Below are 60948 nucleotides of genomic sequence, written 5' to 3'. Positions count from 1 at the left end.
TTTACACCTTTGAAAATGATGTTGACGGTTCTAGGAAATCCATTGACATCATTTTCTATTTTTGTAGTATTATTTCCATCCCATATATACTAACTCATTACTCATCAACTACTTTGTGAAATAATTAAATACCCTTTATTTGGTTGCTGAGAAAAAAAAAACATGCAAAGCCAACTTAGAAGTTGAATTTGGTGATGTTGAATAGAAGTCTTGGTTTTTAGTGGTCTCAACTATGGGAAATTTAGGCCCCGTTTGATAGAGTTGTTAAACAACTCATTTTCAGTTTTTAAACAACATTACACACATTTTCACACACTTTTTCACCCATACATATTTCAAAAAACTACAAACAACATTACTCAATCTCCTCTACCAAACGACCCTTATCATTCAAGTTTGGTTTCTTATTTTTTCCATCCTTTTCTTAGCGACCAAATGGAGTGTCAATATAATCCCCTAATGGATATAATACGCACTAGATTCTTCTTGGCAGATTTTTGATGGACATAATGGTATATCAACTGCTATCTTTGCAAAGGAGAACTTATTGGATAATGTTTTGAGTGTGATCCCTCAAGAAAGCAATAGGGAAGAGTGGCTTCAAGCCCTTCCTCAGGCACTAGTTACAGGCTTTGTGAAAATTGGCATAGAATTTCAGCAGAAAGGTAAGCACCAGGGAGTTTGTTGTTATGTTTATAGTCTAATTTCAAAAAAAAAAAAAAAAATCCTTTCAGCCACACTTTCAGACATTCACAAAAATCCTAGACAACTACATCAAAATTGCACACTTTTAGACACACACCATATCAACAACACACACAAAGAGAAGGAGATCCAAGATTGCGTGATGGTGGTGGTGTGACGCGGCGAGCAACAGCTCAAGTAGATGGCTGATCCACCACCGATCTTAGTTTAAAGCCATCTTCATTTTGCACCAAACCACCTCCAACTCAACAATTTCTCTCTTAAACCCTCTTTGTTTTCTTTGATCTACACCAAACCCATGACCTCAAGCTTTTCCTTTCTCTCTCTCTCTCTCTCTCCGATCTAAACCAAACTCATACCCATGGTGGAACTTTTGTTTTGTGTTTATTGTGATTTGTGGGCTCTCTCTCCGATCTGTGTTGTGTTGTGTTTGTTGTGATATGTGGGCATTTGATTTGTACTAGTTTTAATTTCAAAATTTTGATTTGTAATTGTTTGGAATTTCAATTGTAATGTTCATCACTTTTTGTAAAAAATTCAAACCCTAACTCTTTGATTCATTTAAAATTTGTTTTAGTCTTAAAAAAAGTGTTTTTAACATAGATGGGTAACGGGAGACTAACGAAGATAATCTTAGGTGGGCAAAGTGTTAAGTTTTGAACCATAGTTAGGCAAAGTGCAAACAAGCCAAACCATAAATGGGTGTACTATAATCTACCCTAAGTAATAACTCTATTTTATTGTTTTAGATGGAAACACAATGATAGTGGCCAATGGGTGACCAATTGGTTTGAGTTTTGGACTTGAACTCTCTAAAGCATTTGGGTCTAACCACTGACTTATCAAAACACAACGGGCATATGTGGATTGAAATCGCATCTATCATAAACTTGGCTCGCATCTAACCACTGACTTATCAAAAATACAATGGGCGTATGTGGATTGAAACCATATCCATCCTAAACTTGGCTGGTTGCAATTCATTTTGCAATCTTTTATGTACTTCTACCTTAGGGAATGTAAATCTCTCCCTTCCTCCCTCCGAAGCATTTATTTGTATGGTACTAAATTTAATCTCTGTGAATATAATCTATGTCAAGAAAGGAGCATATTTCGATAATGGGCATCACATGTCTTGCGTATAATGTTGGTGGCCTCCTTGATCTTAAATTTCAATAATTTGAATTTCCCACTTTAATTTCAAAACCTTATTATATGGTAATAAGTTACCAGCTGCATGTAGTGTTGCTCAAATGGTATTACATAAATTATGAATCAACAATGATCGTCACAACACACTACATACTATACACGTGACATTATGTTTGTATCATCACTTGAGATAGTTGTGCCACCTATTAACCATATGCCTTCTCATATCCTATTACCTTGATCATTGCTTTGCGATTCTTCTGAATTAATTTAACACTGTCACTTCACCAATATTGCACAATCAATTTGATGACATTGATACATAACTCCTACAATAAAATGCTTCATGTGAGAAATAAGAATACCCACAGTTGACATAAGTGAGAGCTAGAGCGATAGATGTCAAAAGTAATACCAATCCAATCAATGCCCCAACCCCTATTCAATTCCAATATTCATTTGGGATGAAGCCTCAGGATTTCAGTACTTCAACTCCCAGAGATTTGGCTGAGTTAAGGAGAACCTCATTATGCTTCAAGAAATTACTTGGCTACAACTTTGCCTAAGTATTTCCTTAGCTTTTGTGCATACATCGTAGATGAAATCTAGTAATCCCTTATCCACCAATTTTTAATCCTCTTTAAAAGCCAGTGAAGAGAAAAAAGAAGCATTATTGATGCATAGTGTAATAAAATGAAAAGATTTAAGGCGAAAATACACTTTTAGTCCCTACATTTTGGGCCTAATCTCATTTTGGTTTCTAAATTAATTTTGCACCTACCTCAATCCTTGAAAATAGAAAATCATTTCCATTTTAGTCTCTACCATCAACCCACTCACTAAAAAGTCCTACGTGGCAAACGGAGTGCACTGTTGGCACATTAAATACTGACATGACTAATAAAATAATAATAAGAAATTTTATTTGTCATTTAAAAATGCCACATCAACATTTTATTTAACAAAAAAAAAAAAAACCATGTCAGAAAAACAATAAAACAAAATTACAAACTTATTATTTAAAAAAAAAATGAAATAAAATAGTTAATTTAATTTCTTTTTCTTTTCATTATTTGTTTTTGGGAAGAACACGTTCTTCATGTTCTTCCCAGAACATGATTATTCATGTTCTTGAAACCCAGCAAACTGATAAAAAAAGAAGATCAAAATAGTGAAACCGAAACCAAAACCAAAACAGTAGGCTGTAGACATTGTATTTTGTACACCTTCTAAAACCCAAGGTTGGTTTAGGGTCCGATTAGATGAAAATTGACTTAAGGAAAGTATTTGTGGAAAATATAACTTATTTTTAGACCAAATAAACTATTTTTGGAAAATAAAGCCCATGGAAACCCTAGGGCATGCGTACGCATACACGCATGCTCAAGCTCTGCGTGCGCATGCTTCATTCATGTGTACGCATACATGTTCATGCGTGTGCATGCTTGAGTTCTAGAAACTATGAAAGAAAAGGTTTTCTGCATTTAAACTAGGTTTAGAACGAATCCCACATCGTCTAGGAGCCGCCTTAAACCCCTATTTTTTGACTATATAAAACCATAAATAGTAATTTTTCAATGACGAATTCTAGTGTTAAAACACATAAGATTCACTAGAAAATAGTGAATCAAAAAGGGAGTTTTTCATAAACATCCTCAAGTCAAATTTTACTTGATTGAGACCTTTTCTAGCCTTGATTTTTGAGTTCTAAGTTTACTAACTCGTTTGTGAATTGGTTGCTAGATTGATTGAGGGGAACAATCAAAATCAAGCTCTAGGGAGTTTTTGTGTTGAGGTAAAGGTTCTATCTTTGGCTCTTCACCTTTTCTTGGTTTTTCTAAAATTCTTTGGCTTGTTTACATGTTTTGATGTTCTAAAATGTTTAGGTTTTCTTTGTGTTTTCATTCTCAGCATGTTAGGTTGTTAGTCTCTTTATTTTTGTGTTTCTTTTATGTAGTTTCTGGGTTAAGGTTCTTAAGGCGTGTATGTGTGTGCATGCTACTTGCATGCATATTCATACTCTAGTATGCATTTGCATACAGATGGGCTGTGTACACATGCCCTATGTATGCGCACACATACTCTTGCCCAAAAATCCTAATTCACATTCTATTCGTTTTTCCTTTGTTTTATCTACATGTTTAGCCCCTATTTAACCTAGTTTTCACATCTGTATACATCTGTTTACCTTGTTTTGTTTTGCTTTGCTTTGTTTCATGCCTTTTATGTTTATTAGGGTTTTGATTTGCTTGGGTACCATAAATATGCATTGATGCATAAGTGCTATGATACAGTGAGGTAAGTGTGGTAAGTTATGCACTCACATGAACATGCATTGGTTGAAATATGAGCTTGATATGTCTAAATAACATGAACATGTTTGGTTGAATGCCATGTCTATGATGCTTAGATGCTTTAATATGTTTTGTTTGATTCTGCCATGTGATGTTTCTGCCCTTGGAGATGTGTGTTTAAATGCCACGATAGATGAATGATTAGATCTGGAATGATTGATGCCATGTTGTTTGCCTTAGATGCATGCTAGAGTGTGTATGAGTTAGAATAACATATTGAATCTGCATTTAATGTGAATGCTCAATTAGTGTAAAACACTATAACTTGTTTAGACCCCCAATTTTAAATTACAGCTTAATTGCTTTTACTCTAACTTATCTAAGAGCGGAACAAGAGTAAAATAAGCGCAATAAATGAAACTACTCTCTGAGCCATAACCACAAGCAAGTAACAATAAATATAAAGCTTAAAAAGTAAGGGAAGAGAGATGTAAGTATAAGATAACACCGAAACGTGTTATCGAAGAAGAAACCAAAGAACTCAGCAAAAAACCTCTCCACGACCCTCTAAGTCGAAATTGATTCACTAGTGAATAAGTTGGAGTACATGAATATCAAAAAGACCCTCTAAGCCTAATCTACCCAATGTACTTGAGCCCTCCAAGCTCTAGATACCAACAAAATTTTCAGAGTCTTGTCTTCATTAGTTATTCAGATCCCCGCAATACCACCCGATTGCATCTGCCAAGTCTCAACGGTTCTTTTGGCAAATCCCAAATTCTTCCTAAGCTCTAAAACACTCTCTACACTCTGAATAGATGTGAGTTGTGTTTGGGTATAAATCTCCTCTCAATGTATAACAATGGGAGAACGGAAGGAGAAGAGACTACTAAGGAATTCTCACTCAAGGATAAGTAGCTCTCTCTAAGATGGTGGGTGTGTTGTAGAAATCTCTCTAGGATTTTCTTCTGAATAGCCTCCTTTTTATTTTGTGGGTAATAAGGGTATATATAGTATAAGTGAAGGGTATAAGAGTCACACTGAGAATTTTGCGGGTACCTCACGAGATGGCCTTTCTCATGAAGTACTCACGAAATGACAGGTTAGCATGACTCTTCAGCTCCTAATCATGTGCTTCACGCATGACATTTTAGCAGGTACCTTTACTCGAAAGCTTCTCTCGAACTAGTCACGAAATTGCACTGATCTTCATTGCAAGCTTGATTCTTCACCCACTTAATACTAAACCCAAAAAAATAAAATCCCACAAAATACAAGGAAATAATTTATTGCAATTACAACACTTTTTGTCATGGAATAAAGCCAACATAAAACATAGTTGTAAATAAAAACTTTACATAATGAGATTAGGACTTGGAATACAATGAGTGGAAGCTGACCCACAGGTCGGGTGGGGTTAGGTGCCTAACACCTTCCCATCCCCATACCTAAACTTCAGACACGTGCTCTGGTAAAAGATCAGTCATTCTACGAAAGGTGCTATATTTATGGTTCCTAGAGCTAATCTGGGTGGCAACTCCATTTCTCCTCCATGGTCCACCCTAGGCCTAGGTGTACTCCCCCAAACCATAAGGATGACACCACACACCACGGGTGCTTGTGCCCACAAATTCACCAATTTGAGATTAAACTAATAAAACCCATTTGAAAAAAAAAAATTTCAAAACCCATAAAACCTATATGAAACCAAAACCAAATAAAACCCATCAAACTGATCAACCCATCTATCACCAAGGATCTCTGCTTCCATTTCACAACCACCAACGACCACCGATCTCAACCTCACCTCGCAAATCACCTATCTCAGCCCTCTCTCTCTCTTTAATCAAAGTTTCTCAATTTCACATCCACCTCCACGCCCACCACCAATCTCCACCTCCACTACTGGCCACCCACCCCATGGAAACCTAGAAAAAGAGCAAAAGAAAGAAGAGAAAGGGGTTGAAAGCTTGAACAAAGTCAAAGAAAGGGATCTAAAAAGATAGAAGGATAAAAAAGTTAGACTGAGAGAGAGAGAGAGAGGGTCAAAGAGAGAGGGATTGAGAGCTTGAACAAAGAAAGAAGATAAAGAAAGATACAAACACACACACCAAAAGAAAGAGAGTAAGTCATGGATTTGGAAAGAGTGAAGAAAAAGAAAGATACAAACAAAACACATAAACCAAGGGAGAGAGAGAAGAGAGAATCAAGGATCTAAAAAGAAAGAAGAAAAAGAAAAATACCAAACACAAGAACCATGAGAGAGGGATAAGATTTATTTATTAATTTATTTTTGTTTTAATTTTTCTTTTTTGGTTTATCTTAAAAGAAAGAAGAAAATGAAATAGATACAAACACAAACACAGACATGCCAACATAAGTGAGAAGAAGTGTTAATTTAGTGTTTGTTTCTTAAGAAAGTTCAAGAAAAATTGGAATAGTTGCTATAAATTTTTTTCTCATTCTTTAATTTTGAAAAAGTTTTTTTATTATGTTTTTGTTTTTCAATTTTTTAGTTTAAATTTTAAATTTTTTTTATTTTTTTATTAATTTATATATGCTGACATGGTATTTTTTTTAAATGCCAAACAAATTTTTTTTTTTTATTATTAGCTATTTTAGTATTTTGGTATTTTAGTTTTTTTTTTTTTTTTTTTTTTTTTTAGTGGGTTGACTATAACGACCTCACCCCACCTGTGTAGAAATTGTCCGCTTTAGGGCCTCACAATCTCCCCCACTTAAATCTCTAACGTCCTCGTTAGGACTCAATTTGTGAGGTAATGTCTTTAAACCCACACGGGTTTACCGGGCCGGCTCTAATACCATAAGTAACGACCCAAGGAAAAGTGCTAGTCACATCTGCGCTATACCTCAAAAGTATTGATTACAATTGAGGCTCCTTGTAGTTGTTAATAAAGTCTAGTTCAACCCAGTAAATACCCGATGTGGAACTCATCACACATCTACACACATCACATAATCAATTAAATTGGAGCATCACAATCTCCCCCACTTAAATCTCTAACGTCCTCATTAAGGCCCACTTTGTGGGGTAGTGTCTCTGAACCCACATGGGATTACCAGGCCGGCTCTGATACCATATGTAATGACACAAGGAAAAGCGCTAACTACATCTGCGCTATTCCTCAAAAGAACTAGTCACAATTGAGGCTCCTTGCAGTTATTAATAAAGTTCAGATCTACTCAGTAAATACCTTATGTGGGACTCATCACACACACACACACACATCACACAATCAATCAAATTGTGGTATCACAATCTCCCCCATTTAAATTCCTAACGTCCTCGTTAGGGCCCACTTTGTGGAGTAGTGTCTCCGAGCCCACACCGGGTTACCGGACCAGCTCTGATACCATCTATAACGACCCCACCCCACCTGTGTAAAAATTATCCACTTTGGGGCCTTATATCCCTCACAGCTTTATTCTCGCGCAAAGCACACAGCAGTGGGGGAAAAGGCCTCTACACATTGAAGGGTCTTGCATTCCATGGAATCCCACATCGCCTAGGGAAGCACATAGGAACGTGTTTATAAGGAATAACCTCTCTTCAATGTGTAGAAACCTTTTCCCCCACTGCTGTGTGCTTTGGGGGAGAACAAAACCGTGAGGGGTATGAGGCCCCAAAGCGGACAATTTCTACACAAGTGGGGTGGGGTCGTTACATTGACAGCAGGGACCAAATGAAAATAATTTTTTGTTTTCAGGGACTGAGATAGGCACAAAATCAATTTAAGAACCAAAATGAGATTAGGCCTAAAATGTAGAAGCCAAAAGAATATTTTCGCCAAGATTTAAGTAAAATTATCAATACAGTATGGTACTAATGTACTATACCATTTGATAGGCTGAAGCCACCCTATGCGAAAGCAAAAGATTTGTCAATGATCCGAACCTATTAGCAACAAGTCAACAACCATGTTCCTACTTGTTGCTGCAATAATGTGGAAAAATGTAGAAGCCACTTAGCTTTCAAGTATTAAAAAAGGTACTTCCTAAACAACATGTAGGGGTGTACATTTGTGTATATTTATGGAAAAGAAAAACAAATACTAAACAAATCTCCAAAGCAAGACAAATTCAGCACAATTTACTTTTTAACTTCTAAGATTGGATCGAATCCATTAACATCATAGGAAGATCATATACCCAGAAAGAAGAGGTCTCTTTGCTTGTAGAAAACAGGAAGTTTTGTCATCATCATGGACATCTTAGACAATCCATTATTAACATAATTACCACAACAACAGTGACGAACAAGGCACCCGTCTAAACTTTTCCATTGGTGATTGAATCACAATGCATCTTGGTCCATACGATAAAATGTTGTTGTTATCAGTGCTACTATTGAAATCTAAAGGCAAAGACAAAGTATTAATAAATATCAAGTTCAAGCGCACTCTCACGGTATATAAATATAGAAAAACGAGTTCCTTCTTGCTAATGCCATACTTTTTCTAGTTGTCAAAGCAGATGGGTGGCTTTTGCTCCTCATATGGAGCTACAAAATCCTGAATTGTGACACAATTGTAAGGGTTGTCCTTATATGTGTCCAATACTGCAACTCATCTTCCCTTAAATGTCATCTCTTACAAATCAGTTGCATACAAATAATAGACATGGAGCACATGTAAATCCTATATTTTAGATGGTTTTAGCATATATGAGACTAGCAATTCACACTTGCCTCTCCCACAAAGATATATTGGCAGTTTTCATTCTCAAAATTGTAATAAATAAAGGCATCAATTCTGCTCTAGTTTCCAACTGCCACCAATTTTTTAAGTCACCTGCATATTTTACAAGGAAAATTTCTGAATTACTTCCTATACTTGACATTGTCTAAGTACCTAAGGCCTATAAACGCATGAAGCAATCTTTTAAAAGGAATAACTTCACAGTTTCTTGCATACAAAAATCGATCAAACACAATGGCCCCTTCAGTTCACCATCCTTGTTTTGCTATGTTTAATATAGAAAGCCAGCATTTTGATCAGGGTGATCTGAGCGAACTCGATGGGCAGCCTTATGAGCCCAACCTTGAAATAAAATAATATTTTCTTTATTACTTATCAAAAAATATATTTGTCCAAACTCCAAGCCCTGACCGTTCTTTCATAGGTATCTCTAAAAATCAACCGAACCCATCCCTTAGATAGTAAGTTAGATTAGATTGAATTGGGAAGTCTAATTGAGGTCATTTTCGCAAGCCACATTAAAAAATAGGTTTTCATTCAACTAGTATGTGCCTGTTTGTTTTAACGTTTTCAACCCAAAAAGCCCGTTTTGAAGAAAGCAAAGTGAAAAAGCCCATTTGGTAAACTTGAAAAACGTGCAAAGTGAAAAAGGAGCTTTGCCCAGCATTTTGGAAAAAGCCCGTGCGCGTTGTCATATATCCATTGGAGGATCTTAAGCAATTACCAAATTACCTTTTATTAAATAACAAATCTAAAATCAAAACAACAACAGCAGCAAATCAAGAACAGGAAAAAAAATTAGAACAACAATAAAAGATCAAGAAAAAAAAAGAAAAGTGGATCTGACAAATCTAAAATCAGAAACAACAACTAATCAAGAACAAGGAAAAAAAATAGAAGCTGATATGACCCCTAGTTGCATGCACTCCGCAATGAGAAGGAGGAGCAGCGATGGCAGTGTGGTGGAGCAAAGGCGATTTCTCCTTTCTCTCCATGCGTGTCTGTGTGTGTTTGAAGATAATGACACCAAAAGGCAAGCAAGATTATGTGAGACGTATCACAGAGAGAGCTAGAGAATTTATGGAATCAAGGAGAAAAAGAAAAAAAAAAGTAGAAAATGAGAGAGCTGGAGAAAGAAAGAGAGAGGGAGGTTCTGGAATCAAGTGGAAAGTAAAGAAAAAAAAAATGAGAGGATGGAATCCTATGGGAATACGTGTGTGGTGGGCAAAATGCAAGAGAAAAAAGAAAAAAGAAAAAAAAAAGAGAGGAAATGTATGAATGAAAAAAAGGAAAAGAATAAGAAATCACAATTTAAAAATACTACCACAATATTTTTACAATATTTTCATAATAAATTTTAAGTAATTAGCCAATGTTAGTGAGTAAAAATATAATTTCAGTGGAGGGTTCAAATTAGAACTAGTAACAACTTTCCATATAAGATTTTGTTATGATTCTTGTGAAAGTATTGCAAAAAAATTGTTGATGTAACACTTTTTGTTAAAAAATATAATTGTTGAGAATGAATAGAGAAAGAAAAAATAAATATTAAAAAAGAATAAAGAATGAATGAAGAAATAATATTTAAATGAGATGGAGAAAAGATAGAGAGTCCGTTGGAAGACGTATTTGTAAAAATTGGTAGGCAAAAGGTAAATGTCATTGTTGATTGTCCAAACAGTACAAAAATTTGCCTAGCCTATTGGAGATGCTCTGAAGTAGTTGATTTTTTTTTTTTTTTTTGAGTATGAAATAAACTCTCTTATATATACATTGTCATTTTTGGTAATTTATCCATCAAACTGCTACTTTTATAAGTACTAGCCAAACACTCAGCTTTTTCAACAGCATTTTTTAACAGTTTTTACCTAACACTCAGTTTTTTGAAAAAACACTTTTTCATTATGCACTTATTGAAAACTCCACTTTTTTAAAAAAGCCAACTTTCAAAAAGCTGAACCAAACTCACCCTAAGTCCATTATCCAATAAATTACTAAATCTCAATATACCAAAATAAATGGAACTAACAAATTTAATATATATATATATATATATATATATATATATATATATTACCAAGAGCCTTATAACTCAATTAACATTTCTTAATATTTCCAACGGAAACGTCTAACCCTACCCCTAACTACTGAACTATAAAATAAATAAATAAAACATATATTTTTTTAATTGTGGGTTAAGTCGAATTACTCAGGTTGATGATGTGCTGAAATTGCCAGTGAGTTGTAGGCCCCAAATCATGCCAATGGATACCTGTGGAGTAAGAACAAAATGACCAAATAGAAGGTACTGGTGTGGTATTGGCCAAAAACCCTATGAATGTCAAGTCAATAAATGAGAAATTTCTAAGAACTCTATAGTGAGAGAGCTAGAGATTTTCTGTGTACCTGAGAAAAGAGAAGGTTTGGTGCTTATATAATGGTGAGTAGTGAATCGAAATCCCTTAAGAGCAGGGATTTTTCCTTGTTGAGAGAGTCTGGTATTTAGGGTTTCCAAGATTTCAGGGTGTCTTTCCATATGTGGGAGATATGAGTGAGTAATAGGGTTTTTGTGCGTGTTACACAAGATGTTTCCATGTATAGGTATTCGTGAGGACCAAGCTAGGCCACACTAGACCCGTCGGCCTTTTCACCCTATCGTCCTTTTCATCCCGTCGGCCCATAGCCTTCCTTTGCTTGAGGATCTCCCGTCAGCTTAGAAAGGCGCCCATCAGGTTTTATTGTGGCATCGTTGCTTTCACTGTCGTCTTTTTGGGTCCTCCGTCCATTTTTGTGGAGCTGACGGACCCGTAGGCGCCGTCAGCTTTCTTGCTTGGTGCGTCTAGGAGCATTAATTCTTTGTCAAAAATACCCCTATCAATTGGCCCCTACTCCATGGTTCTGTCGGCTTCAACTGACGGGTTGTGGAGTAATATGAGTATTAATGATCATTAATTGGATGTTCTTATTGAAGGAAGTGTCATTAAATGGCGTAGGCAACCCTAGGTTTAAATGCTATGTGACACGTGGCACTTGTTGGTTGGCTTCGTTTCTAATCAGAAGCATTGTTTCGTATACCGTGCCTATTCACTTTATAAATAGTTCCTCCTCCTCTAGTTATTCTCTTTACTTTATTTGTCATCCCTCAAGAGCTTTAAGGCCAAAGTGACTATGTTGCGCCGTTGTTCATAAGCAACTGTCACCGTACCACCCCGTCGTCTTTGAGGAATCCGTCACTTCCAACCATCATCCACTCTTGGTAAGTTTCCTTGCCTTATCCTTTGTTATTTTTCATTTATTTTTCTAGTTGGTCGTTACTTGCTTAAAAACCCGTCAAATAGACTCTTAGAATACCTTCGTCACTTGTACGTGAATAGATGTTAGGTGATAGAGAAGCGATGAGTGAACAGTCGCCGTCAGTCCATGAGGGTGCGGGCTATGACGAGGTCTATCCGTTAGGGTGCGAGCCCGAGCAGGATGTAACTTGGTCCCTAGAAAGGGAACCATCTACTCACTCCTCAATCGAGGAGGAAGAGGAGAAGTGTGAAGAGGATGAGGAAGGCGAGGAAGAGGGTGACGAGGAGGAGGAAGGAGAGGAAAAGGGAGAAGGGAAGGAAGATGAGAAGGAGGATGACGACGAAGGGGGTGACAAGGAAATGGTAGGCCAAGTGGACGGCGATGGCCTTAGGCCCTTCATCCTCTTCAACAATGTCCCCAAACATCTTCAACAAACTCCGTGATCGTTTCCGAATTCTAGAGAACATTCTCATCCATCTGCTAGAGAAGTTTGAGAAGTGTTACTTGCGAAAAACAGTGGAGCTACACTGTTAGTTGGCCAACTACCTATGTCTATCCGTCAGCCAAATAGCTTTTAATGTGTGAAGGATATTCCTTGGAGCTGAAGTGATATGGGGTCAGCTAAGTGGTGGCAACCGAAATCTTACCCTTGACGAGTTCTTCTACAGCTATGAGCCTCAATAGATCTCCACATCGAAGGGCATTTACCACTTCTTAGCAAGAAAGACATCACTTAGGCTGGTGTCAGATATGCCTGATTCAAATAGGAATTGGAAGAACACATTTTTTTTTGTTCAAGGGATGAATTGGGTGTGTAGATCCAAGGAGTGGGATAGTATGCCTGACGAGGTTGATAATACCTAGGGCATTGTGAGGGAGTTAGGTGTGTCATTTGTTTTTATTTTTTTACTACCTCGTCTGCTTTTGTTATGTATCTAACACCTTTTTTGTTTTCAGCCCAAGCCTGTCCACAGATCAGTGACGAACAAGAGAGTTTCATCAGACGTGTTTTGGAGATTCCTTTTAAACAAAGGAAGTGGAAAGATTTAGTCACCCTAGACACTCTCCACGCGTTCTATGGTGGTCCAGAACTGACACCTATAGCCCGTTGGTTGCACGCCTTTTCTCGTCATCGTGAGTATTCGTGTCCGTTCATTCTTTAGTCTATTTGTTATTTTCTAACTTTCTTTGTTAACTTTTTTTAGAGATGGACGCTGGTAGGCAGAGGACATTGGTGAGGAAGTCTATTGCCGCACACAAGCACTAGAGGGAGGCATCGGCGTCGGCCTCCAAGGTGGGCCCTAGAGTTGCTCAAAAGAGGAAAAGCAACAGCAAGGACGGTTCTCATTAGAACACAGTTGGTATGTTACAAAGTAATAATTTTTTATTTAGGTGTTATCATTTTATATTTGATAATTATTATATCAATACAATTTATTCATTTTGTTATTATAATAATTATTTATTTCGTTATTGTTTATCAGATAAAATATATTTATACTATATATAAGAGAATTTCTCTCTTTCAATTGGACTTTTATGTTGTTCAAAAATACCCTAATTAATGAATTAATAAAGGGTAACTTCATTTAAAAATAGAGTCATAAATGTCAAATAATAAATTTCATTTTGAATTCAAAAAGAGAATTCATAAAATTTAGAACTTTTTTCCCTTCACGTTAAAAAAAGAAATTACAATTACTGCTTATCTCTAAAGTTTATTCTTTTTATTTGTTTGAAGAATTTAAAAAAAAATTAAATTATTAATAGATGAAAATTATTAACATTTACTAAAAAAAAAAAAAAGAACCTTTGAGCATGCGTGAGCGCGTAATCAGAGGTTAGTATTATATAAGTTTATGGTAAATCTGTGCAACACACGAGTCTTAAACTAGTATATATAAAAGCAAACTCTAACTTCTCAAATCTCAAGTAAATGCCAAAAACTAGAGATTAAAACTAATGAGAACCAAAGTGTAGGTTCTAGACTTCTATTAAACCTAAGGGAAATTTGTCATTTTCTATAATAATAATAATAATAATAATCAAAATAATCAAAATTTGCCTTTATGAATCCTAAATTCTTCACACAGAGAAAAAAAGTATTACGTATGATAATTGGATTAATGGCACAACTTTTTTTTTAATGCCAATGGTCCCAAAAGATTAAATTGGACACGATACAAATTTAAGAGCATTCACATTAGCTCGTGCAAAAATTACTATTTATTTTAGTATAAGAATCAACTTTTTTTATTTTACATACTCACTTTTCAAAACACTACACATCAGATTATCTATTTTACACTACATTTTATTAAAATATCAATTTTTCTTGATTTTTTAAATTATTTCTTTTTCTTCACATACAATAACTATCATCCACTCTTTTCATTTATTCTTGAGATACATAAAGAAAAAATAAATAACTAAATACAAAATAAATAGTATTTACACAATTACCATTGCAAATTTATAAGTTTACCCCATTATATAAAACTGATGTGGGTCATTTTTAAGCAAAACTAGTTGTGTAAATTCTACACATTTTTCTATTATACATGGACTGTTGTGAATACTCCAAATATCATGACAACTTATTGATCATCCAAAAACTTAACTTTAAACTACAAGAAAATAATTATTTAATAATCATTTAATTATAATTCTATCATTCTTCGAACAATAACTGGGATTCAAATTCAAGAGAGTCTAGTAATGCATCTTATCCTCAAAGATCTGGCAATAGCATAAATTAACCATCAAGTATAGTTGTTTCGGGAAAAGAAGCAGCATGGCATGGCACCTATACTTGCTAAAATTAAGGACTCAGGAGACTAAAAGATGGCAGACCTAAATTTCTTAGCTCAAATAGGTCAGTCATTCGTATATTACTTGACTGTTTAGTTGAAATGCCGCTGCCAAGACTTTAGTAGTCATTACCAAGAAAGTTAGTTTATATTCTCATATCCGATTCACAAAAAAAAAAAAAACATTCTCATATCCTTTAGGTACTAGGCTCTCTAGCTCATAACAAGCCACCAAAAATATGACAAAAACAAATTGTTTATCACCAGCCTAAGATATTCTCATATCATTTTGGAACCATATTTTTTTGGTAGAATGATGATTTTTTTATTTTTTATTTTTTTTAATATCATCAGCCTAAGACACTATTTAGTTTTTTTGTTTAGGCAAAATTCGAATTCCAAATATTTTATTCAATAATAAATTTTTTTTATAAGTTTAGCTAACGGGCATTCATGTTTTAGACCACGTTGATTCAACTATTCCAAATGTTTTTAATACATTTTGTACTTTAATTTATCGACTTAATTACAGTAGTACACGTGAAGTACGTCATGCGCCATTGGCCTCAGTAGCCTATTGGCACCCAGGTACCTTTGTGTCCTGATGCTCGGGGGTTCTAGCCCCCGCAAAATCACCTAGCAAAAAAAAAAAAAAAGTACGTCATGCCTTTAAAATCATTATATTCTCCTTGGGTGAAACTGAAATCAATGGACTCAAACAATTAAGGTTGTGTTTGAGATTTCAGAAAAAGTTAGTTTATTTTACTTTTAAACTTATTTTTGCTCCTAAAACGAATTTCATTGCACTGTTAAGTGGATCTCATTGCTCCAAAAGTTAGCTTTTAGTTTTTTTCTTTTTTTTTTCTACATACTTTCAACAAAAAATTTTCAGTTTCAGCAAAATAAATGATTTTCAAAACTTATAGTTCTTTTTTTTTTGGGATAATTGTATAACATAAAGTCAAGTACATATGTATACCCCATAAATTTGTATTTTAAAATGTGTTAACAAGTAGAACCGTCAAGAATTTTGCAGTTCAACTAATTACTCCTACTCTCCTGGTATTTCCAACTAAAATCCCTACTCCCCAACTATATATTGAATTTAAAAAATAAAAAAGTAGTTTCAACAAATCATGAGAACTTATAGAAAAAAAAATTCAGGATAATGATTGAATTGGAAACTTTAGGGTTATTTTGTATTTAGTATAAATGTATATGATACAGAAAAAACTATCTTTCAACTTAAAATATTTGTAGTTAGATGCACAACTAAATTTAGCCTCCAGCCACATCCCCATCAACCAAAAGAAAAAACTCCTTAACCAAATGACCCACCTTGATAGTTGATACATGTCATGCCCACAAATAGACAGCCCAGAGAAACTCATGCTACCCTCCTTCCATAACAATCTAAACCCATTTTTTCCTTATATAAGCAACTTAACCTTAAATTCTTTCTTCTTAATATCTTCCAAAACCCACTTCTCTTTTAGTAATTTTTTTGTTCCTTGTCTCAACTCTGAAGAATTCAAGAAAAGAGTGTTATTGTGTAGATAAACTAGCCAGACAAAAAAACACAATGGCGGGACAATCAAGAAAATGGCTGATACTCGTGGCAACAACATGGATACAAGCATTTACAGGGACAAACTTCGACTTCTCATCTTACTCCTCTGATCTCAAAACAGTGCTTGAGATAACTCAGGTTCAGCTAAACTACTTGTCTGTTGCTTCTGATATGGGAAAGGCATTTGGGTGGTGTTCTGGTGTATCTCTTAAGTATTTACCATTGTGGGTTGTCATGTTCATGGCTGCAATTATGGGACTCTTTGGTTATGGCCTCCAATGGCTTGTCATTCAGAGAATCATCACTTTGCCTTATTTCCTGGTAATTATTACTACTTCTTTCTTTAATTCTCTCCTTTTATATATTTATTGATTGTGTCAAGGGAAAATGCAAGAACTTAGGAAAGAAACTAATTGCCAAGATGTTTGTTTTTATTACTTTTAATTTGTTAAATTATTATCTCTTTTTTGATTCATTATTCATAACTGGGTTTTGAACATTCTATGCTTTCTTGTTAGTTTTCGTTGAGTTTCATTTTTTTGGGAAAAGTCAAAAGTGGGCCTCTATCTCATCAAAGAAGAGGGAAAAAGGTGTCTGATTCTAATTAGGAAAAGTGTCTGATTGTACTCGATTTCAGTTTCCTAATTATCTGGGAATTCATTGATATGCTCATTTATAAGTGAACCTCTAGGCTCCACATAAGAACAACCATAGCCGCACACACTTGAAGATGGACAGTCTATTCCTAATTTAATTCTGATTGAAATTTAGCTACGCAAAAGAGTTGGTTGTTTATTTTCTTTGGGTTCGGAAAAAAGGGTCAGCTGGTTGATGCCTTAATGGTTAAGACTTCAGTGAAAACAAACAAACGTCTCCATCAATTTTTAGTGGTAGTTAATGTGAGAAACATTTTCAATCTAATTCAATTTTTAGGCCGCTAATGACGTTATCTTTTAGTTGGTCCACCCTCCAAGAGTGACTAGTGTTTTTTTTTTTTTTCTTTTTTCTTTTTTGAAAGCAACAATGACTAGTTGGGAAACCCATTTTTCCAAATTGTTGGAGTTGCTTTGGCTTACTAGATTTAATATAAAATATTTTTTTAGAATTTATTAAGGTGGTAATTTGTCATTTATTTTTGTATGGATGGACAATTAATTTTACTTTATTATCTATTATTAATAACTTGTCATCTCGATTCTTAAAAATATATATAACTCTATAGTTACAAAAAAATATTATAAAAAAGATTGTGGCTATAAATAAAACATAATTTTAACGTATCATTCCAGTGTTGCAATGAGGTAGAGGCTACTAAAGGCTTTACTTGAACCGGTTGGTAACATTCTTCACTAATGGTATGTTGCTTGCTGTTTGAACTTTTATTATGAAACAATTAAGAGCTTAGAGAAATATAGACTGATTGGGAAAGCCTTATCCAAACTTGCCCTTTAGTTTCATTTACAAGTAAGTGAAAAACTAAGCCACACATAATCAAGGCAGGGTTGCAGTTGGAGGGTCCTTTTTTCTGGGGGGAAAAAAAAGAGGCATAATGGTTGGGTACCTTGTTATTTATATTTTTTGTAATTTTTTAGTTTCATTTTAAATTTATCATACAGTATTTTCTTTTCCTAAAGACAAGAGAAATAGAGGAGACCCAAAGGCCCAAAACCACCACAAATATATCCTATTCAATTATTTACATATGTTCCCAAACATGATCTTTTTATTTTTTGCTTTTAAATCCTGCATAAACCATGAGCATTTACAGACATAAATAAAACATAGATATTTTCTTTCTTTCTTTTTTTGAGAAATAATTACAATATGTTGCTAATCCCGCAGTTTGAACCCTTTCTCCCCAAACCCCCAAGCACTTTGTGCATGAGGAGGTGCCAATTCAAGTACATAGATATCAATCTACTAAATCAGACCATATAATTTTTTTATATCACTTAGTGGGAGAAACATTGAAGTACATAGTTAATTTGATTCAATGGTAAGTTTTGGCTGATCTTGTCACATGATAATAATCTATAGGATAAACTCTTTATTTTTTTTTTTTTTGAAATAGGATAAAGTTTGTCTTTAATGTGCTTCTTGGGTCTTGAAATTTGTGTACTTAATAATAAGTGTAATATGTTTATAACCCTAATCTACAACTACAAAGGTTAAGCCCTTTTTGTAGTTGTATTTTGGTTAAATAATGTATTATAAATCCGGTTTAAAACACTAATATTACTATTTTTGTGTATGTTTTAATAAATATTATTGTTTACTAATAATAATAATAATAATAATAAGTGTGATAGTGTACAGTGAGATCCATTTTGTTGAGTTTAGTGAACTAGAATGAATGGTAGGTTCTTCTCAAATAAATAAATGAGAATGAATGGTAGGTAGCTCCCCCAACAACCTTGCTCTGACTATACGTTGTAACTTTTATCAGAACTAATTAATTTAGATTGTTGTTGCATTTGAGATTTTAATAAAAAGTTATTTATTCTAAGTAGCTATACCTCCTCATCTAATTTTCTTTCTTTGAGTAACAGCATATAGTTTACTTATGATTCTTTCCTTCAGTCTAAGACTCTAAGTTTGTGACATATATAATATATTACTAGTAAAATAAACAAATATTAGACTTTTTCTTAAGATTTCTTCTGTCAGCATTTGACAACTGATTTTTCACATTTGAAACTTTACTTTCCAAAAGTTTTGTTAAATTGCAGTAGTTGAGATTAATTAGAGTTTCAATTAAATTAGGTTTAATGTGCTTTAAATGAATTTTGATAAAATTATGTTTAATCTTCTCTAAACAATATTCATCAATAAATTTCAATTTAGTGTGCGTTTGCGTAGCGGCAGGCATGCACGTTTTGCGTTTTTTTTCCTAGTCCCGCGTACTATTCATGGACCAACAAGTATGGAAAAACGCAACAATAACTTTAAAACTAGGTCCTACTGGCACTATTCATAGTTTAAAAATTATTTTGTTACAGTGTTTTCAGCACTATACAGATAACTTATTATTATTACAATTTTGGGTTATTGTGCATGTATTGCTTCAATTATATTCGTTATTTCCGAATAATCAAGAGCTAATATATTGCAACTAATCGTAACAATGTTAAATCTTGGCAGGTATTTCTTCTATCCTTGATGGCTGGGTGTGGCATTTGTTGGTTCAACACTGTTTGCTACGTATTGTGCATACGAAATTTCCCAGTCAACAGGTCACTAGCACTGTCCCTCACCATCAGTTTCAATGGTGTAACTGCAGCCATATACACCCTCATTGCCAATGCAATAAACCCCAATGATGACACCATTTACCTCTTCCTAAATGCACTAGTTCCTCTCTTCACATCAGGCATAGCACTCGTCCCTATCCTTTGCCAACCCCCTCTCCAATCACTCACCACCGAAGCCATTCGCTGTGACTCCTTCATTTTCCTTTGCCTCAACATTCTAGCAGTCATCACTGGCCTATATCTCCTCCTACTCAATTCTTTATCTTCTAATGTATCAATGGCTCGCATTCTTCTCGGAGGGGCTCTTGGTCTTCTAGTCCTTCCCTTGTGTTTGCCTGGAATTGTGTATGCACGTGAGTGGGCATGTCGGAACATCTACCCTACGTTTTGTTTTGATAACTCAAGCTTCAATTTGATTGACCCTGATGATCTTGAGCTTCATATAGAACTCATTGGAAGTGAGAGCAATGGCACGAATGGCAATTCTTATACTGCAATAGACAAATGTGGGTGTTTTGGGAAGGTGATGGAGAAAGATAGGTTAATTGTGCTTGGAGAAGAGCACCCGGCTAGGTTGTTGGTGCAGCGGTGGGATTTCTGGCTATATTATCTCGCATATTTCTGTGGAGGAACATTAGGGCTGGTCTATAGCAACAACCTAGGGCAGATTTCCCAATCACTTGGATACAGTTCAATGACTAGTTCTCTTGTCACCCTCTACTCCACAAGTTCCTTCTTTGGCCGTTTGCTCTCAGCTGCCCCAGATTTCCTTCGCAAGTATGTACTTACCTTAATAATCTTATTCCTTTAGTGTTTACTATCTTTAGAGTTCACAAGCAAGGGCAAAGAACCATATAGGTGCAAGAAAAGGTTAACATGCACTGATGTTGACATAAAGGTTACTGTTTGGACCAAATAGCTCTGATTTTGACATAAACCTCAGCTAGTTATTTGTAGTGATTATAAGGTCCAGAAATGCCCAAAAAAGGAACCATATGCTTAGGATCTAAGCTTATTCTTAATTAAATGAAGCAAACTGACCTCAAAATTTTTTACAAATGCAGCAAGATGTATTTTGCAAGGACTGGGTGGCTTGCAGTGGCATTAGTGCCAACACCAATTGCCTTCTTTTTGCTGGCTTCATCAGGCAGTGAGGCAGTATTGCGTGCAGGCACAGGCTTGATAGGGCTGAGCTCTGGGTTTGTGTTTTCAGCAGCTGTGTCAATCACATCAGAGCTATTTGGTCCAAACAGTGCCGGCGTCAACCACAACATCCTTATCACCAACATACCCATAGGCTCACTCCTCTATGGCCTTCTTGCAGCCCTGGTTTATGATTCCAATGCAGGGGGCTCAGCCCTGTCAAGATTCTTGGGTGAAACAATGGTATGCATGGGTAGGAAATGCTACTTGCAAACATTTATATTGTGGGGTTGCATTTCCTTGTTTGGTGTAGTTTCAAGTTTCTTGCTTTTTCTGAGGACCAAGCTCGCTTACAAACACTTTGAAAGGAACAGGACTAGAACATAACTCTGCTCTTAGCACTGAAGTTCCTTTTTTGAGTGCTAAGTTTTGAGATGAATATAGAGTTTAAAGTGATACAAATAGTGATAGAATCAGATAGAAATTATAACTAGAAACCTATTTAGCGTGCTATAAAGGAACAGGGTATAAATTAAAGAAGCCCAAAAAAGAAAAACTCAGATATTGCTACAGATATCTGGATTCTACAGATGATCACTCCTTAATCATGTTTCATATTTTATCTCTTGTTTGGTTGACAGTGGAATCGTGGATGTTAGCAATGTAAGCCAAGCCAACTAGTAAACTCGCACATGCCTACTTGTAGGGCTGATTTGTACATGCATTCAATAAAAACAGTTCTGATGGCATTGTGTTGGTAACAGTCTTTGTTTAAGAGTTAGTCTATTAGAAGTAACCGGTGCTTCCAACCGATTACCAAGTGCTTGGATTAAGGAAGCATTCTCAATTCCACCTGGTTACTTTTATATGGATTTGAAGGGTCAACTGCTTAATTTGTAGACTAGACAAGACAGAAGACTCATGTCAGGTTGAGCTGCACACAAGTTCAAAATAAAATGATGACACTTCAATAGCTTGATGCCTTCGACCCACTGGTTGAAACCATAAACGAGAAAATGATGCACAATATGACAAACATAAACTAAAGGACAACTTGAGCACAATATAATGAAAACTGCATGTGGAGATTTCTTCATTTAAGTGACAGTAGATTCAAGTGAGGAAATAGTTGAAGTGAGGACAAATACAAGTACATACTTTTTTTGTAAGTAATAAAAATTTTATTGCAATATAAAAAATAAAAAAAAGACCCAGGTACACAGGAAATGTATTGTGGGTGCAATACAATTACGATCCCAAAAAAAATTGGTCAAACAAAATAGGAAGAGAAGAAAAAGAAAAAGATTGTTGTAAAGCTAAGCTCCACTTGAGCAAAGAATGGAAGAAGAAAGATTTAATTTTGAGAATAGAACATTCACATCCCTCAAAACAGAGCATCCATTCTTGCCAAATACACCACATTATGCAATGGGGCACAAATCTCCACAAAGCTATAATGCGATGCAGACTAAAATTGCCCTATAAAGAAGCAAACAACTCAATGACCCTTTGTGGCATAACCCAATGAATACCAAACAAGCTAAACACCATTGTCCACAATTCATATGCTATAGGATAGTGAAGAAGAAGGTGATCCACCGATTCCCCACACTGTTTCATATACAGCACTAGTCTATAACAATAATTCTCAGCTTTCAAATATTATCTATTGTTAAAATCTTACCAAAGGCAGCAAACTATGAAAAGAACGCCACCCTTGGAGGCACCTTCACTTACCGCAGCACTTTCCAAGGGATGGCATGACATTAGAAGGAGATGGTGAATGATAATATCCACAAATCTCAAACTCTCTACTCTTAACTGGCTTCCAGCAACTTTTGTCTAAACCATTGCCCCGCACAGATGTTGAATAAATCATGTCCATAAACAAGGCCAAAGATTCTAATTCCCAATCTTGCACTAGACGAAAAACTTGGACATCCCAGTGAAGTCTACCATCAAAGAAACTGATAACATCAGGTATAGCAGACTCTTTATGCCAACTAATGCTGTAAAGTTTTGGAAAATCCTCCTTGAGGGTAAAATCCCCACACCATTCATCTTGCCAGAACTTCACTCTAGTACCATCTCTCACATCAAACCGAATAAATTTGGCAAAAGTCAACCAACCTCTCCTATTGGATTTTCAAAGAGTAACACCATAAGGACCTGATACATCTTTAGTGCACCAGCTGCCCCACCCCCCCACCCCAAAAAAAAAAAAAAAAAAACACTCCCATATTTTGCCTCAGTAACCCTCCTCCAAAGAGCGTCTCTCTTAGACCCATATCTCCACAACCATTTGCCAAGCAAGGATTAATTAAATCTTCTCACACCAAAAACCTAACCCCCACTTTGCATTGGTTCAAAATCTGGCAATTTGATAAGGAGTTCAACCATGCCAAGCTTGTCCTGTTTGAGCCTAAGGTCTAGGCCCGTGGCGCCATCAAATTAGAACAAGTTTAAGAGCCAAGCCTCGGAATCCCTAGTGGAGCTCAAATGTCCTTGTTTAAGCTCACTCATACAACCGTTGGCTTTACTCGGTCTGCGTAGTTGAATGAGAGAATCTAGAATTCTTTCAAGCTAAGGCTCCAATTGAGCATAACATCAGCAATTGCACTAGACCTTGGTCTACAATTACTATATCCTAGTGCCTTTATATACACTACGTCTAAACTAGCATGGTTGCAAGCTTCAAGGAGTCTTGATTCAATTGTAAACCCATACTAAAAAGACTACGCTTCCCAAATGTGAGTAGCAACATATTGAACGTAATAGTAGGTTACTATCCCGAAAGCCTTAAAGATGTGGTTCATGCACCATTAAACAGAATAATCAGGTTGCAATTTGCCATCTAGTTCAACGGCTTTCAACTTGTTTGTAAAATCAAACCAACCAAACTTAAGCTTAACGTTCAAGCTATCAGATAAAAAGCCAAGCTTGAAGAACAACAAATTCAACCCAATTAGGCTGTAAGCAAATGAATACCATACAATAAACTACCAATTGTCCCAAAGACTTAAACTGTTAAAAAACAGTAAATTTAATGACTTAACATTTATTCTAACACTCTCCTCCCATGTGGGCCCAAAATCTCCCTTAAAAACTAATATGTGGGATTTTAACTTTTTTAAATAGGAGGTAGAATTGAGACAAATTTTGAACTCATGACTATCTACTCTAATACCAATTGTCAACAATTTAAGTTATTAGGAAATGGGGAAGTTAATCACTTAACCATTATAACAACACTATGCATATCCCAGTAAAGAAGATCATAAGAAGTAACATTGACAAATGATCTAACACTGGTGAGTTTCTTACTGTCTATCTATGATAACATTATATCATCAACATCAGAAAACTTACTAACATAAATGTACTACTTTAAGGCAATTAAACTCTATCTACTCAAATGGGGGTTTGCTAGAGTATTTTCAAGTCCAATTCTTGCAACTGTACAATTGTTAGACTAGCCACGGACAAAAAGCATTCTTGTGGCTGAAGGAAATTCCCAACTCCATAGAAAAGGAGATGAATAATTAATGTTGTAAATTCAGAAAAAGGATACCCATAAGTTAAATGCTGTTAAATACGTCCACAATTTGATGGATGCCGTATAAGGTTTTATGAGAACCTTTTATTGTAACTAATAACAGTAAGGATATTCTGCATTCATATTACAATTAATTAGTAACACAGTCGCATAATCTGAAAGACTAAAAGATATTTCACTAAAGAAAGAAATATTTTTTCCAAAAACAATCCCAGTAAGCATACAGCAGATGCCCCAAAACGAAAACTTCATGTAACATTAACAACTAGTAACATTAAAATCTAAATACACCAGTTAATAGATTCTAGTGGAGCTCTGGACACAAGTGATTTCCTAGCAAGTAATGTTGTTCAGGAGATTAACAAAACACAGGAAAAGGCATTAATGAGAGATACTATTCAATAACAATAGGAGTGTTTGAACTCTCCCCCTCAGAACTGACCTTGCCTAGAAATTCAGGTGGGATGTCACCTCTAAGAATTTGAACTCTGAAAACAAGTTTTTTACTGGAGCGCTCTATGAGCTCAAAAACACATGCATCTCCAGCCTTGAGATTGTTGTCATTTATGAATGCTCTCCATCCAGAATCAAACTTTTTATGAGTACGTTGTGTGCCATTACATGACATCTCCCAGTTCTTGCCACAGTAAGTCAGAACTGTGGGGACCACAAGAGAAGGAATTATTGAATGCAATTTTGCCGGAACCCCCTGTAAATCAACATAAAAATTATTCAAACAAATTAGACAAAACTTAATTTCAGGCAAGGTAGTCAAAGGCAAAAGGTGACCTTAAGGTGCCAAGGCCTTGTATTGCCCATGGCATGAAGTGACAAAAAGGCACTAGCTTGAGTGAAGCAACGAGCCATCTACTAAGTATATTTATCATACATAGAGAAAATAAATCAAATGTACCAAGTGTATTAAAATATTATAAGAAAGTGTTTTATGTGTTGCATGAGAAATTAGGTCTATCAAATGATTTCAAAATAGAAATAGAATTAACATAGTTTAGGCTCTATTAGTTATTCCAACAATAGGTTTTACAACAAGCTTCTACCATTAATTAATTAATATAACAATAATTCTCACAACAAACTTTTGTAAATTAATTTATATAACAATAGGTTTCATAACATGCTTTTAAAATTAATAATCTAATGATAGGTTTTACAACAACCTTCTATTAAAAATTAATAATAAAAAAATGAAGGGGGCCAAGGCTCTCACCTTAGTGCCTAAATTGTGATAGGGCCAAAACAAAAGAGGTTAAATACTAAATTGTAATTTAACATAAATGCTAATTTAAATTAGTCTGAGACATCCAAAACTTCAACATTCCACTTATCGATCTCACCTGATCTTATGGAGGGTGGGGAGTTAACAAGAAGTTAGGGAACATAAGGGTAGGTTAGGAACCGAATCAAGATTCTAGTAATATTAAAATGAAAGTGGAAGATAGTCCACCTGTTCATTTCCATTCTATTTTTATTTTCAGTTTGAAGATCCAAATAAATGAAAATAGGATTGCAGATAATCAAAGGGAATACTTACCATTTGATACAAGGGTTTGACATGTGATTTTGCAAGAACGATATCAAAATATGGCTTCCCTGAAAGTGGCCAATGTTGATTCTCTTGCAAATTGGTCTCCATAGGAACTTGTCCAGTTTGTGCCTGTGGGTACTCCATTTGACCTTTACTACTTCAATACCTGGATTACCTGCCAAAGAGTGCACTGAATAGTTATATTAATTTATTTATTTATTTATTTTTTTTAAGTGTCAATTATACTATGGTACCATACAAAGCATAAAATAAAAATAAAAATAAATTTTTTTAAAAAAAAACTAGAGATTCTAAATCCCATGACAAAAAATAATTCCACATCCAACAGCAGCCATGAGAAATCAAATTGTAGACTGTATGTAATTTCAAACAGTGTAAAATAACATATTCAGGGTGCGAGCAACATGAAGAATATTGTAAAATATGGCCATATATCTAGCCTTGCACATTGTAGAATATACTGCAAAATTAAACAAAAATAAGATAAACTCTAGTTGATGATATATAGGATATGAAGAGCATTGGTGCAGAATGGAAATGTGCAGACAAAATGGGTGGAAATACAAGGAAAGACATAACAAAATGTGCATTAACAAGGAAAATGGTGATTTAGTGCATACAAATGAATGTGCTCGCTACGCTCTACAATTTGAAATAGTTGGTCATGTATAACAACCAATGACTGCTCCAATGGAAGTGGCACTTTGAACTAGTTAGTTACAATATCAAACAATGTTTTTATAGTTATCATTGGAGATTAGTATCATGTTCTTAAGCAATTCTATTACTTAAACACAACATCCAATGGAATACATATATTAGTTTTAACCCATCTTTCAAAATGGAATCAACACAATTTTATGTGCATAAAATTCAATCATAATATAGTCTGAAAAAAGGAATCTGAAGAGAACATAAATTAATTTTCTTGTTAAAAATGTGTAAGTATATCACTGATGAGAATCCAGATAAGCATTCTTTTTTTTTCTTTTTTTTTGATAGGTAAGAAATATATATTCAAAAAACTGCTAGATGTGAAAAAACACCAGCAAGAAAAATATATTATTGGTGAATTAACCAAAATGGTGCTGTGTAGGCTACATTTGAACCAAGAAATTTCCTTTCTTTCCTTCATCTGAACCAAGCAAATAAAAATAGTGTAGGATTTAGGAAGAAGGATGAAAAATGAAGGCAACGTGATTGATTTTTACACTACAGTTAGTCTTTATTTCCATATTTCCGATTTCCACTTCCTTTTAGCCAGGTAAACAGAGTATTGAAAAAGAAAGAGCTGAAAAGGAATACTCTCAAGTAAGATACCAAAAACATAGTTCGTTCAACAATATTAAGAACACACCCAATTTCACCTCACATTTCACAACATGCTGAAGTAGTCAAGTGGTGGCCCCATATAAAAAACAACAATACTACAACATACCCAATTTCACAACATGCAAATGTGGTCAAAAACTATGAGCGGCCAACCAAAATCTAAAAGTGGTGAGTCCATGTAAACAGGACTGGACAAATAGTGTCCGTACATCCTGCAAAATTGACCACATTAGTATATTGTGAAATTGGGTGTCCCTACAATTATGAGAAACACTAAGAGCACAACAAAAATCTCATAACGTTTTCACAACACCCTTGTTTTGAGTTGTGGTGAGTCCTAGAATAATTTTTTTTTACAACTTAGCCTATTGTGAAAGTTTGTTGGGTCCGTAGAAGAACTCTAGAAACTATTGTGTAAAATACAGTGAACAGGAAGTGTCCACCACTCACGGTAGATGTGTCCCCTAGAATTATAAGAACACAAAATCAAATCTCACGACATTTTTCACAACACCCTTGTTGTGAACATAGAAGAACTCTAGAATTATTGGAGTAAAAAATAGTGGGCAGAAAGTGTCCACTCACAATCTAAATAACTTGCATGGATCATAATCTTATTTGTTACCCAATTACACAAACACTAATAGGACAACAATGGGGATCAAATAAGAGGTGTTTACACAGAGTAACGAAGCGAAATGGAGAGAGATTTACAGAGATTATTACTACATTGGGCAAAAACAAAAAAACAGATAATGATCTTTACCGATGATTTCGGAATGTAAAGGAGATGAAGAGACCTGAGATGAGGAGTTCTGGACGTTTGCCCCCACAAGTACGACAGGAATCGGAAGATACAACAAGAAATAGAATCCTAGTAGAATACAATCTCTACGTGCTGTGTTGTGTTGTGTTGTTGTGTTGGGCCTATATGAACTACTGGGGTGGTGGTTGTTGAGAGTTGAGAGTTGAGAGTTGAGAGTGAGAGAGAAAAAGCAAAAGCAAAAGAATCTCAACTGAAAAGTGAAGCCACGATGTCAATGTATGTATGGATTGGTGGCGGGGCTTCAAAAGTTACAATATTGCTTATTAGACCCCCCCCCTCCCTTTTTTCTTTAGTTTTATTACCAGTTTTAGTCCTCAATTTTGGCTCATATTTCAAAACGCTTCCCACCCTTTCAAAACGATCCTTATCCCGTTATTTTTTTTTTTTTTTTTGTGTCAAAATATCTAGTTTTTTTTTTTTTTAAACACATTTTTTTTAAAAATAAAATAAAAATAGATGCCAAATAACTTAAAAAATAGTATATCAATTTAAATCATATCATATTATATACTATATATAATATATAAAAATTGGATTTAGAAGCCGTGATTGCACCAAGTGGTTTCACTAAATTACAAAAAATTTTATAGATTTTTAAAATATATATATATATATATATATTTTTTTGTTCTTCTCTTTTTCTCCTACAATTTATAAGTTGATAAAAATTTTAATTTGAAATCACTTCTTTGGATAAAGGGTCCGTTTGGATTGAGCTTATTTTTGCTGAAACTGAAAACACTGTAGCAAAATAATTTTTAAATGTGTAAATAGTATCGTGGGACCCATTTTTAATGAAAAAATTACTGAAAAGTGGAATTTGTAGGTCCGTGAACAGTGCACGAATGCACTGTTCACAGTTGACTTGGTCAAATAGTGCGGCTGGGAAAAAAAAAAAAAAAAACAGAAAACACAGCCCAGGATTCAGCGGAAAACGTTGAATCCAAATGGGCACAAAGTTTAATAGACACAAAAACTTAATAATTTAATATCAACTTAACTTCTTCTCATCCATTAAAAAAATATATATATTCTTCTTTTTTCCCCCAATTTTTGGTTTCTACGGTTTGTCAATTTGTTCTTCTTTTTTTTTTAAAAAAAAATTAAAATTATTCTTCTTCTTTTTTCTCCATTTTTTGAATTCTACTGTTTGTCAATGTGTTGTTGTTGTTCTTCTTCTTTTTTTTTTCTTTTTTCTTTTTAATATTTAGATAAACACAATTAAGAAAGAAAAAAAAAATTAAATAATTGATACAACTTAATTACCTATAATACATATTCTAAAGTTACATTATCTCTTTCTTCTAATCAAATATCATCTTCTTAATGGGATTTTATATAATAGAGTTTAACTGGAACTCTACTTTTCTTACAAGTACATGTAAATATAGCACTATTTAAAGTAGACCAATTATTGGATTTTGATATCATGATATGTAAATAAATTCCATTGCTACAAGGAAATGTAGTCTTTTTTATTTATTTGGAGAGGGAAATGTAGTCATTTAGATCTAGCTTATAAATTAAATTGCAAGAAAGAAGTATTAGTTTCAGACTGTCATTCTATATACACGGCATGTTGTAGTACACCCCTCTCTTCAATTTTTTTTTCCCTTATTTATAAGGTAAATTTCTATCTTCCTCAATCTAAAAGCTACGATAATTTTTTATTATAATTTAACAGAATGAAGTTTATGTGAAAGTCTAGGCTGTGCAAAACTCACAAATTTGAATTGTGGGTTTTTTTTTTTTTTTTTTTGATTCCTAAGGCATTGAATCCATTAATTATTGATGTGCTCGAATATGGTTCTTAGGATTTTCTTAACTTTTGCTACTGTACATATTTGATGGTTTCTTTTTGCAAGGCTTCTAAGATTTAGATTTTTAACTTCACACCTCCACAAATTAGACTAACATTAAACTTTATGTTCATGTCAACTTCATTTATGTGGAGTGGATATATATATATATATATATATATATATATGTGGAGTGGATATATATATATATATATATATATCAAATAATCCATAGTACCATGTGGTTATTTTTTTTTTCCCCTCTATTCATCTCTTCTTCTACTATGTCTTTGTTTACTCTAATTTATTCATCTCTATTCTTAACAACTATCTTCTTTTTATTTTTTATTCATTGCGTTTCTATTTTTTTTATTGACTTAGTTCAATTATTGCTTAAATTCTATGATTTTTTAAAGTAGTTTCAAATGCAATTCATCTTAATTATTGATATAGTTTGTTAATTTGGTGTTCTTAATTTATTGTGATGATGCACAAAAAATCAGTAGGCTAAATGCTTCGGGCTTAAATGGGCTTGTAGTTGCTTGGAAGGCCTGAAAAGAAAGAAACACAAGATCAAAGGTGACCGGGGTGAACCGGCCAAGAACCCTCCGATGCTTAAGTTAGTTTTTTTCTCTAGAACTGAAGAATTCCAACTTTAGGAGTGGTGAAAACTTACTTTCATTTTATATGGCTGAGTCCTTTTATAGTGAGTTTTGGAGCGGTTACTTGTTTAGTAACTTCCTCAACGTGGACGGAAGTTAGAAGGTTTAGACTTAACTTTCACAAATGCTATCAGAAGTTAAGAACTTAGTGGGAAGTTGGAGCGATAAATAAGGATTTTGCTCATACTTCAAAATAGTAGAACGTGGTCCAAATCGTAAGCTTTTAGATAGAGGTTTCCTCTGAGAATTTCTAAGAGTTGGGAGGTTGTCCAGGTGTTTCTATGCTGGACGACCTTCTTGTATTGGGACAACCTTTCTGGACTTGGACAATACTATGGACGAACTGGAGATAGTCCAATTTTTGGTTCACCATCAGATTGTACAAATTATTTCCAAACTAATGGCAATATCAAAATGGCTAGATGCGGGTAATTCATATGTAAACTTTTACATTTACATTGCAATACAATATTTCTTTTCTCTTTATGTACCTTTATTTCTCTATTTTTGAAATTATTTTAAGTGTGGTACCCTAGAACGTCTAGATACTTCTTCTTTCTTTTTTTGTAATTTATGGAATATTTAGTTCGGTCATATATACATGAAATTTTATCACCGATTCTATTTAGGATGGAACTCATCTACAATATGAAATTAGGAGATTTATGTGAGAAGAGCTATCTTTTTTATTTTATTTTATTGTGTTTCTATTTTTCTATTAATGTAGTTCAATTATTACTTAAATCCTATGACTTTTTTTTATTAAAAAAGTCTAGATAATGCAATTCATCTTTTTCAAATTAGTGATATTATTTTTTGATTTGGTGTTCTTAAATGACTATGCTAATTATTTCCTCACTTATGGCAACATTAAAATGGCTATGAGTGGTAATTTATAGGTAAAATTTTACATTTACATTGCAGTTTAGATACTTTATTTTTGTAATTTATGGAATTTTTTTTTTTTTTGTAACTTATGGAATTTTTGGTTTGGTTATATATGCAAGAAATTTATATATGATTAGTACTACTACTCTACGTGTTAGCAAGTATAATGGAAATATTTTTAAGTGCCATATATATATATATATATATTACAATTTTACTACTAAGAGCTTCTAGAAATTTAAAACTTGCCATAATTTTTAAAATTTACTATTTAATTTGTTATCAAATTAAATTATATTATAAAGAATATAATTTTCAATTAACATATAATTTTTTTATTAAGCCGTGCATCGCACGGGCATACTATTAGTTATTATTATTTTCCAAGTAAATCTTCTATTAATTAATGTCCTTTTATTAAGTATAATTTTTAATTTTTTTTTGGTTTTCTATTTATGGGTGTCCAAGCTTGTTTGGTAAAAAGGATTAAATTTTTTTTTTTTTTTGAAAACCAAAAAAATGATGGTCCCACATCTTTTTTTATAGGGTGATCTAACACTTGAATCTATTATTTGAATGATGGTTTTTAAATATAGTTTTCAAAAAAAAAAAAAAAAAGTTATGTCTACAACACTTTCACGACAAATCCTAGATGGTAGGTTCTTAGTAGTTATTATAGGTGGGAAAAGAAGTAATATAAGTAGTGGATTCAAATTAAAACCAATAACAACTAATCACCTATGATTTTTTGTGAAAATATTGTGGATGTACCATTTCTCTTTCAAAAATTTATTTTTTATTTTCACAGTTCAAAAAAAAATGAAAACAGTTGAGAAGATATTTTCTCCATACAGAAAGTGTTTTTAATGACATAATTGTAAATAAATTTAAAACAATGGAACTCACACATTTGCCCCAACTCTTTTATCTCTTGAATTTAGGAATTTATGATTCTAAAAAAAATACCTTTTTTCGGTTTAAAAAAAAAAAATTAAGAATTTATCTTTATCACCAAAAATTCCCACACTTAAATTTTGAAGCTTATCATTATAAAAAATAAAATAAAATAAAATATATGAACTCTTTTTTATTTCTTTTTTTTAACCATGCTTTAGTTTTGATTCTTTTGGATCTTATCATTATCCAATTTTTTTTTTTAAATGTAATCTACATGTTACTTTTACTTTTTTTTTTTTTTTTTTTTTTTTTTTATATCAAAAGTAGAAAATGGCCTCTATGGTGCCCAAACTTGGGAATGACACTTTCTGGGATAAAGGATTTGGGCTCTCAATTTATTTGTTCGTGGGTTTTCTCGCACTCCTACTAGTTGTTGCCTTAAACGTTGCCTTGACAGCCTAATCCCCTTTATCTTTGTGGTTCTCAGCCCAATTCTCACATACCCTATGATTTTTCTTCTCTTTTTCTCTCAACTTACCCTCTTCCTTCTTCCTTGTCTCTCTTCTCCCCCTCTTTTCTTTCGAACCCCCTACTATCTGTCCTCACTTCTCTTATAGTCTCTCCTTAGTGGGGGTTCAAATTATTACTTTTTCATCAGTTCCCATGCAATCCCACTTCCGCCTAGAATCCCAAGGAAAAATCATTCATTTTGAGGATTCTCTTGAAACTTTTTCCAGACATCAAATAGCGTTCAGCAAGGAACTCCCCAAAGGCACTAACAGTACTCGGGGACCAACCTGAATTTAACCATTTCCTCATCAGTCTCCCACGGGCTTGTTAGTCGATATTGGGCCTAGCCTGGCCTAAACACGATGAGATTCCCCAAATGACAATCTTTAGATCCTTAAATACTTGTTGTTGGGCTGGGCCTATCCCTACAGTGTTGGGCCACCTTCGGTTTCCTGGGGCAGCCTTTGCTACTTGGACCGGCCTTGGGCCTTAGTTAAATGGATCGTTCCCAATCATCCTGGCCCAAGCCCCCACAGCCTCCCAAACATCATTTTTTTTTTCAGCATTTTGAAAGTTGTTTTAAAAATGAGAGTAAAAAAAGTATAATGTAAAAATTATTATCTGAAAACTACTTTCACATTCAATCTTTCAAAAACTATTTTCACATTGTTTTCAAAATAAAAACAAAATTCCTTCCACCAAGAGAAAAATGCTTAGAACCTATTTGATAGGAGGATTTTTGTTTTTGTTTTCAAAACAATATGAAACATTTTTCAAAAAATTGAAATTAAAGCTAGTTTTCAAATAATAGTTTTTATATTATACGTGTTTGGCTCCCACATTTAAGAATAATTTTCAAAGTACTGAAAACAAATTTGAGAGACCATTTCTATTTTTGAGATCTTTTTTATAAAAAAAAAAATTACAAAAAGTAATGTGTAGTGTGGGGCCCAATAATTTAAGGGTCAAGCCCAGTTGCTCCTGGAAGATCCGAAGGCCCAATCCGAGGAGAGCTATGGCCCAAGCTCTACAATACAGAGCCCAAAACAGTTTTTGGGAGGCAGCCGAGGACAGTTTAGTCCTCGGCAGATCCAGAATCCCATCGGAATACAGGGGCAAAACTGGTATAGGGACGAATTTGTAAGGAGATCCAAAATATCTTGGTGAAGTTATCCTTACTACCCTTCCAGATAAGACCCAGCGCCTGACGGAGCCGTACCCTGCAGCTTTATCAAACCATCCCCAACAATTCCGGGATTGGACTGATGGGACAAATGTCAGTTTTTGTAAAGATTGACCCTACACGTGGACGAAGGACAACGAATGCAAGCTAGTATAAAATAAGAAAGTAAGTAAATCTGAGGAGGAGCCCATCCCACCTCAAAAAGAGAGAGACTACATGGGGGAGAAACTCTCAACGACTCCGGACTTCACTGAAGAAAGTCCGTCGTTGGGTAACCGGGATAAAGCCTCAATGGTCCTCGGATCAACTTCGAGGAGACCCATGCCATAGGGCGCGACACTTTAGGGCTTAAATGTTAAAGCCCAACTCCTTTTTTTTACATGAATTCCTCTAAAGCCATGACCGGGCATCGCCCCTTGACCAGCGGCTAGTTTTTCAAGTCCACTCTCTACAAATCATATTGTGAGGGACCTTTATTGTGTGAGCCCAAAAATGTTAGTGGGCCGCAAAGGAATCGTGTCCTTACAATTGGCGTCGTCTGTGGGAAAGCTTGCGCGCTGGCGCAGGTGGCGGTGGAATCAACTCACGCGCCAAGCAGAAATTTCTGGGATCTCCTCCGTCTCCGGCGACATATAGTTGTTGCTCCGACGTAAGCTTCTGCTAGGGGCTACGCCTCGCAGTGCTAAGGGCGCGGGCTTCTCTAGGGGCTTCCAGCCTCAGGCCAACTTTCCCCGCCCTGGTGTAGGGGCTCGTGGTCGAAAAATAAAACAAGTACATATCAAAAGATCATAAGTTTTGGACAGAATCAAGGCCTTGCATGGTCCTCGGACTCAAGCCTATGGGGAAACCAAGTACAAAAAAAGATCATAAGTTTTGGACAGAACCAAAGCCTTGCATGATCCTCGGACTCAAGCCTATGGGGAAACCAAGTACATAAAAAGATCATAAGTTTTGGACAGAACCAAGACCTTGCATGGTCCTCGGACTCAAGCCTTAGGTCCCAAATTATGTTAGACCGCCCCTAAGTACTATCACATGGCTGAATTTTGCCTAAGTTTATTTATTTATTTTGAGAAAGAATTGCAATCCAAATTCCAAATGCACTATTCATATTGGCATATACCTTATGTATTTGGAAATTGTTGAAAATATTTTTTGTTCATTACTTTTTGTCTCAACTTTTTCTTGCCAATAAATTTTTATTTTTTTTAAAAAAAAAACTATTTTTTTCTAACATGTTTAACATACCGTGTCATGCTTACTTCTTTTGGCAATATAAAATTAACTCCATTGACGGTGTGAAAACTCCTGGTTGCTATTTTAGCCACCAAAACCCAAAAAGAGTGCTCCATCCGGGGATGGGAATCCAAAATTGTTAAGCATCCGTGAACAGTCAAGTTTCATATTTACAACTAACTGTTCATCAATGATCAGACTAGTGACCCAATGACTAGACGGGGAAGAGTCACGTAAAGGTAAAACATTTTACAATATTTTACAAAGGATTTTATGAGCAACATAAAATATTTTCAGATTTGACCAAATTTTACAATGAAACTGACATGATAAAAAGTTGAAAACATTTTACAATGAAACAAACTGAGTGAAACACAGATAGAAAAGAGACTTTTGAAATGTAATTATATGCTACAATCAATTGATGCAATACCCTCCTACAAATAGTTAAAAGTTATGCCACGGTATCCAAACGAAACTATTGTGGGAGAAATAGGTATGCTCACTCAGTATTGGAAATACAAGGAATCAAATTTGCAATGGGAAACCAATAAGATAAAATACTAAACAACATAAAAGTAAAACTACAAGAAAAAATAATTAGATCTTCCAATCCTAAGAATACCAACGGTCTCAGAAAGTAAAAAACAACGTGACATAGAGCATAAGAAAATTTTTTCTCACCAGGATGTCAAATTAAACCTGAAACAGATGAATAAGGCCTTGAGCTGAAAGGAGAAGCAATAATTCGACTTTAAGGTACTAAAATTTCATATAGATTCCTATTATGATTTGATTTACAAAAAAATTGCAGCCAAATCTCTCACTCTAACTACCAAGTGTCAATTGAGTTCTCAAATCATGATTAACTAGCCATTAAGAAACAAGAAGGCCTCTCTTACAATCGGGTCCATTAAAGAATGAGGCACATCTCTCACTCTATTTTTCAATTCTCTCCTGTCAATGATCATTGGCAACTTAGCAATTCTAAGATCAACTCAAGTAACATATCCATAATGATAGAAACATAGACAGGAAGTATGGAAGAGAAACTAGAGACATTATTAAAATTTCATAGTTCTTGGAAACTTGGACAACAGAAACTAGAAGAGTAGCTCAAATGTTGTCAAGACAAAAAAGAATCAGAAACTTTGAGCAGACCATCTGAATTCCTTTTAATCCTTCTTTTCACTCCCCTTTTTCTTTGAAGCTGATGCCTGAGAATATAAAAACGTCCCGAAAATCGCAATGGCGGATCCAAGTGCATTAAGAGGTCTAACCGGATTCCTAAACACCAAAATAGTAGATATAATCACCACCACCCTCTTCATTGTATTTCCAACAGAGAATGTCAAAGGGCTAATCTCATCGAGTGCTTGGTAAGACGATTGGTTATAGAGATGGTAAAACACCCCAGATAGCAACATCCAAATATACAATGTGGATGGTTTGCCTACAGCTTGAATAGCTTTGTGATACCCTTGAATCCATTGAGACCCTTCAACAAAGATTGCCACAGGAAATAGATACAGCAATGAAATAATACTTATCCAACCATACAAATTCAACCCATTAACCTCCTTGAAACTTTGCAAACTGCGTTTTGAGTAAATGTTCCTCAATACAAAGCCAACATTGCTAATCAATGCACCCCCCAAGCCTTGGAAATTGAAAGACACTTCAGTAACAGCAGCTAATGAGCAACCAAGGACAATAGGAAGAATTGAGAGCCAGACCTGTAAAGGGTATGTATCCCCAAGGAAGGAAGAGAACACAACAGAGAAGACTGGCTCCGAGGATTTGATGACATGAGTGAAAGAAACAGCAACCTTTGAGAATGAAACACAGGCTGAGATATGGCCTATGGTGTGGAACAATGCAGGTCCAAGTAATGCAATGATGAATGGCTTTGAAATCTTTGGGCAAGGTTGGAGCTTTAAAGACCAGAGAATGAACATCCAAATAGACCCAACAAAGAGCTGAAAAGAAGCAAGGAGCCATGGGAATGGGAAGATATTTAGTACTTTTTTGTTGTATATGTTGAAGACAATGTTCTGGAAGTACCAAAAACCAAACACAATTGCAAGCTGGAGGGTATTGGACTTGGACTTGGACTTGGTGTTGGGTTCTGGAACAGAACTTTCAGCTTCAGGATTGGCTTCTGGATCTGTTGCTGCTCTGGGGATATGGGATATGGGTTTTGGTGAGAACCCAGGTGGGAACGCATAAACTGTGCTCAAATGGCTGAACTTGGAGCTTGAATCATGGACCTGAGAGGTGTGAGTTGAAGAAAGGCCAAGTGGGTAGCCATGGAATTTGGAAAAGGTGGAGACTTTGGTGGGAAGAGCAGATAGGTGGTGTAGAGCTCTGTTGTTGAGAAGTGAAGAAGCATTTATGGGGTATTGATAGTTGGATTTGGAGAAAGTGGCAGTGGAGGTGGAGGATGGGTTATTAATGAGATTCGAAGTAACCATTTTTTGTAGCTTTGGTTGAGAGAGAGAAAGAGAGAGACAGAGATTCTGCAAGTAAAAGCAAGAATCTGAAGATTGAGGACGAAATTTTTCAGTGGTTAAGGACGCTTTAGAATTTCAGTTAAGGTATCGTTTGGATATTGCTCCGGATATTTTTTTTCCCCCACTTTTTGTTTTGAAGTGCCGTTTTCAAATAGACTCGTTCGTGTGTGGTACCAGCAAGGAAAAAATTATTTGGGTGAATTCCGGCAGCTAATGGCAATTAACTCTAAGATTTTTTAAAAAGAAAATACTGACGGCTGTCTTTTAAATAATGGTTAACAATTTATAAGTTTTTATAGAAAAAGAAAAAAGAATAATCTAGAGATATAAACTATTTTACAAAAAATTTTATAAATTGCTGATGTGGTGAATAATTATTGATAAATAAAAAAAGATATTAATAGTGGGGTTAAATGAAAACTAATAAAAAGTTTGCTATATCAATATTTTGTAAAAATGTTGTAAAATAATTTGTGGACGTAGCATTACTCAAGAAAAAAAAATTAATGTTTTGACACATTTTTTTCGTTTCCCTTAAAAGTGGTGTTAAAAACTTTCCTAAAATGGATTGTTAACTATTACCTTAAAGGCACTTGTTAGCATGATCTTTTATAAAATTGACTAATTTGGTCTATAAAGTCAACTTAATCCCTAAAATAGTTGAGAAAAATTACTAATTGACCTAACCGTTTTTAGGTCTAAGTTAGCTTTAAAGACCAAATTTGTAAGTTTTGAAAAAAAAATTGAACTTAGTTGTCATTAGCTCAATTCTCATAATATGTGAATGGAGTTTACCCAAACTATTTTTTAATTGCATTATTGTTAAAATATTGTAGTTATAAAAATGGTACACTTTCTTCCAAAGTAGCAAATATTAGGTTGTGTTTGGTTCATGTAAAATATTTTCTAGAAATACTATTTTCGGGAAAGGAAAATATTTTCAAATGTTTGGTTGCATTCCAAAAAATGTTTTGAAAAATATTTTCTAGTGTTTGGTTGTTTTGCTGAAAATGCTCTAGAAAACCCATTTTTGTCATGTTTCTCACATTTTCTTAAGATCCAAACAAATATTATTACATAGAATCAAAATATATAAACAACACAAGAAACAAAAATCAAAACAAAAACATCAGTTATTCACAAACTCAATGAGAGGGGGAAGAAAGAGCGAGAGATTGAGGGAAAGAGAGAATCGGAGTGGATGGAGGCGGCGGCGGCCAGATCGAGTGGGTTTGGGGGTGGAGTGGAGTGGGCTGGTGGTCGGTGGCGGCCAGTGCGTTGGAGAGCCTGGTGGAGCACGGCTTGCGGTCGGTTGTCAAGATCGGAGCTCGTCGATGCATGGCTAGCGATCGGAGAGGTGGATTGGTGATAAGGGAGGGGTGGGCTGAGATCTGGGTGGATCGGTGTTTGTGGGTCTTGGGTGTTTGGCCGGCGCGTGATCTGGGCAGTGGGCTGGCGTGATTGGAGCTTGGTTGGGCTGGCCGAAGCTTGGCTGAGGTGAGGCGTGATCTGGGTTTTGTGGGTGTGCTCGTGCTCGAGCTCTCTCTCTCTCTGTTTGAGCATCTGTGCGTCTGTGAGTCCTTTCTTTCTTTGCGCATCTCCGGAAATGGTTTGAAGTGAAAATAACGACAGAAAATCTTTTCCGCCCCATTTCTCTTGTTTTACGGTCAACACTAAAAAAATTTTCAGTTTGACCCAATTTTCAGTAACAACCAAACACCCACTTTTACAAAAAAAAGCATTTCTGGAAGTGGTTTGAAGCCAAAACAAACGCACCCTTAATCACATTTTTTCTTACGATGTATATTTTATAAAAGTTAACCTCCCTCTTCTTTTAAGACATGCCAAAAGTCCAATGTTTTAAACAAATAAAGTATCCTAAAAAAAACAAATAAGTAAGCAAATATGTATATCTATATAAAACAAAAAATCTATATAAAATAAATAGAAGTACTCTTTCTCTCTCTTCGGCTCCCCCCCCCCCCCACCTCCCCTCTCTCTCCAAATTTTTTTTTTGGCAATTTGTTTTGCCAAACTATTCTCTTTGAAACTTATATCAAAAATATAATCTTGTTTGAACTCAACTTAGGGAGAGTTGAGTTTTAAGTGAAACTTAACTCTCTCTCTTTTTTATTTATTATATATATATATATATATATATATACAAAATAGAATTTCTACTCTAACCTAATCTAAGTGTATATGTGTTTGAAACTCCCTCTTAGAGACTTAAACCTCGGCCCTTGCCCCCACACTCCACACTCCACACCCCACAAGCACTTGTACTTGTGGAGTAACCACCACACTAAGGGTGCGCGATGGTAGGTGAAACTTAACTCTTAAAGGTTGACTTCCATGTTGCATTTATTGATGTGGCCTTTTAAAAATTTGATCCACTTGAATAGTTGAATTCTGCTCTACTTAAAATTTACTTGAACCTTGTCGAGTTTCGCTTAAATTTTATGCATACACTAATTTAGAGCCATAATGGATGTGCCTTAGGAAAATTTTAAAATGATCATCACAAGTCCAAAGTATAGGAGGACAATTAGAAGCAATAATATTGAAGATTTGTTGCTCAATAAAATGCACAATTTTACCATAAAGAGATCAAGTAAAAGGCAAGTTGTATGTCTGATGCTTAATAGATTGTCCATAAAATACAATTAGTAAAAGAAAGTTAAAACAAAAACAAAAACAAAAAAAAAAAAAAAAAAAAAAAAAAAAAAAAAAAAAACAAATGAAACGTTATATCAATAGACATGAGGGTTAGATATGGAGGAGAGAGAAAATGTGGGTTAAATTGCCTTTGAAGAAATTTGAGAGGAAGGGAGTTAGTCAACTGGAGTTCACAAAATAAGATAAAGAAGAGAACTTAAACACACACACACAAATTTGAGGTTGGTGGAGGCGGGAGAGAGAAATCTGATACCATATTAAATTACCTATTATCCCAAAAACTTAAGTTTTTAGGTAATGGTAAATTTAATTATTTAACCATAATTCTAATAAAATATTATTATATTGTATCTTTCCTTTAGAAAAATAATAATTAGTCTCATTATACCATTGGACACTCGTTATTTTGTTTTCCTCTCATAGCTAGACGCTTTTAATTTTGATGAGAGAATTAAAGTTCACTTATTTCTCAGGTTTTTCTTTTTAGATTTTGGTCATGAGTTCTCTTATAAACTAAAGAGAAGCATTGGTAGTCATCGGTAACTGTCAAACCCCAAACCCAAAAGGATCCAAAGTGTGAGAGAAGAACCATTAAGAGCGAGAACGTAAGGAGTTTTTTTTTTTCCTCAACACGTGATAAGAATAAATAACCATACTAAAATCTTCATATTACAAGTCAGAACTCTACAACACATTTACAAACAATACAAATTACAAATAATGTCTCCAAATATACACGAAATTCCAAAATTCCAAATGGATCAACATCAAATCACAATCCTTCCTAAGATAAGCAACCTCAACAATAGAATCTATTCCTACCATGCCCAAGGCTAACAAACCTCAAAAACCCAACCTCCGATAGAATTAGCTATGGCCTCAATAAATTCAGAAAGTTGAGTCACCAACTAATCATAGCATAAATCTCTCAATTAGCATAATGCTCCAATCACCACCAATAAAACAAGCTCCATGCCCAAGGTATAGCAAATTTATTTGAAAAACTGTTGGAGAGTGGGATGAGCTAAACCCCAGTAAGTAGCATAATTAATAGGGATGGGGGAAATGCGAGTCTCATGATAATGGGCATATTACAAAACATGTTATACTTTGGGAATTTCAATGAAAATCCAGCAAATCTATTTCCATTGGTAAAATGACAAGAATGATTAAAAATGTGCAACATAAAGCTTTCTTAAAATATTTCAACATGAAACTACATACTATACATTGTGAGCAATAACAACAATGTTCCAAACTAGAAAATCAAACCCAGGGCCACGTGATAACGCTGTCACAAAAATGGAACTCATCTGCCGTCACAAAGACGGAACTCATCGCCGACACACAGCCGAAATTAATCTGCCGTCACAAAGACAGAACTCAACGCCGTCACAAAGACGGAACTAATACGCCATCACAAAGACGGGTGCTAAGATACCAATGTCACACAGACTATAGTATCTAGTTAGGTAATCACCGGGTAATCACACGTCATGGCACAAAGATAAAACATCAAAAGCTCATAGATTACATGAATTCAAAACACAGTTCATTTCCAAGTAGTTTCACAAAACCTTTTAATATCCAAAGATATTCATAAGCTTCTCAAAGCCTTCAAACTCATTTCTTGTCAAAAGATTTTGTATCAACTCTCCCAATTATCAAAGCATCTTTAAATTTTGCGAATAATGCAATAAATCCATTCTCAAGAATTTAATCAAAGATGCTTTTCTTTCCCATGCCAAATATTCATGCATTTCCCCATATGCAATATTAAACATGATGCACTTTTCATAAATAGTCATATACATTAAGGTTATAACACAATAGGTTTGCCTGGGCCCTGTGTGTACACTCCACTTTCATTTGAATCCATTACTTTTCTGGCCTTCATGTCGTTGCTATTGCCACCGTGTTTGTTTGATTCTGCTATTTGTTCTGGTAGGTGTTTAACTCTTGCGGCGTGAAAGACATATGGGCCTTTGGGTTCATGTTTTTCGCCTTCCATCTCTTCTTTGGACTAGGTATTGCTTGGGTGAAGGCCCTTTCTTTCCTACCTAGCCCACTTCTTTCCTATGTCCGTGGGACTTTTGGCTAGGGTTTTTGCCATGCCACTGCATTGTTCCTGCTATATCATTACCTTTCTTTTATTTTCTTATTACCTGTGGGCTTTCAGGCTGATGCTCCTGCCAGTCTACTTTCCACATTTTTACCTCTTTTGGGTTTTATTAGCCAACATTCTTGTTGTGCTTGCTTACTTTCCACATCATTATCTCTTTTGGGCTTTATTGGCCAACACTCCTACTGTGCTAGCCCATTTCCCATATCCTTACCTCTTTTTGAGCTTTATTGGCCAACATTCCTACTGTGCCAACCCACTTCATTCCTTGGGCTTCCTCGGTCCATTTGTTTTTTCTTTACATTTTTTACTCTCATGGGTTTTTGCTAAATCCTTTGAACTTCCTCGACCCAATTACCACATCTTTACCTTTTATTACTTTTTGGGCTTATTGGCTTTTAAGCCAACCTAATGAGTTTACTAATTCATTGGACTTCCTTGGCCCATTTACCTCATCTTTACCTCTTATTATTCTTGTGGGCCTACTTACCATTATTCTTGCCATTCCAACTTGCTGGGTTTGCTTTACTATTTTTTCTTCCCATTTTCTTCATATTGTTGGGCTTCTTCTTGCTCTTGGGCCTTTTGTCAAAAGTGGGAATCAACATAAGGTAAAAAGTATTATTTACTTAAAATGAATATAATCTCACTAAAAATAAAAACACAACTAGTAGTGCAAGATTACAACACCTAAGAACTAATAGGGGAAACCTAATCTTCTTCATTTTGCATTTCATGATTAAAATTTATTTGTTTTGTTTTGTTTTTTGTTTAATCTAATAGGATACATAATTACATATTATTAGGTCATTTAAATTTTGGCTAAATTGCAAATTATACCCTTAAAATTTGGGAGTGCTAAGGATTTTGTACCATGAAGTTTCAAAATTTGGATTTTACCCTCTAAAGATATATTCTGTTTGAATTAGCAGCCTCTCCATTTATATTTTCCGTTAAGAGCCATATAAGTTTTGCATGCATGTTTAATTCAATCAAAAAAATGATGTCGCATCATTTTTGTTTCAAAATATAAATTTAGGGAGTGAAATACAAATTCTGAAATTTCAGGATATAAAATCAAAACACCTCCAAACATTAAGGAAGTAATTTACAATTTACACTTAAAATTTTAAATGATGTGATAGTTGACCATTTATTTTCTGCATGGGGACTATTTTTTAATGGGGAGAAAAAGCAGATTTGGGGACTATTTTTAAATTTGGAAAAAAGCACTTGCTTCCCATTTATCTATTGGGTCATTTTTCACCTTTTTTCCCCCCTTAATTATTGGGTCATCTATAATTTCTCCCTAAGAGCATTAGCATCTGGGGATGCAAAAAAATGTCTATTTTGCATGCTCAAAACTTATTTTATCTATTTTACTATCCCATTTTACAACACATCCAATATCACAGTTTCTAGTTTTATATTCAACTCATTAAAATAATATAAACTATACCAAAAAATAATATAAAAAAAGTAGTTTCTCTCTCTTCTCTTCTATCTTTTATACTTCTCTATCTTTTTTTCTCTCTTTCCTTGTTAAAATAATAATTTTTTGTACATCCTTGTGAATAAATAGAAACCCACTCTGGATGTGGGTGGATTTTTGTTTGTTGGTGGCTAAAATAACAACCGAAAGTGGAAGGGAGAGGAAACTTAAATGCCAGTCTTCTAGCTACTAGGGAGAGGAAACGGGAAAGAGTAATTTTATTATTATTATTTTTTCAATAAAATTACTAAACTACTTTTAAATTCTTTCATTAAAATTACTTAAAAAAAAAAAAAAGTTAATTGGGGCGTTTAAAGGTTTGCCAATGAAAACAAGAAATGAGTTGATTTTTAATTGAGCAAGACTTATGTACAGTACTTATGTGCAATTCTTTAGGTTTATTTTTTAAGATTTTGTCATATAAAATTTTTAGGCAAAAAACCCATTTTAGTCCCTATATTTTCACGCGATTCCCACTTTGGTCCTTAACTTTTTTTCTACCAATTTTAGTCCTTATCCTGAAAAACGCGTCTCATTTTAGTCCCTGATGTTGCATTAGAGACGGAAATTGCACAGCTGATAAACGGAAAAAATTAAAAATATTAAAATAATACCCACTGTATCCACGTGGCTTTCCACGTCAGCCTTTAAATTATAAAAAATTAATTTATTAATTTTAAATAAATAAAAAAAAAACAGAAAAAAAAAAAACCAAACCCAGCAAGAATAACAAATTTAAAACCCAACAAGAACAAGATCAACAAAACACAAACCTAGCAAACTTAAAACCCAAAAAATTAAATTCAAACCAATATTTCAATCCCCCACACCACAAAACACTCCAGAATCCACCATACCCACGGCTACATCACACCCACACTGACATCGGAAGATCGGAAGCGTGTTCGTTTACCCGTCGTTCCAATTCAAGGGCTTCCAATCGATTTTGAGCCGGAAGATCGAAATATCGCCACACCAGTTCTTGGTCTACCTCGACACCGGTATAAGGGCTGTGGGTTTTCTTAATTCGTTATCACGCACAGCTCCGGCGAACTCTGTGGCGATGAGCTCCGGTGTGTGATGTGGTGGAGGTTTGGGCAAGCAAATATGGAAGAGGGAGGGCTGTGGCGGTGAGCTTTTGTCTCACTTCTTGGCGAAAATGGGTAATTACCCATAAAACCCCAACTATTTAGTTAGTAGGGTCAGTTTGGAAACATTTTCGCAAACTAGCAACTCGAGCCTCAGAGGCTCGATTTTGGGCCCCTAAATCGAGCCTCTGAGGCTCGGTTTATGTGGTTTGACATGGCCTTGACGTGGCAGGAGTGTACGTGGAACTCGAGTTTTTAAGTCTCGAGTTCCACGTAGGCGCGACCTAAACTCGAGTCTTTGAAACTCGGTTTACGTAAAAAGGTAAACCGAGTCTCAAAGACTCGAGTTTTAACCAAAAAGATACGCGTGTTGAACTCGAGTCTTTGAGACTCGGTTTACCTTTTGAAACCGAGTCTTAGAGACTCGAGTTTCAAACCATTATTTCCCCTCCTGTCTAGTCTTATCAAGTGTCTTTGCTGTCCTCTGTGCTAGAATACGTGCTCTGTGCTCTAGTCTATTAGCTGAATACGTGCTCTGTGCTATTATTAAAGCTTGTGTTGAATGACATGTTTTGTCTGTTGCTTGTGCTAGTCTATTAGTCTATTTTGGTGCTTTTGCTAGTCAACAGTCTTTGTTGCTTCCTCCAGCAGGTAAGATGAGTACGTTGCTGAAGGACATGTGAATATAATTTGTCTGTTTTGAGACACATTCAAAAAATATGTTAAACTAGCACAAGCACCAAAAACTTCTCTCAGTATGTTGAACCTAAAAAAACTCTCACACTACTCTCAGATGCAGAGAATATTTTGACTAAACACAACTCTCTCACATGAAGAACAACTTGCCTCAACAACTCTCACCTTCAGCAACTTCAATCACAGAACCTCTCTTAAGAACTCTCACAGAGACTCAAACTCTCATACATATTTAGCAGCAAAACATTGCTCCTCTCACTCTCAATCTCAGCAGTACATTTGCACATCATTATGTCAAGTAAGGGTCTCCTCACTCTCTAATTAGTTGTTTAGTGTATATAGCTGCTTTAAAAAGTGTTGCTTGCATTGTTTTAGTGTATATGCCATTTCCTAATAAAATATTTGTTTGTATTAGGCAAATATATTTGTTTCCTGATAAGATATTTGTTTGTATTAAAATATGTATATTTGTTTCCTTATAAAAAATACGTATATATATTTATATTTATATTTATACAACTATATAATTAAATATTTATATAAATATATTTATATTTAGCCTATTTATACAACTATATAATTAAATATTTATATAAATATAATTATATTTTTATATTTATACAACTATATATATAAATACTTATATAAATATATTTATATAAATATATAAATATTTAATTATATAGTTGTATAAATAGGCTAAATATAAATATATTTATATAAATATTTAATTATATAGTTGTATAAATTGGCTAAATATATAAATATATTTATATTTATATATTAAATTAGATGATATGTCTAATTTGATTGATCATGATTATATTCACATTAGTGTTTTTTTTTTTTCTTTTTTTGTCTGATGAACCCTGCTCTATGTTATTTCATCAATAGTAGTGTAATAGGGTATGGCATTAATTTAAAATGACTTGAATGATGATGTTACATAATTGCACTCATTCATTTGCACATCCTCATGACTTTTGTTGTTTGGTTTGATATTTTTATTTATATTTTTGTTAGAGCTGAGTTTCAATTTTGTAATGGGGGTGAGTTTTGTCTTCAGTTTTTTTATTTGTTTGAGTATGAAATTATAATGATTGAGTGTGTTTGTATGTGATGTGGGGTGAGTATATGCAATTGTTACACTTTTAGAAGTTGTGATTCTTGTACTTTGAGTAGATAGAAAAGTTTTTGTAATTGATGTGAAATGAAAGAGATCAAATATGTCACTAACATAAATTTAGTTGGCTCTCTAATAGGTGCACAATCTTTGAAGAATATTGACATAAATGTATACTTCGGTGGACACCTTTACAATCCTGAAGGGATTGACGGATTCCCATTTAGAGGGGAGGGTATCGAATGCTACTACATGATGTTACGTCGTAAGTTGAAGACGTTGACTGATTTGAAGAGGAAAATAATGGACGAATTGAAATTGAACCCTGCTTGGTATGACATCAAGATTATTTATCGTTGCCCACAAGAAGTTCTTCATGAACGGATAAATTATGGGTATATGGCGATTAAAGAAGATAAACATGTAAAGATGATGTTTAGTAGGATCCAGAAAATGCCCCAAGTAAATGCTGCTGAGTTGTATGTAAGTTTGGAGGCGAGTGTAGACAACAGTACTGAGGTGGTGCAAGAAACATCTACGGCTTTACAATTTACAACCCTAGATGATGGATGCACTACAATGGGAGGTTATACGCTCTCATCTCAAGATTATGTTGCGAATACTGGTGGAACCCTCTACTCTCAAGAGACACATTTAGAGGAGGAAGACGAAGACGAAGACGAAGACGAAGATCATGCTGTGAATGATGGTGAAAATAATGATGATATGGATCAGTACGAAGAGAGGATTGAGCGAGGTGACTTTGAGAACGATGTGGATGAGCATGAAGTCGTTCCTAATTTTGAAGAGGAAAATATGGAGTACCATGATGAAGGTGATGCAGATGATGATGATATTGGTGTCCAGCATGATACAGATACGACCACTGGCTACAGACCTCCTGCGGACTCATTCTACGCAAATACTTGGGAAAATATGGTTGATCCTTCACGTCTTCAGATACCATATCTTTGTACTTGGCAAGATGGGATGCATTTTTGTAAAGGGTTGACTTTTGCAAATAAAGCTGCGGTGAAGCGTGCATTGATAATATACGCAGCAAAGGATAATAGAAATTTCTCCATCCAAAGGTCGAGCACAACTGAATTGTGCGCCGCATGCATTGACGACAATTGCAAGTGGTACGTTGGGGCATACATGAAGCCTAAATTCAATGGTCTGTGGATGGTCACGTCTTATGTGGGTCCACACAGTTGTATACCCTTTGGGCTGCGAAGAGATGGTAGAATGATGGATTCTAATTTTGTTGCATCAGAAATTGTGGGAAGATTGCGAAAAAAGCACACTGCTACTGTTGATGAGCTTTGGGAGATCATCCGTACTAAGTATGATCATGAGCTTTCTTACTATAAAGTATGGGACGCAAAACAAAAGGCAATTGCTAAGATTTTTGGGGATTGGGAGGAGTCTTACCAAAGGTTGCGAAAGTTGTTGGCATACTTGGATCAGGATTCGGGTACCCAGTATAGCTATCACACCATACCTAAGCCATTAGAAGGTACTACGTTACTGCGCTATGTATATTGGGCATTCGCTCCATGCATTGCTGCATTCCAGTATTGCAGGCCAGTGATCAGTATTGATGGAACTCATTTATATGGTAAATACAAAGGGGTATTGATGATTGCAATGGCAACCGATGCTAATCAAAAGGTTTTGCCTATCGCCTTTGCTGTTGTGGACAAGGAGTCAGGGGCTAGTTGGGGGTGGTTTTTAGAGTGTCTCAGGACTTCGATAGAGCGTGTTATTGAAAATAAGGACATTTGCATTATTTCTGACCGACATAAAGGTATCAAATGCGCCATTCGAGAGTGGCCTAGAGGGCAAGACAGAAGAGAACGGGTATATCATCGATATTGCCTTCGACATGTTGCTAGCAACTTCAACACACATTTTAATAACCCGACTCTAAAGGCATTGGCCTTGAAAGCTGGATATGCGACTCATGATGCTAAATTTGTGTCCATAATGCAAACCATTAAGGAGGCCGAGATTAATTTACTGAGGGGTGTAGACCCTACTGATCGCCGGATTATACGTTATATGCCATACACATATCTAATGAGTGAGGATGTAGACAAATGGACCCAGTCACATGATGGTGGAAGACGTTACGGGGCAATGACAACCAATATCTCTGAGTGCTTTAATGGGGTTCTTAAAGGTGCCCGCGGTTTGCCCATTGCTGCAATGGTTGAGTTCACTTATTTTAAACTTGTTGCATATTTCCACGATCGACATAAACAAATTACTTCTGATCTCTCTCGAGGTAAGGTGTGGAGTGATTATGCAATGGAGATCTATAACAAAAATGAGCAGAAAATTGCAGGACACACTCTGAGGAATTATAATCATGCAGAGGGTATATATCAAGTGGTTACCCCGTATAACGACCATAGAGCTGGAGGGGGAAATCACAGTCATGATGTGCGCATATTTGATAGAACCTGTGGTTGTGGAAAGTGGCAAAACTTGAAGATCCCTTGTTCGCATGCAATTAAAGTTCTTAAAGCTCTGCATCTCGATGCGCCCAGCTATATTGACCCATGTTACAGTCTGAACAACGCCATTCTCACATATTCACATAATTTTGTGGTGCCAAAGTCAGAGTCATTATGGAGAGACGTTCGCGGACCACGGTGGGTGCCTGACCCACGATTGTTGCGGGCCAAAGGTCGTCCTACGATGTCAAGAATAAGGAATGAAATGGATGGGGTACGGCGAGAACGGGGAAGCCGGAGGGAAGATCCGGAGTTGAGGGAGATTCAACCGAGGCAACGATGTACAGTGTGTCATCAAGAGGGGCATAACCGTAGATGTTGTCCCAATTCCCATGGGGCTTCGACAAGTGGTAGTGCTATGAACTAGGCAAGTGCCGTCACTGTTTTTATATAATATACTCAGAATGTCATTTGGTTTTTGTTCTTTGCATTTGGAAACTAATAACCGTATTTCATGTTTGTCAGGCAAGCGGAGACTTTATTTTCGTAAGTGACATTGTACGTGGGACTTGTCGTTATCTTCTGTATGGACAAGCTAGGTGATTATGTAGAGTATGTTGTATCAGTATGGACAAGTGTTAGGTGACTATGTATAATATGTTATATCCGCTAGGCGAATATGTAGACTATGTTGTATTAACTTAGTTGTTATTTTGTTTATTGTTGTAAATTACGAATAATTGAACTCTTTGCTATCCATTTTACTCGTTACATTAGTTGCGTGATGCAGCTTTTTCCTATAATACGAACAATGATATTACTTTGGCAAGTTCAACCACAAGGCCCTTCTAGTATTGAACTGCCATTGTGTGCTAAGACTTTTGTCCAACAATCATTTTATTGAATAGTTACTGTTTTAATTTGGTTGTAGAACTTTAATGTATGCTCCCTTCGCCTATCATATGCTGGTATGTAGTTGTTTGATGTGTTCTGGACCCTGGAAAATTTGCTGCAGGGGAGAAAACTAATTCTGGTCCATGCACCTGTGGCAAAAAAAAAAAAAAAAATCCCAGTAGAACTCAAGTATCTAAGACTCGATTTCTATTTATGGAAACCGAGTATAAAATACTCGAGTTCTATTGGGATTTTTTTTTCCTTTTTCTTTTTACCCCAATTTGAGAACTAAAAAACGTAATTCAATGTGGTAAATAATTCTGGTCACCTGCGGCCAAAAAAGAAAAAAAAAAAATTCCCAGTGGAACTCGACTATGTTATACTCGGTTTCCATAAATGGAAATCGAGTCTAAAATACTCGAGTTCTACTGGGATTTGTTTTTTCCTTTTTTTTTTTACCCCAATTTGAGAACTAAAAAACGTAATTAATGTGATAAATAATTCTGGTGACCTGCGGCCAAAAAAGAAAAAAAAAATTCCCAGTGGAACTCAACCATGTTTGTGCCCCCCTGTCCCACACGGTGGTGCCTTTGATATGCGTTTAGGCCGACCTTCAGCCGCTGTAGGTAACCCAACCGGCTGCTCAGCCTGAACATGGGGTGGGTCAATGGCTGAAGAAGGGGTACTAAACGAACTATGGGAGGGTGGCTCCTGCTGCATGTCAGGTGGGGTACCCAGGTCAAAGGATGGAATCGGTGATAGCTGAAGAAATGACTGTGGGGTGGGTGGACGGACGTCAGACCCAGAACAAGGAAGTGGGGTGGGTGGACGGACGTCAGACCCAGAACAAGGAAGTGGGGTAGGTGAAGGGATGGTGGGCGTAGGGGCTGGATGTGGGCTAGGTGAAGGGATGGTGGCAGTAGGAGCTGAATGTGGGTTGGGTGAAGGGATGGTGACGGTAGGGGATGGATGTGGGGTGGATGAAGGGATGGTGGGGCTGGCGGATGCATGTGGGGTGGATGCAGAGGGATCGGGGGTAGGGAGAAGCTGAGGGGTAGCAACAGGCGGACGGGATTGACATCCGGCCGGAGCTGTGCTCGTGCTTGGGCCGGTAGGCATAGCTGCCTCCTCAATCGGGGCCTCAGGGATAGGAGGTTGGACACGTGTCATCACCTGTACTGCCGTCAACACCTCAGTAATGTCGTTGTGGTCCTCCGTACCCACTGGATGACGCCTCAATAAACGGACATATCCTTCAATCTGCACATGGAAAAACCACACATATTAGACCTGCAATACGAAATCAACAATGCCAATTGATAATAAAATAAATGTTGGTTCTGCTACTAATAATTGCAAATTAAAGGGAGATGAAGTGGTAAGCAAAAAATGTAGTAACAAACATCATGCTCTCTAAACAGTGGTTTCATGGTAAGAAACACGGTAACATGTAGAAGAGATTGAGAAGTTACCAGCAGAGTCACTACAGCACCAGGCCTATCGATGAACCTCCAAGTCACCCTTTTGAACCAGTCATGGTACTCGTGCTCTGGAGGCATATCACCAAGCACAGCTTCACAACGCCGATCAAAGCGATAACCCCACTCAAGGATATGCGCAGCATGCTTCTGCATCCAATTAACACCGATCTTCCCTCTCAAATCAATGCCATGAAGCACTCTGTCAGTGTTAACAGCGCGGGGAATTTCTTGGATCATCCCGAATTGACGAACAACACGATCCGGTGTATGTTTCTCTACTAGGTGGAAACATACAAGCGGCACCGTTGCCGTCCATACGGCCCTCCCTGCAACACACCAGGGCGGGAGGTCGTCAAAATGAGCTTCATATGGCTGCCACACCACCTACAATAGCCAAAAAAGAAGTACACAACACATTAGGGAACAATGTTTATATTTCAAAGTTCACGAAACCTATATGGACGTTCGTAAAAGCGTAAAATAAGGCATTTTCATACCTGGTCTGGCAACATGGAAGCTAGTTGCTCGCGATACCTGTCCCTGAAGATGTGGGCGGGCCTATTTTTCTTGTTTGGGACCCACAACCACCTACAATCAAGAAGAATGGATCAATAAGTACTGAGATAATGTTAAAACTATAATGTAATCACATATATGAAATAAAAGGAAATAAAAGGAAATTGAAATTTGAAGAAATAATGTAATCACTTAAGATGAAGAAATGAAGAAATAAAAGGAAATTGAAAGTAAGGTGGAGGGTGAGGTCATGTGAATTGCAATAGTAATTAATTCAAAGTTAGCTTTTTTATACTTTTTATTTATTAAAAATTTTATATGCTTATATTTCTTTATATATTATGAGTCAACATCCATATAATTTATTGAGTCTTAAAACTATAAGTCCATATTTCAACTAATATATCAATTTCAAGTCTAAAACTCTACCCAATAATTATAATAATACTATTGATTCTCAAAAAAAAAAAAAAAAAACTATTAAAACAATTTTTCTATTAAAATATTCTAAAAAAATTACTATTAAAAAACAGAAATATAAAAGCTCAAGTTAAATATTGCAGTACTAGTTTTATTACTTATATATTACGTGTGGACCCACATAAACAAAGCCTAAAACTTTTTTTTTCAAGTCTCTTTGTCATTTCCAACAACTAGTCACATGCTAGGTTCACAAAACAAGAAAGAAAACACAAAACAAGGCAATGAAAATTCAAAATAGAATTGAAGAAGGACTAGCGAACGAAGAGAAAGAAGAAGAAGAAGAAAAAGAAGAAAGAAGAAAAAGAAGATGAAGTAGCAATAGCAACTGCCTCGCCTCAGCCTCTCTATCTCTCTGTGACTTTGTCTCGCCTCTCCTAAATTTCCTTACTTTTTTCTTTTTTTCTTTTTTCCTTCATCTTTCAGACTTTCACTTTCTCTGTTAGGTTTTTCTGAGTTTTCTTCTTCTTCTTCTTGATTTACATGGGTCATGGGCTTAATTTTTCAACATATGTGTAAATATATGGGCTGTAAATGTACTTCATAAGGGGGGCTGGCTGGGCTAGGAATTCACGAGGGGGGCCTAAGCTAAAAACTAAGGTGGGGCAAGCTTTTTTTTTTTTTTTAAAAAAAAAAATTTAAGCTACTAATTAATTTTTTTTTTGTTTTTGTTTTTTGGGGCCCAAGGGGGCCCAGGCTCCCTTAGGCCCTCACTTGGGTCCGTCCCTAATTTAGAGGCAACAAATTATGAACCAACTTACCAAACCCATAAGCATGTGTTGTAAAAGCCATAAATTCTGGTTGGTTCGCTATCCAGTAATAGTGTCTTCTTCCTTGTGAGGCACGCAAACAAAAATGATATCTATGTCAATGTGTGTGCTTCGTAGTTTTCTTTTTTTTCTTTTTTTCCTAGTCAGAGTAACCATTTTAAGAGAACCTAACAATTGCAGTTAATTTCCAAGGTACGTCATCACGTTGGTTTGAAACCCAAACCATCTTCTAGCTTAATTGGCAGCTGTGAACATTTATAAATGTTTACTGTATACTCCAAGCCCCAATAGCATGGTGTGAGCTGGAATACATAGCTGTTTAAATTTGCTTCTTACTTCAATATAATTCACTTTGAAACTTTAACAAAGAGATAAGGTTTGGTGCTGAACGTGAAGGGCATTGAATGTTTTACATTCCCATCCATTAAATTGTTCCACACAACTTGACTGAAAAGCTCATATTGCTAATAGCTTTCACACTAGTGTTTTATTTTGATCTTTCTTAAATACAGTCCTAATGAATCAGGAGATGGGCCACATATATTCTCAATTATATATTTCTTTGTTCTAGGGGTTTCTGTTGAACTTTATATTCTCAGTCATAATGCTAACTCTCTTTACATGAAAACATCCAACTATATAAGTAACATATTATATTCCTTTTTGATTGGCCTTCCAACTGAGTTTTCTCTACTTCTTTTAATCATTACGTTTTTTCGATATCTTCTCTTGCTTCTTATAGGCACAATCCCCAAGTTCCAAACTGAAAAGGAATATTTAGATTTATATTGTTTGAAATGGCTTTCATCTTGAATAGACAAATCATTGGTGGGATTGTGGTTGCATTGTTGACGGGCTCAATCCTAGTGGAAATATGCAAATAAAGATGGTAAAACAAATTTCCACATATAGATGCATTTGTGTGTGTGTGTGTGTGTAATGCATTGTAGTTGTCAAATATAGAATTGTACGGCACCGAGACCTTAGGCCCATACAGACCCCGGGCCCTGCCCCAATTGTACAGTGCGGTGATCCCAGGCCCATACAGGCCCTGGGCCTTGTCCCGTACTGGCTTTGGCCACAGGCCCAGCCGAAAGGTCCAGTCGTCCTACGCCATTCCCGGGGATTCATAAATAACAAACAGGTGTAGGGTATTAAGTTCCAAGGTGGGCTCGGTCAAACGTTCCCGGTCATGTACATGAGTTATTCCCGGGAAAATGTGGTATGCACGGGAGACGGTGCTGCCGAGCATTATCGGTCCAGATGGAATCAAGTTCCAAGATCATAAATGCAGCACCGCCCTCTCACCTAAACATCCACTTAAATCAAATGATATTGGACCTTCAATGGCACAAACGGTGGCTGTAATCATGATCTTCCCACTAACCTTGGCTATAAATAGAAGAAAGATGGGAGAAGAAGGGGATTTTTTTTTGGGAGAGAAAAGAGTGAAAGAGTGAACATCAAACTGGGCGTTGCTTTGAGTCTCTGCCGAGAACGACCCATAGTAGGAAATCTTCAAGCCCACTACAAATAGATTGTGAGCCCATAATAATCCAAGGCCCATAGGCCTCGTACTTGGTTCTCACAATTGGCGCCCACCGTGGGGCCCTCCTACAAAGCTGTAGTTCGACTGGGACTCAAACGACGAGGATGTCTGAGGAGCGTGCACCAAGCGGCTCCATGGGATCTTCTCGGGGGTCAACATGGAGGGAGAGAAGGCAAAAAAGGCGGGAAGATAGGGAGCACTCAAGAAGGGAGGAAGGGTCCGGACAAGGAGAAGGATCGGCTCAGACACACTGGACGGTTTCGGACGTCTCGGCGCATCGGCGGCATGACGAAAGGGACCGAGAGCTGGAACGGTTACGCAGACTGGTAATGGACCTAGAGCTGGAAGCAAGGGTTCGGCGAGATGAAAGGAATCGCAACTCCCAGCAAAGGAGAAACCAGGGTGAGGCCTCCAGCCGGTCTAATACGCATCGGTCCCGAGACCGGTCGCGCTCCCAAGAGTCGCACCGGCAATCACGGGAACCACGCAATCGACGGAACCGCTCACGGTCGCACGGTTATGATCACCAAGGATCAGAATCACCGGAAGAACGACTACACCACAATGCCTCCATGGACGCAATGAGCCGGGCTCTACGGATGGCTGCCCGGTCACCGTTTTCCGATGAAATTGAACGGGCCCCTATGCCGAGCAGATTCACACGACCACCATTCAATTCGTATGAGGGAAGGACAGACCCCGTGGAGCATGTTAGCCATTACATCCACATGATGTCTTTGCATGCGCACAACGATGCATTAATGTGTAAGGTTTTTCCCTCTAGTCTCGGTTCCACGGCACTAAGATGGTTCAATGGTTTGCGGAAGGGCTCCATACACAGCTTTGCCGAGCTGATTCAGGAATTCGGCAGCAGGTTCGTGACATGTAGCCGGGTGCAACAGCCGGTTGACGCACTACTTTCCATGAAGATGAGGGTTGGGGAAACCCTTCGGAGTTATGCCAGCCGATACTGGGAACTCTATAACGAGATTGGTGGAGGAAACGAGAAAATTGCGGCAAGCACCTTCAGAATGGGGCTCCCTGAGGATTCTGAATTACGGGAGTCACTGACGAGAAGACCCCCCGAGGACATGAGGCAACTGATGAGACGCATAGAGGAGTACAAACGCCTGGAAGATGACCGGTTGCAAAGCAGGGGGAAAGCTCCTTTAGTGGGGAGATCTCGGCAAAACGTTTTGCCGGCAAAACCGAAACGAGACTTCAGAATGCAGGGACCAGAGGGGCAGATCGACGGGGTCAATGTGGTGTTTAAAGAGCCAGTTCACAAGATCCTGGAACGGATCAAAGACGAGCCATTCTTCAGGTGGCCGAACAAAATGGGGGGCGACCCATCTCGGAGGAACCAAAACTTATACTGCACCTATCACAGAGACAAGGGGCACACGACTAAACAGTGCCGGGTATTAAAAGATCATCTCGGACAGCTAGCAAGGGCCGGGTACTTAAAAGAGTTTGTAACAGATTCCGTTAACCGAGAAACCGGGCAGGGATCCCAACAGAAAAGGAATCCCCTTCCACCACCCCTGGGGGTAATCGAAGTCATCCATGCCGCACCAAGAAGGGCAGCAGCGGCTAAAAGGATACTGACAGTAGCATGCGCGGAAGGAGAATCATCCAAAAAGAAGAAAAAAGGTGGACGGCCGACCATCTCGTTCGGAGAAGATGATTTCGAGGGGACGGTCCAACCCCACGACGATGCTTTGGTGGTGACAACCCGGATAGGCGGATTCCTGGTGAAGAGGGTGATGATTGATCAAGGAAGCGGAGCCGACGTCATGTACCCGGATCTCTTTGAAGGGCTAGGGTTAAAGACCCAGGATTTGGCGAAGTATGACACGCCGTTGGTCTCGTTTGATGGGAGGGTTGTAATTCCCGAGGGGCAGATCTCTCTCCCAGTGAACATGGAAGGCAAGACAGTTATAGTTACATTTATAGTGGTCCGATCATTCGCACCATACACCGCAATCCTGGGAAGGCCGTGGATTCACGCAATGGGGGCTGTCCCGTCCACCCTTCACGTAAAAGTGAAATTTCCTACCGAGAATGGAGTTGCCGTGGTAAGGGGGAATCAGCAGGTGGCGAGGCAGTGCCTCGTCGCCGCGGTCCGGTGGGAGAACGAACAGCTCGGTCGAACTGAGGAGAACGAGAAAGAAAATTCATAGCAATTACAGAAACCCCAGGGGGAAGCTGGGGCGGACGTGGCCGAGGAGGTGCTGAAGGTAAGGATTCTCCCAGATGCTGACAAGTATTTCCAGATAGGTACAAGCATGAACGACCGGGAAAGGGCAGATATGTTGCTGTTCTTATTGCAAAACGTGGACGTTTTTGCGTGGAGCCCGTATGAAGTGCCCGGCGTAGATCCCGAGTTCATTGTCCACAGACTCAATGTGGATCCGTTATTCCCCCCAAAGAAGCAGAAACCGAGAAGAGCGTCGAGGGAACACGTCGAGGCAGTAAACCTGGAGGTACAGCGGCTGAAGGATGCCGGAGCCATAAAGGAGATATTCTTCCCGAGGTGGTTGGCAAACACTGTCGTGGTAAAGAAGAAGAACGGGAAATGGAGAGTTTGTGTGGATTTCACAGACTTGAACAAGGCATGTCCCAAGGACCCATTCCCGATGCCCAAGATTGACCAGCTAGTAGATGCAACGTACGGGCATCCGAGGATGAGCTTCCTGGATGCCTTCCAGGGCTACCACCAAATTGCCTTGGCGCCCGAAGACCGAGAAAAGACTGCATTTATCTCCCCGAATGCAAATTATCACTACGAGGTCATGCCGTTCGGACTAAAGAACGCCGGGGCTACGTATCAGAGAATGATGACGAGAATGTTCCGAGAAAAAATTGGATGCACGGTTGAAGTTTATATCGATGATATGGTGGTGAAAAGCAGAATTGAGTCGCAGCACACCGAAGATCTCCGGGGAGTGTTTGAGATACTACGTCGGTATAAATTGCGCTTGAATGCCGAAAAGTGCACTTTCGGAGTGGGGGCTGGTAAGTTCCTGGGGTATCTGATCTCTACTCGGGGTATAGAAGCTAACCCCGACCAGATAGAAGCCGTAAACCGCCTCAAACCACCAAGCAATCCCAAAGAGGTGCAAGTGCTCACTGGAATGCTAGCGGCCCTGAACAGATTCATCTCCAAGTCTGCCGACCGTTGCCGGCCTTTTTATCAGCTTCTGAAAAAGTGGAAGGGGTTTCGATGGGACGAGAGCTGCGATGAAGCCTTTCGAGAGCTAAAGGAATATTTGGCAAAGGCGCCGAGGTTGACGGCCCCGGATCCCGGAGAGGATCTGTTTATGTATCTCGCTGTCACCGACCATGCTGTAAGTGCTGTGTTGCTAAGGGACCGGGGAGTGCAGATGCCGGTGTATTACGTGAGCAAAACCTTGGTCGATGCCGAGACAAGGTACTTGCCTCTCGAGAAGTTAGTTTTGGCTCTGGTGCACGCCACGAGAAAGTTGCCACATTACTTCCAGGCACACACAGTGTTCGTCCTCACCGAGTATCCGTTGCAGTCACTATTGAAGAGATCAGACTTCACAGGGCGGATTGCCAAGTGGGGGACTCGGTTGGGATCGTTCGACATAAGATACCGGCCTAGAAGCTCGGTGAAGGGACAGGTTCTGGCTGACTTCATCGCAGAGTTTACACCCAAGGATGAAGGCAAGATAATCTGTAGTACGGAGATTCGCCCATGGAGGTTATTTGTGGACGGTGCATCGAATGCTATGGGGGCCGGGGCTGGTATTGTCATTGTCACCCCGGAGGGTATACGACTGGAACACTCCCTCAGACTGGGGTTCAAAGCCTCGAACAACGAAGCCGAATACGAAGCCATGTTGGCCGGATTAAGGGCAGTATTACATATGGGCGCAAAGGACATAGAGATCTACTCTGATTCTCGACTGGTGGTTTATCAGATCACTGGGGACTTCGAAGCCCGGGACCCCAGAATGAAAGCTTATCTCGGCGCGGCAAAGCAGATTATCGGTCAGTTTGGAACGGTAAAGATATCCCAGGTAGCCCGGTCACAAAACAAGCACGCTGACTCTCTTGCCACGTTAGCCTCATCGGCTACCGAGGATACGCCAAGGCTCATCACGGTAGAACTTGTAAAGGAGCCAAGCATCCAGGTGAAGAATGTTCCCGACCAAGCCGGAGTAGAGATTGCGCAGGTGGCAGTAGCTGGTCCAAGTTGGATGAGCCCGATCATAGACTTCCTTGCCGAGGATAAAGTTCCGGAGAATGAGGCCGAGGCCAACAAGATTCGGCGAATGGCTCCCAGATACTGGCTGTCTTCAGACCGAAAATTGTACCGAAGATCCTTTGCAGGCCCTTACCTCTCATGCCTACATCCAGACAGGGTCAAAGAGCTCCTGACCGAGCTGCATGAGGGAGTGTGCGGCGGGCATGCCGGGGGACGATCTTTGGCACACCGAGCAATGACACAGGGGTTTTGGTGGCCACAGATGCAGAAGGATGCCGCCGAATACGTACGAAGTTGCGAACAATGTCAAAAGCACGCCCCAATGATCCATCAACCTGCAGGACAGCTAAATCCTGTCAGCAGCCCGTGGCCATTTGCACAATGGGGGCTTGACATCCTTGGGCCTTTCCCCCGGGCAACGGGGAACCGCCGTTTTGTATTGGTGGCTGTAGATTACTTCACAAAGTGGGCTGAAGCAGAGGCCTTGGCTAATATCCGGGATTCCGACGTGAAAAAATTTGTATGGAAAAACATAGTTACACGGTTTGGGGTGCCGAATTCGCTGGTATCAGACAATGGGCTGCAGTTCGATAGCAATGCTTTCCGGAGCTTTTGTAGTAAGCTTGGCATCAAAAACAAGTATTCAACCCCGGCATACCCACAAAGCAACGGCCAAGCTGAAGCGGTAAACAAGACTATCTTGAACGGGCTCAAAAGAAGGTTGGACGGAGCAAAGGGAAGATGGGCGGAAGAGCTACCCAGTGTATTATGGGCGTACCGCACGACCCCTAGGAGATCCACGGGTGAAACCCCGTTCTCCCTGACATACGGCTCGGAAGCAGTCATACCAACCGAGGTGAGCTTATGCAGTGCACGGGTCGCCGGGTTTGACCCCGTACAGAACGCCGACCTGATGATGGAGCGATTGGATTGGCTAGAAGAATGCAGGGAGGCTGCGACCATACGTCTTGCCGAGTATCAACAGAAGCTGGCCCAAAGGTACAACCGAAATGTAAAGAGCAGGGAGTTCATTGCCGGGGAACTAGTATTAAGAAGGGTAGTGGGAAACATGCGGGACTTGACTGCAGGGAAGCTCGCTCAGAGTTGGGAAGGACCATACAGAGTCACAGCTATTGCGGGTGCAGGGGCCTACTACTTGGAAGACCTTGACGAGAGGCCACTCCCCCGACCATGGAACGCCAACAACTTGAAGAAGTTCTACGCATAATCATCGGTGTAAGCCATTACTTGTATCCCATTGAAATTAAGAGCATGATGAATCCTTTTGTATAAGCTATTTTTCATTCCTTAGCCGTACGCCGGAAGAATCACCATCAAATCTCAAAGGACAGAAGCCTGACTCTCGGTTCGATCATTATCACCGAGCAGGCGGAAACCTACAAATAATAATCTAAGGACAGAAACCTGATCCTCGGCTCGATCACTATCGCCGAGC

The 60948-nt window shown here is 37.1% G+C and overlaps 4 protein-coding genes across 5 annotated transcripts; 2 read left to right on the top strand and 2 right to left on the bottom strand.

Annotated features, from left to right (window-relative positions):
* The first annotated feature begins 16276 nt into the window (after positions 1–16276).
* LOC115983459 (protein NUCLEAR FUSION DEFECTIVE 4-like) lies at positions 16277–21812 on the top strand. Its single transcript, XM_031106135.1, has 3 exons — positions 16277–16864; positions 19685–20571; positions 20859–21812. The coding sequence occupies exons 1-3, from the start codon at positions 16556–16558 to the stop codon at positions 21322–21324; spliced, it is 1662 nt and encodes a 553-aa protein (XP_030961995.1). The 5' UTR covers positions 16277–16555; the 3' UTR covers positions 21325–21812.
* Positions 21813–24604: 2792 nt separating this feature from the next.
* Positions 24605–28419, bottom strand: LOC115987215 (B3 domain-containing protein Os04g0386900-like). Of its 2 annotated transcripts, none has more exons than XM_031110721.1 (3): positions 28193–28419; positions 26046–26214; positions 24605–25202 (listed from the first exon to the last, which is right to left on the bottom strand). In XM_031110721.1, the coding sequence occupies exons 2-3, from the start codon at positions 26181–26183 to the stop codon at positions 24888–24890; spliced, it is 453 nt and encodes a 150-aa protein (XP_030966581.1). In that variant the 5' UTR covers positions 26184–26214; positions 28193–28419; the 3' UTR covers positions 24605–24887. The 2 variants fall into 2 exon arrangements, with proteins under 2 accessions (XP_030966581.1, XP_030966580.1); XM_031110720.1 differs by having other exon boundaries at positions 24606–25202; positions 28159–28419.
* A 7721-nt stretch (positions 28420–36140) lies between these two features.
* On the bottom strand, positions 36141–37994 carry LOC115987991 (xylulose 5-phosphate/phosphate translocator, chloroplastic). Its single transcript, XM_031111613.1, has one exon. The coding sequence runs from the start codon at positions 37865–37867 to the stop codon at positions 36569–36571; it is 1299 nt and encodes a 432-aa protein (XP_030967473.1). The 5' UTR covers positions 37868–37994; the 3' UTR covers positions 36141–36568.
* Positions 37995–46255: 8261 nt separating this feature from the next.
* On the top strand, positions 46256–50321 carry LOC115985440. The gene is made up of 3 exons (XM_031108375.1): positions 46256–46281; positions 47246–49995; positions 50094–50321. The coding sequence occupies exons 1-2, from the start codon at positions 46275–46277 to the stop codon at positions 49993–49995; spliced, it is 2757 nt and encodes a 918-aa protein (XP_030964235.1). The 5' UTR covers positions 46256–46274; the 3' UTR covers positions 50094–50321.
* The last annotated feature ends 10627 nt before the right edge of the window (positions 50322–60948 follow it).

Source organism: Quercus lobata, chromosome 4 (genome assembly GCF_001633185.2).
Source record: "Quercus lobata isolate SW786 chromosome 4, ValleyOak3.0 Primary Assembly, whole genome shotgun sequence".
NCBI lineage: Eukaryota > Viridiplantae > Streptophyta > Magnoliopsida > Fagales > Fagaceae > Quercus > Quercus lobata.
This window is presented reverse-complemented; position numbering and strand designations above follow the sequence as displayed.

Coding starts and splice junctions, on each gene's coding strand:
- LOC115987215 (XM_031110721.1), bottom strand. CDS start 26,183: ATGGAGTACCCACAGGCACAAACTGGACAAGTTCCTATGGAGACCAAT. Junction 25,203..26,045: donor TCAAACCCTTGTATCAAATG/GTAAGTATTCCC, acceptor GTTGATTTACAG/GGGGTTCCGGCAAAATTGCA.
- LOC115983459 (XM_031106135.1), top strand. CDS start 16,556: ATGGCGGGACAATCAAGAAAATGGCTGATACTCGTGGCAACAACATGG. Junction 16,865..19,684: donor TCACTTTGCCTTATTTCCTG/GTAATTATTACT, acceptor AAATCTTGGCAG/GTATTTCTTCTATCCTTGAT. Junction 20,572..20,858: donor GCCCCAGATTTCCTTCGCAA/GTATGTACTTAC, acceptor TTACAAATGCAG/CAAGATGTATTTTGCAAGGA.
- LOC115987991 (XM_031111613.1), bottom strand. CDS start 37,867: ATGGTTACTTCGAATCTCATTAATAACCCATCCTCCACCTCCACTGCC.